This window comes from Haemaphysalis longicornis, unplaced genomic scaffold (assembly GCF_048455015.1).
Source record: "Haemaphysalis longicornis isolate Haplotype H1 unplaced genomic scaffold, Haemaphysalis longicornis Haplotype H1 scaffold_12, whole genome shotgun sequence".
In the NCBI taxonomy this organism is placed as follows: Eukaryota; Metazoa; Arthropoda; class Arachnida; order Ixodida; family Ixodidae; genus Haemaphysalis; species Haemaphysalis longicornis.
Genome location: NW_027526225.1, coordinates 72895879 through 72956826, shown reverse-complemented (window position 1 = coordinate 72956826; position 60948 = coordinate 72895879). Strand labels below are relative to the sequence as shown.

Below are 60948 nucleotides of genomic sequence, written 5' to 3'. Positions count from 1 at the left end.
AAGCTTTCTATCTCCGTTCCACCATTGTTAATCTACAACTTTTTTTTTGGTTCCTTTTCCATGACACGTGAAATTGCCACCTTCTCTATATCCGCTTTAGATGAGTCATTGCTCTCCTAACTTGTCAGCACAGCACTAGACTTCGTCGGTAGCGCCCGTCACGGCTTGTCTCACGTGTCCCACGTCTCTAAAAAAATTCCCCCGCACCTCCCCTAGGGGGATTGTGAGGATGCAGAAATGCGAACGTCGAACGCAACGTCCTCGGGTACCATGCGAGGAAGGCACCGCACAACCTTCGATACGTCGATGGGCACGTTCACCGCCTGTCCCTTGATTCCAAACTGCCCGTTGCCTCGAGTCAGCCGCCTGATGCTCATGAAGGGGAGTCGAGGCGCGATGAGCCGCTCTTCGACCGGGTTCAGATCGGGAAGATGCGCCGGCCGAGGAGGATAACGGTAGCCAAAACTCACGCAGCCCTCCTCTTCGCAGCTTTGTCTTCTTCTCCTTCTTCTGCTTCAGCGGTTCCCCTACGGGAAGATGATGATGGTGGTTGAACGCGAAGCTATCTCGTGATGGATTGTTTGGTTGGCCAATCCCTAGGGGCATCATGCCACAATCATCATCAGACGCGCTGCGCACGCCGGCCAAGGGACGCACGACAACCCCCGACTATAATGCATTTCTGCATAAAATCGTTCGTGGATTTATCTGACCTTCTCGAACGCCGCGTTACTATGGCCGAGCTTGTAGCGGCGTGGTACAACAGTGAACACTAAGCCATAATGCTTACGTGCAAAGTTAAGCAGGAATGATTACTTACAAGTAATAAAAAACACTCCTCAAACAACCACGGCCCTCTATTCCCCCCAAAGTTAACGAACTCCTCCCCTCCTGAAACAGGGGTGGCACGCGAAATAAAGCTAAGCGAAACCCAGCGAAATGAAAAGTTTTCGTTTTAACCGATCGATGGTTGTTCGTTTTGATTTCCGTCATTGCTCTTTCCTTTTCGTTTTCATTGAGGTCAAACTTCACGTGCATCCCTGCTTTCGAAAGGAAGGGGTTCGTCAATTTTTGTTAGCTCAAGAAATATTAGTTTTTTTTTAAATTTCGTGCTAGAGTGACGTATTATGGGTAGGAGTGACGTAATATGGGCCAGTACTAAAAGCACAGTTATCGGCGTGTTAACTGAACGTCAGCATTCAAAGGATACACTCTTAAAAAAAAGGTCGTGGCACTTACTATAACCAGCTGCTTGTCACAGAATTCACTAGGTACTCCGTGCTTCCACAGTGCTTTGGAAGCGCGAGGATAGGGTCATAGCTCCAGGCCTTATTGCTGGTCCTTTTTAATGAACGATAACTCGGTTAATACTGAACGCTTTTAATCCATTTTTACGCCAGAGCGTTCCTTGAATAGTACTCTATAGTGATCGCACACGTAAAATGGCAGCCTTTGGAATCATGTGTAGGGACGCTCCTGCTCAGAGATGACGGCCCGGCCTCGCTCTCGTCCATGGCCAAGCTCGCACTGACTAGGCGAGCGCGGTACGCCTCTTAGCTAGGCGCAAGGTGAGTTACGGGGTCAGGCAGCGCCCCAGCTCGATCGAGAGCGCATGCGCTGAGCCCCCGGCGGCGGATAGCGCACGCGGCGCAGCTCGGCGGGTCACGTGATGCGTTGCCAAGTCTACGGCGCATCTGCGGTCACATGAAGGTCAAATTGAGAAGGGCTGTTGGACATCCGCCTCGCTGTAGCCATACGTCTACTGACCAGGACGAATTTTTCTTTAACTGCGAAGTTTCTGAGAAAGCTGTATAGCTTTCCCTTGTAGCCGTATGGCTGCAGTGAGGTGGATGTCAAACAGTCCTTCGCAGAAACTTACTCCACCTTGGGGGTTTTCCCTAAGCCTGGTCGATGAAGGTCAAATTGCTGGTGACGGCGAAACTCGGCTCGACTAGGTTAGTAAAGCTTGGCTTTAAGACAAATGAATCAGTGGCGACTCCCCAGCCACCTTCTGGCCATTTCTCTATGACGTCACTGCAACTTGTTTGTGTGATTGGCGCCCGCCGACCAACCGCCAAGAAACATGACTGGGTGGTTTTAGTGGGGCTTCTAGTTAGCTGTTTTGTTGTATAACTTGATGTGCTGATGTGCAGTTAAAGGTTTTTAACTATATTTTGTTAGTTCTCGACACTATTGCATCACTCCTTCCCACAATACAGCACGCGGTGCAAAATTTCAGTTTTTTTGTTTGTTGCAATTTTTCTCGATTAAAACGTCGTGCCTAAGTTGCCCGAGCTACCGAAAGCTAGTTTCTTCAAATTGAACAGAGTTGTGTTTCGTCTTCATAACCCCTTTAAAAAAATCGGCTCTAATCCACGCTGTGAAGGTGGTTGGAAGGCAAAGCTTTAAACGACACCCGTAACAATTGCCCATGCGACGTCAGTTGAATTCACACACGTGGCTCTACAGAGAGTGAAACCAGAGATTATGCCAGCCATTACCTGGAGTTCACGGGGGCGGAGGCCCGAACGCACCAGCGTCGGCCACGGCTGGGCTAGAGCGGCGGGCGCTGCCGCTGTAGCGTGGCCGTGAGTCGGGTGAAATAAAACGGAGAGGAGCGTCTGTCGAAGGATGAGACTGCGGAACCTAGCCATCCTGATGTGCTAGCTCAGGGCTACACCACCGCGTGACACAAGCGCAGACACAAAAACAATTTGGCATGTAAGCTTAGTGATTACCATTTATATTTATTCAAACTAGTTGGTTTAATAAGTTTGAGAATGGCGAGAAAGATGGAATTATTTATCAGAACCAGTTGCTACTTTTGCCTTTTGTAATGCTCGTAAAACACAACCGAATTGGTATTCACCAATTTAGAAAACGTAGTCCCATTCGTGGCAAGTAGTGCGCAAAAGGGTGCGTTTCTCTAGCGGCCAGATGCCTGTATGTGGTTTGCACATTTTGTTTTCCCGCCCTGCAAACCAATCCTTAACGTATGTTTGCCGTATGTCCACTTAATTTCGGCGGGTCCGCGTTACCCAGGAGGTGCTGTCGAACAAGTTAATCAAGCCGTGCGAAGGAAGCGCACAATGGACGCGAAGCTGCGCCAGGCCCAAAATATATGTCGCTAAAGCAGACGACGAAGCCGTACCGCCGACGCTGCCGCCAGTGAGGAGGCACTTCCACGCAGGGTGCCCTGGGTCTGCCCTGGGTAAATTCGCCGCGCCATCTACAGTGTGCTGCGCGAGTGAACCCCCCTCCCCCGCCGCTGCCTGCCGCGTTGGGAGTTGTCCCGCACACTGATCGATATCAGTGGTCCCGCACGCTACGGAAGAACCGTTGGCTGGTGCAGCTGGAAAGCTTTGCTTTTAAAATATCTGTAAGCGTTACTGCTCCCTTAAACAATAACAGCTTCGGTCAGCTGTATGCGGAATTAGACTAGAGGAAGACTCCGTATCTGTTCTGCGGTGCAGTTCGTGTTAGAAGCGCAGCCGCTGTGAGGTTAGTGGATTGCAGGAAAGAATGAGCAAGGAAAGGTACACACACCGCACCCTGCGAATGAAAAAGCGATGTCGGACACACTTGAAAATTTCCATTTGTAAAGAATGAGTTCTTTCTTCCCCCTGAAATTTCTGTGGAGAAGCTGTGGTCTGTCCGCGCAAGTGTGCCTTTATTCGGCTCTTTACTGAATCTGTGGGTGCCAAAAAAGTTCAGCGGATATACATATACCAACTCGCTTTCGGTCGCAGCGTGGTAGGAAGTATAGTACTACAACTAGTAGTAAAGCACTTTAAGTAGCAAGGAAGTGGATGTGGTTCCTCAGGCCCGGAGGCCAAGTGGCAGCGGCGTTTGAACTATATTTTAACAGGAGAGCTGTTGTAGCTGGCCGTAATGTGTGGGGTGAACACGTTAAAAACACGAAGAAAATTCCTAGTGCATGAGCAACGTTTAGAGAAGAACCAAGTTGCTTGTGAGCGCGTGGCTCGCGGTGACCACCGAGCGTCCCCGGCACGTGCAGTGGCATTAGCAAAAAAAAAAAAAAAAGCTGGCGAAAATTCTGAGGAGCGCCTCGCATTTCCTAGCAATTAACAACGCCACAACTGGCGCAACACATGCTCAACGGAACCTCGACGCGACTCCAAGAACGTCGCGCACATACGCGCCGCCGCTGCGCTCCAGCTGTCGTCAAGCGCTACCGTGCATGTAATGCTTGGCTTGAGGAACGCGACGATATCGATGCATATGACGATGACTACTGCTAGCACAGTGCAAAGTGACGACGGAACATGTAAATAAACAATTTCGAACTTGTAAAATGCATGGTGAGGTGTCATTCAGTGCTCACATATAAAGCAATCCTCCAGCTTCGCTATGGTTCAAGCCCTGCGCGACTTAGTGCAAGCTTCGTCAGTATTTTTTATTTCTTACTTTTCTTCTTAGAAATGCGCTCCAGATCCTTTTTTCGCCACGAGTGTTCGTCATATGCAGACATCTGCCAAGCAAGGCCACTGCATTGCTCGTCAAACAGGAGGCTAACCCTGTTGGACGCCAAACTAAACAAAGCAAGTAACAGAAGCAAGCACTTACTTTTTGCACATAATTTTCCACCCCCTCCCGTGTCTGTTTAATGGAAGAGAAAAGCTGCGAGTAAGTTTTGCTTTTATGAGCATAAGCCATTGGTATGGAAATCTGGCAATGCCATTGCAGTGACTGTCATTGAAAAATAGCAGCAGTTGGGAAGCTAGGCAGTTTGGCAATAATGTTGGTAGTGGTGTTGGTCAAATTAGCAGGAACAACGAAACTGCATACATCGACTGTGAATACCTGCAATTCTGATCTACAATAACTGCAGTGTACCCACACTGTTCTCACATATGAAGTAGGACTACAAGTGTTCTCATATTTTTTTTAAACATGTCTCGTCATGCTTGTTCCACTTCCTCGACTAGACGACCGTGCAAATATTTCTCGTCATCTCTGGTGACTAACCAGAAGAGCATCTGTCGTACTTTAAAACAGGTAGATGGTAGGTTGACTGTAAATCCCTTGTAAGCTTATGAGCTTAGGTCAGCATTTGTGAAGTATTAGAGATGCTGTAGCTTAACAGAATTTTTTTTACTCCTCTTTCGGGCTAAGTCGTCAAAATCCCGCTTGGATTAGGGCACACTTATCACCTAAGCTACAGCAAAAACAGGAGTGATATAAAAGACCCAACTTCCCAAACCTGCGGTACTCCAATTAAGATTCCATAATTTTCACTATCCTGGTGGTGCGAGCACATGCCCGAGAGGAAAGCCTGACAAATACTTCTAACAGGACGCTCGCTCATTTGAGATGGTACAAACAGCGGATAAGTTTCAACAGAAGTCCACACTTCCTTTCACTGACAGAAGAATGGACCTGCACATCCACTTGTGAACCAACATTTATTACAATTAATACGGCCAGAAATTAGGTAATCAGTATTGGAAGCAATCATCTCATAGCCAAGGACACCTGCTCTAGCGTCTTGAAGTACTGCCGCAGCTTCTTGCTCAGTCTTTGGTCCTGGGCTTCCATGCTGGGCGAGCTCTTCAGGGCCACCAGGAGGCGGTCAAAGGTTGTGTGAGGCAGCCAGACTGGAGGTGAAGTGGCGTGCAGCGTACTGTACAGGCCGAAGTACTCCGCCCCTTTCCCCAACACTGCGTCGATGTACTCCATGGACAAGTCCGTCGCCTCTTCCAGACGCTTGTAGGCAATCAGGAGCCGCAGGAGTTCGGGCGCGTCGCGAAGCTTGTACGACGCCATCAGCCAAGGCAGGAGCGCGTAGCCGTTGCAGAGGAGCTTGCTTGCGACGAGGCGATGGTAGCGAGTTGTCCCCGGCTCGCGCTCGTGCTGCTGCAGGAAGTGTTGCAGCAGGAGCCAGGCCTGGCCCGGAATGTCCAGCACAGCTCTCGGGTTCTCGATGATCCACTGGGGGTCGATGGTCCGCTCGCCTTGTATGCTCTGGGCAGGCGTGCCTTTCATGCACTGCTGGACGAGACCTTCAAAGACCGCATCCAGCTTCATGGAGAACTCGTGGCAGATGTCGGTGGCCACGTTGAAGTGGCCGTGTGTGACGAGGAGGAGGACGGTTTCGTCCGGGGTGAGTGGCGTGCCCATGCCCTCTTGGCCGGACTCTAAGAGTAGGAGCCAGGCACGCACCAGGCTGAGCTTGCGGCGGATGGCTCCGACCTCAATCACCTCAATTTTCTTCTTCGCCTGCGCTGAACTCTCGTCTCGGGAGGAGCTGTCGGTCTTAGAAGCTTCGGCGAAGGCAGGCATGGCGATCCAGGCATCCGCGGGCTTAAGAAGCATCAGGGCATTAATGGCGACCATTAGACAGAGCTCTTGCCGCTTTAGGCTCTGCGGGCCGGCCACCTCGTTGTGAAGACGGAGGCCGTACTCGTACATGGCCGACGCCGCCCGGCGGTACCGCCTTCCCTTGATGTGCATGGCGTACAGGATGTCATAGTAGGGCTGTCCAACAACATCACTCGCCCGGGCGCGAGACTCCAGGATGTGGATGACATCGCTCTCCATGTCCTTGAAGGGGAACGTGATGAACGTCGAGAGCTGGCGCCGTTCGCACAACACCACGACGAGCTGGCGAAGGCAGTCGTTGCGCCGGTCGGGGTCCGGGTTCTGGATCATGGCGTGGTAGGCCTGCTCCATGTGTCCGAGCTCCAACTGGCATTTGAACAGCAGCGACCGCAAGACTGGGACATTGGGGTCGTCCGGAGGCATCGGGGACAGGGCCTCCTCCGCGAGCGTGATAACGCACTCGGGATGCCTGGCTTGCTCAAAGGCCCTGATTACTCGGAGGAAGTAGAGCGACAGCAGGGACTGCTGAGAAGGAAGCTCGTCTCCGACCATCCTCAGCACCTGCTGCTGGATGTAGGGCTCGGTGAGGTACCGCTTGTGCGCGATCTCTCGAAAGAGCTGGCACGCCTTGTGGTGCTCGTTGCATCCAAGCAGGCTTGTGGCCAGGAGGAAGTTCCTGGTCTCCCAGTTCCGGTCGCACCATCCGGCCAGGAGCCGCACATACTCCTGTAGCTGGAGGTGCTGGCCGAGGTCCGACAGGCTCTTTGGAAAGCTGTAGTCGTCCACAAAAGGCCAGACCAACTGCGCCGCTGCGGAGATGTACGATGGGAGGATTGCCGCCCATATCTGGCCATTCTCGAGTTGGTAGTGCTTGGAAAGCTGCCGCCTTACTGCGTCTTCACCTCCATCGCGCAAGAAAAGCCAGACGAGACTTGACGGCTGTGCACTTTGGCTGATGATGCCGAAGCCATCGCTTCTTGAACTCAGCGACATTCTGCTGATGCCTCCCTCCAGGACACTCGACACGGGGTTTCCTTCAGTTTCCGCTGCCCAGAGTGCTACGTAGTAGGCTCGCACGAGCCTCTGAGTCTTAGGCAGGAGTTGCTCCCTGATGAGATGACCAGACACATTCTGCCCCACGGCGATGATAAGGCTCTGAAGAAGGAGCAAATTTTGACACAAGGCAAAACGGAACTGCAACACTTGGCGCAGGCTGGTCGCTACAAAGTCCCGGCCTGTGGGGCTGCCGAACAGCAGGCTCCAAGCGTCGTAGTGAAAGCCTTCCGAGCTCCTCCTGCTCAGCCTTGCCTGTGAAAGGTCCATCGATTCTATCAGCCTCTTCAGCGAGGGCACGGCACCGGGAGCTGTCTTGCTGATCTTTTCCACCATGATGCGATACTCTGGGGTCAGCCACTGGTCGACCACCTTCGTGGCGAGCGCTCCCAGGTCTTCCATGTAGTGCATGCCTTGGGCAAAGTTGAGCAGCATCTCGGTTGTGAGACAAGAGTTCACCATCTTGAGGCAGGACAACAGGCCCAGCATGCTCTCGTCCAATGGCTCACTCGCCAGCGGTGAAGCAAGCCCTTCCGAGAGGATGCAGCTCTCCTGCCATTCGCACGGCCTCAGCAGCGACACATGGTCGCGCCTGATCAGGGCCGCCATGCCCGTGTTCGGGTCCACAAAAAGGCCCAACGGTGTCAGGCTGACCTCGTGGTATTCAATGCAGGTGTTATAAAACTTGCCCCAGCATCTCAGAGCCAGCGTGATGTACTCTTGATCACCCAATTCCACTTCGACTGCACTAGCATGAATTTTCGCCTCCACGGCCGTCACGACCTCGTCCCTCAATGTGCGGCAGCTGAAGTCGACGGCTGAGGACGCAGTGTCTTCGCGCCGACTGTACATCCCCAGTGCTTTGGACAGTGTGTTGTAAGAGAAAGTGTTTTGCCCGAAAATCTTCTCGAGGTACAGTTCACGGGCATCCAGGACAGCCAACATCGTAACCTTCTCGGCCGGAACCTTCGGCTGGAGGTGGACACCGGACCACTTGCTGCTCGATCCATCGGGTGCGTCCAAGCGTCGCACGCAGATGACAGGTTCGTCATTCTGCTTGACCCAGAGGGTCCAGAGGGACGACCCCAGCAGGCAGAAGTCGATGAGTCGATACTCTGGTGCTTCGATCATCGTCAGCAGAGCAATCTTGTAGCTACCGCTCTGAGCCTGTATAGGCTGGAACACGAAGAACTGCTTCCTCTCGGGAAAACAGGCGTACACAATGAGGAAGACGTCGTCGTCAGAGGTGGCCTTGACCATGCAGGACTCGCTCGACGCCGGCAGGTCGCGGTGGTCAAGCACGGAGCACATGGTGAGCAGGTCCTGACGTCTGTACGACCACTGCCGGATGCGGAGGTCCCTGGAGAGCGCGAATATGAAGATGTCGTCGTCGGCCTGGTGGCAGGCGAGGCTTAGCGAGGCCTCGCCTCCTCGCATGGAAGTGGGGAGTATCCCGCTGAGGAAGCGAGCGACGCCGGCGCTCTTCCGGATCTCCATGGTCGACACCTTGCCGCCGGCTTCGAGGGGGTCGATGGAGACAACGAACAGGGTAGCCGTGTCCGTTCCGAGAACGAAGATGGCTTCTCCATTCGCGCCCAGCCAGCTGCAGGAGTTGTGGGAGAGAGTAGTGCCCAGTCCCGCATGATTCAAGACGTGGTAGTCCCGCAGCAGCGATGCCGAGGCGTCGAAGAACACGGATCGGCCGCTGGATGCAGTATGAAAACGCGACCCGGCGTCGGAGCGAAGCAAACGGGGGTGGGGAAAGGATATTCGCCGCGAGCTCGACATGTAGGTGGCGACAGCGTCGCGCTGCTAGTGTGGATGCTCCGCTGAGCGGCCCGTAAGAATGCACACTGTGGGCGCGCTTCGTGCCTTTTTCCCGCCGTATGTGCGCACGAAAGGTGAAAACAAGAGTGGTATGCTGTAGTTCGGTTCCTCAACGTTCAATGTATAGCATGAAAGCGGCAGTCAGTTTTCATTACTACGCAAAAAAAAAAACGACGACTCATCGGGAATCTCAGAATGGCCGCAATTGTGACAATGAACTTGTACGTTGTGGCTCGTAGCAAGCTCGATCTTTCCAGACTATGGCTTTGAGCCTTCAATAAAAGCATGAATCAGGAAGCCTCGATCTCTGAAATTCAGTTTACAACGGCAATCTCAATCGCTTTCACTGGTGGCATGACGCATTCTTGCATTTGTGGGATGCCCTGAAATGGTAACACTACTTAACTTCCCCGAAATTCTTTCTAATAGCCTACGATATTTTTTGTGTGTTCAAAAGGCATAAAATTACTGAATTTTGATCAGCGCAGAGATATAAATGTAACCGCTCTAACGGGTCTTTTAAATGAAATTTTAACGACTCTGAAGGAAGGTTTGATGAATAACGGTTTCGGATCACTTATTTACGGCTTTCGTCCCAAGTGAACTTGCGAATTGAATTGTCAACGCACTCAGTTTAGCTAGGTTTTCGTAAAGTGACAAGCAGGTTTACAGTGTGCAAACCAAGCTTCTGGGACCTTACAGTGAGCACAAATTTTCTGTTACGGCTGCTCTGTTGACCATTTGCGTTCCTTTTAAAATGTAACAGGTGACTGCAACAGCGAGATGTGTTTGCATTCTTGCGTATAAGGCCGCTTACGAACCCTAAAGATGGCAATAAATGAAGTTGCGCTGTTGCAGATGTAGTAAAACATTTCCTTTTTATTTCTCGTTGCGAATCAGCGCAACGGGTTCCGGGTAACTACGTTGTTTTGTAAACTGAATATCGACTTTGTCTTGGTATTCAATTCTTGAGGATTGGTTAAAAAATGAAATTCTGTGCATTTAGTTTTTTTTTTTTTTTCGGGAAGGGGGGGGGGGGGGGGGTCCTGCCAACGTTGCAAGAGCAGCGAGAAGAGAACGCATGTAACGCGAAAAGCCTAACTATGGTTATCAGTATTACTTACAACCGAAGCTACACTAGGCGTCGTGTTCTGTAGCGGTGAAAAAGCAGTACGTATTTTCAAAACTGATTAACCAGGCCGGGCCCCCTTTGGTCCGGGATTGTCCAGGAATTGTGGCTCGCCTTTTTCAAAATTGTATTGAAAGCAAGCATTGTGGGAAAAAATAAAAAAAAAAAACAGCGAGTCATGGCACACACCCCTCACACATGTGGGCAACAACGTGCATTATATTACGCGTTTTCTCCTCTTTCTTTAAACTTAGGTCCACCTTAAGAGGTTAAGACGTGACCATTTAGGCATTTGGTTATGCTGAGTGAGACACGTTCCTGGACAAGGTGATTCATGTAGGATTTGAAAATGATATATATGAAAATGACACACGAAATTTCACATGATAGACGCAAACTCACAACTGCCTAATTTTGCCGAAAAATCCCCCCTAAATACTCTTGCGCATCCATAGAAGCGCATTTTAAACAATACGTAAAATTAGCAACTCAGTGTAAACAACGAGTGTCCAAAAATGGTTTTTTATTTTAGAAAAGGTACGGGAAGAACACGATCAAACAGGAGCTTGCGGGTGTAAAATACGTGTCCGGTAATGTATGGGCGATAGCGCACGGGTCGTGTGCAGTGTAAATGTTTTTGTTTGTTTCTTCTTTCTATAAGGACACAGCGCAATTTTACAAGGGTGTGGAATTTGCACGCGTATATATGCACAGGTCTTGTCGCTTCTTACCCGTTTCGCGTACTAAACTTTTATCCTTTAAATAATCACCACGCCACCTTCAAAAAGCACCCTTCGACGTTCCCGAAACGGCAGACGACTGCACTCAACAATAAGAAAAGTGCAATGTGTGGAAGCAATGTTTATAACGTTTCACACTCAAGCGGTGACCAGGGCGAAGATGTTTCGTGGAATTAAACCAGCGCATTAACCCGCAACGGCCGCTGATTATTGTGTTTCTAGAGGAAACGCGCAAGCAGACGTAACTATGTCATTGCTTACTGCCAAACGAGCACACATATTGGTTGTTTTGTCGTGTGCAGCACGCGTCTTGCGCCGCACGCAACGGGAAAAAGCAGACGACGCGAGAGCGCCATCCACACTAGGAGCGGTTCGTCCCGCCGCCGCCAGGGGCCGACTGTGTTCGCGCTCGGGGCGAATACGATGCACGCTGGCGACCGTGGCGGCGAGTACGACGAGGCAGTTCCTTGTCTCGAAGATGGACACTCCTTCGAGAAGCGGCGTGTGTTGAAAGCGCAGGCGGAGCTTATTCCCGACCAGGTTCACGTCGAGCGACTCCTCGGTGAGCTCCAGGACGTTGTGGTGGGTCTTCCAGTAGATGAAGCGGTTTCTTGTGGCGTTACCAGACGCTGCATCCTCTTGATAAGCATAGCCGCCGGCGCGCTCGGCAAGTTTGATGTCTTCTAACGTGCTCTGCGCAGCACCCGTGTTGATAGTCAGTTCTTTCCATTTTGGCGCGGATGTCTCGCGCAGGGGAACCTCGACGAATTTGATGTCCTCGGCGGATTCGAGTGCTTCTAACATGGTAACCTGTTCGTTTTTGAAGTTCGAAATACGAACATGTGAACAACGCGCGTCCGCAACGCCGCGTTCGTACAAGCTTGCACCAGCGCCAGACAACGCAAAGTCAGTAACACAAAAAATTGGCGCTAGTAAAGAATAATAATAATAAATGAACTAACAATAAATATTGAGGCCGCAATAACCTGATAAAGTTTTTCTTTGCAAAAAGTTGGGTACTTTAAATGAAGTTTTTGTTATTTAGGAATAAAATTTAAAACTGTTTTGGAAGGTTTGTCGGTTTGTCATCGGTTGCTCTTGCCAAGCACAAATTACGAATGGCGGCCGCAGCTTCGAGTGCTGCGTCGGTAAGCTCCTAGACATTTAACGAAATATCTGATTCTTTCTATCCGATTGTCATTTTTCAGGTCTTCAGCTGCTACGGAAGCGTTAGGGAATGTTTACAATGAGTCATAACTGCATTTGTTAACGTTTTTGTAATCTTTGGCAAGTTGCTGTTGGAATGAGGTCGGCGCGTTCAAAAGTTTAGCTCAGCAACGATACCGTTGTTTTCCTTGCAGTTACAAAGAAAAAAAAAAAAAGAAATCATTTAAGCCTTCTTTGATTGACCCGTAATCATCGATCTCTTGTAATTTTACTAAAAAACCTTGACCGCAGGGCGCAAGCAGCCAGGGGCAGGAGTTTATTGTCCGGATACCGAAGTGAGTAAATTTTCTTTCTTTTTATTTAGATCCTGACGTGTTGTGCAGTGTTAATCGCACGATTGCGTGTTTGCTTTGAACTGTGTCCGCTTCACGCACACCGTGCGTCTCGTGAAACGCAGGCAAACGAAGAAGCGTCACCATGTCATGCGTTTCAACGCGGCGCACAAACAAGACATATCCAAGTGGACGCAGGTGAGTGTCTTGCTTCTGCATTTTTTTTAAATCTGAAAGTAGGGGATCAAAGGTGTTTAAAAGAAAACAGCCCCTCAAGGGTTTAGGGGAACGAAGTGCGTTCGAATTCGAGCTGTATTATTCAATTATTCCGAACTTTCGAATGCCGAATCGAGCCGAAAGTTTCGGTGATCCCGAATATTTCCGAAGTTTTTTTTATTTTTTTTTGAAGTTGGGAAAAACTGCAAAAAAATAGCTTGCACTTGTGGCGACGCCGTTTTGTTATTTTATTGCATGATTTAGTTTGTGTGCAGCCAAGTGCAGACCTTAATACATGGAGAAAACGCGTGACGGAAAGTTTCATCCGACAGCGATTCGCGCTGTCGGATGAAACAATCGGCCAGTGCCGGGGTCAGAAAGGGAGCCAATTAGAGGCAAAAGCTTATGGAGTTCCGAAAACTTCAGGTGAGGTTGATTTCTCATGCGGTCTCGCCTGATTGGCTGTGCTCACAAAAGCGTCACGGAACTCTGCGCGCGCAGCCAATCACGTGCGACCGCATGAGAAATTAACCCTCCGGTTGTCTGCATCCATTCCGATCCTAAAATGGTGACTTATTATCCATCCCGATCCCACAGTGGTGACTTGTGCGGAAAAACAATCTTTTTTTCGTTGCTGCAGCATAGTGGGAAATGTTTGGAACGGTCGAGCATCTCCCACGAAGGCCGCTCGTGTGGCGTAGGGGGGCCGGACCTATGGCCAATAGGAACACAGCTAAATGAACGTCACAGCACCACCATTTGCACGCTTTGCTACCAGATGCCGTTGCTTGTATAAGCGTGGCTAAGCACGGGCTTACCAAAACAAATGCATGTGCATTCGCAACACGACGTTGCGCACCGTTTTCAATGAATGCTGAAGTGGCGGAAATCACAGCAGAGAATAAGTACAGAAGAAGTGTCCGAGGTACACCAAAATGTCCTAGGCACACACAGCAAGCGAACCCAGGTTTGCTTGCTGTGTTTGTCTTCTTTGCTGTGTGTGCGTGTATTGATAAATAATTGGGGATTGTTATATGAAATAGCAAATAAACTCACACTTACTGCAAAACAGTCTAAAACAACTTGCCCAGAAAGTACAATAAAATCTATTCTTTAAAAGCTTTGCTTGTGGTAGACTTAATTCGGTCTGCAAACAATGTGCCTCTGAAATGCGATAATCACGACGTTCGCAGGCCATGTAGATGACATTTCCAGGCACTGCGAACTTCGCAAGGGCGAATGTTTGTTACACTGCATCCGCAGACGAAAAACGCACCATGTAGAACAGGCTTAAGACAGTCCCGTGGTTTAGTGTCACCTCAATGCACGGGACTCACCCAACAGTGAAACTTGGGCGAACGATCACGTTGAGTGTGGTTTGTCTCGGAAGTCGGTTAGCGCTGTGGAATCATGCAACACAAGCATAATGTTGACATTGCCGTAGCACCGATCCCATTTTGGAGTCGCATAATGTGCGCGTTTCTGTCATGTGTTGAATTCGCTTTGTTGGTGGCATGGATTGGTCGTATTAGAGCATTTGGTGCAGCTGAACCGTGGGATTAAGGCTTTAAAGTGTCCATAGGTTTTGCAGCCACATTGAGTTAAAATTAGCATGAAGCTAGAAGCTGCGTGCTAGCCACAAGTGCAGCCTGCCTGCCCAAAATGTCTGTTGCGCAGCACAAGACATTGCGCTAGACACAGGACAACAATCCAGTGTTTTCTATTAAGCATGTTTTTCAGTTTTTATCAGACGTCAAGTTTTTACAGCTCCTTTCATACCGTGCATAATCATCCTGACCCCTATACACCAGCCATCTCCATGGATTTTAAGTCGCTTCACTTTAGTTTTACTGAGATAATACAGGGTTTAATGGTACATCTGTGTCATCAGATAACGTTGTCTTTGGCACTCTTTACCCTTGTCGGCCTTGCGCCATTAAACACCAACCATCATCATCATCAAGACATTGCGCTTGAAATTTGTAGTGGCTTCACTGTACAGAGAACTGACCCGAAGTTTTGTCACTTTGTCACCCAAGTCTGTGCGGGAAATTTTGTTTTTGTTCCGTGAAAGCTTGCCTCTGCTGCTTGGAAATCTTAGTGGCCTTAGAACTTTTGACATAGACTGTACCTGGCTCGTTGAGAATCTTTCTACCTTTGTGTCTTTTGAAAAGGCCTAACGTGTGGGCAATGTACGCGTGAATACGTTTTTTGTGCCACTGTCTTGCTGCAAGGCCTTGTTTCAGTTTCAGTTTATTGTTGCAGTTGAAATTTTACAGCAGATAAATGACTCTGGGAGGTCCCATAGTCATAGACTGGGGGAGGGACCTCCTACCAACAAGTACATACGAAAAGTACACTTAATGCGGCTAACAGCAGTAACAGTCCTGAAAAACACGAAGAAAGAACATGTTTACACAATCAAGCCAAATATCGTTATTAACAATCAAAAGTGTTGCACGAAAAAGGTAATTAAAGGGGGATATTCATCCACATACAACATATACAAGCATATAATGACACTCGTTATACCAAAATGATCTGGCGAAGCTGCCTTGTAAAATAATTAATTGAAGGAGGTGATTTAATGGTTTGGGGTGCAGCCGAACCTCGTTATAACATAGTAGTATCGGGGCAGTAAATTAGTTTGTTATATCCGATATTCGTTATAACAGTCGAGGTAAAAATCAGCTATGACAAATCAGCAATACTTGATACAAAATACGACAATACGTGACACAAAAATGCATTTTTTGAGGCTTCGAACCCTGTATACACAAGGTAACTGTTACCTTTCTCCTTGTTGCATTTCAAGCTCAAATGAACCAGAACGTGAGTGCGTGAAATTACAACAGAACAGAGTTCACTTGACAAAACAGGACTGTGTCCTTAATTATTTGATGAAGGATGTGGTCTTTGTCTGGTGGATACTCACAGCACTGAGCAGGATCAAGTTTTGCCACAGTGTCCACGAACAAAGGGGCCTTTGTACTTCTGCAGTTTAGGGCTACGGGGGGGGGTTTCGAATTAGTTTCTCAGCCTCCTGGTTAAATATTTTTTCGTTATATTCGACATCGCGTGGCTTTTATGGTTTCAGTTTCATTATAAAAGCATAAGTGTCATTGAAGTAAAGCGTGGCCAACCAATGTCTGTATTTAGTTCGCCATAGCTGATAATTTGCTGTATCAGTGTTCGTTATTGCTTGTATTCACTGGCGAGGCGCGCAGGCAGACAACCGTGTGAGTGTGCCGGCACTCGTTACATCGGGCTCCGCGGGATGGCGGTACTTGTCCGGGCTAAGCACATGACTGTGTTGCACGTTAACAAACTCTACCTCACCAAACGCAAAGTATTGCCTCGAGTCCAATGTGAGTGCTATTAATAACATCTCTGTTGACACCATCGTTGAGAATCAGGTTGAAACGAAGCAGACAACGCACGCCGGTGATTTTTTTTTTTTCTTCGGCATGCGGGCGCAGTGGCCCAAGCCGCGCCATATCCGTGGCGCATCGGCCATGTCTGTGGCCGTTTCCAGTGTTGCCAAGCGAAGAATTGACAGCTAAACTTTTCAACAAATACCACCTATAACGAGGTTCAACTGTATTGAATTCCAGAATGATGCTGCCAAGAAGTTTGCAGTTAGTTTGCCGTAGTTAGTCTTAGATTTTGGTGAACGTAGTTTGTGCCTTGCGTCGCAGATCCGCATGGAGCGTGAGAATAACATGAAGGAGTTCAAGCTGGACGACGACATGCCCAAGTTTGGGGCGGGCAGCGAGTTTGGCCGGGACCAGAAGGAAGAGGCGCGGCGCAAGAAGTACGGCATCACCATGAAGAAGTACAACCCCGACGACCAGCCGTGGCTCCTCCGGGTCGGCGGCAAGGGGGGCAAAAAGTAAGCTGGCCACGTCCTCCCTCGGAGGTCACCCGATGACGTGAAGCGCGTCGCTAGTTTGAAAGCAAGCAGTGCTTGCTAACATTAGGGGTATGCCGGGGGAACTTGTCCGTCTCTAATTTTAGGTGGCATTGTGCAGTTGAAGCCACGTGATGCTCTATTTGAGTATTTAGCACAAGTGTAAAAGCCCTAGGCTATCATTAATTGAGGCAGAAAGGAAAACTGCCGTGCATCAGTAGAGCTGGCTTTCCGACTATGTCAAGACTGCCTTTTGACGCTGATTTTTTTGGTTTGCAGCTGTGTTGGGATAAAAATGCTTTATACCTCCATGTGCAGGTTGTGGGGGTTAAGCAAGTTTGCAATTAGTTGCATTTCGCCATGCCGAATAGCAACTGTGTCTTCATAGCTGTTGCAGACAAATGGGCAGGGAGAGTGGTCTGAGGGATAAACTACTCCGTGCGTACTTTTATGGTGGAAAAAAATGTGTGCAAAATATCTAAAAAAGCCCAGAACAAGGTTTACGCATTGTGTACTTTATTCTGGTGTACGACTTGCTTTCATGTTCCTTTAAAGTGACATTACAGGTGCTTGTAAAATGTTTGAACCATGTTGAGGATTTTTTTTTTTTTGACTACTTACTTGATTTTTTTCTTTTCGTGATAAAGTTCGATAGGAAATTGCCACTGCCAGCACACGATCCTCCACAACGAATATTGCTGCCGATTCGCTTGTGAGTCGAGTGGGTGGAGTTTAGCGCATTGCGAGAAAGCTTAAAGGTAGAAGTGTAGGTGGCTGGTGTAATAACAGTTAAAGGGGCACACTGGTCTTAAACCATAAATGTTTATTTTTACAGTTATGATGATAAAAATTGGAGGACAGATGTAGTTTTCCACTCTGATTGTAGATTTAGAATTTGTTTTTGTTTAAAACGACTACTTTTCAATTTATTCGAATTTTCATTTTTGATTTTTTTGGACAGCTTTTGCAAAAAACTGCTGGAGGGATGCAGCTTAACAAGGTACTAGTGAACAGTGCACAAATCAAGGAGTGCAATAAGATTAACAGTATCATTCTGTCTGGTCTGTAGCAGAAGTTCGGGCTTGGAAGGTGCTTGAAGTTAGAGCTTGGAAGGTGAGAACCCGAAAAACCGGTTTTGCCTTCCAAACCCGAACTTCAAACAGTCGTAACTTCTGCTACAGACCAGATAGAATGATAATGTTAGTCTTATTGCACTCATTGATTTGTGCACAGTTCACGGGTACCTTGTTCAGGTGCATCACTCCAGCAGTATTTTTACAAAAGCTGTCAAAAAATGAAATATAAAAATCCGAATAGATTTGAATGTCGTCATTTTACACAAAAACAAATTTTATATCTACATCCACAATGAAAAACTACACAAGTCCTCCAATTTTTATCATCATAACTGCACACATAAAGTTTTTGCTCAAAGACCCATGTGCCCCCTTAAAGCAGTGTCCTTCTGTCCTCATCTTGTTGCAAAAGCCTTGCTTGAGTTCACTTCAAGTGAGGCTGGCAGGGTGACGGCACTGCGAGGGACGATCTTTTTGCTGTGCCCTTTGCAGGTTCAAGGCGATTCGAGAGGGAGGTGTCTCGGAGAACACCTCCTTCTACGTCTTCTGCAAGGCCCCCGATGGCGTCTTCGAGGCCTTCCCTATCGAGGAGTGGTACAACTTCAATCCTGTCAACCGCTTCAAGGCCCTGACTGCTGAGGAAGCAGAAGTGGAATTCGAAAGGTGGGCCTTTTTATGTTTTAATACTCCTTTTAAGGGAAGAAAATGCATTTGAAGGCCTTGCACTTGATGTTTAATTAGCTGAATAGAAAGGTTCTGAACATGGGATGACATGACAGAAACACAGCGATAGGACACTGGCGTGATGTCCTATAGTTATGGAAGTGTGCTTGGGACCACTTTGTTGCAATGTACTGATTTACTCGAATCTAGGCCGGCCTCGATTCTAGGCCCACCGCCGAAATCCAGGAGGTCAGGAAAAAAAAAAAAAAAAAAAGCTTACCTTCAATGTAAGCCGAACGAAAAAAGGCACAGGACTGAAACTAGAAAATGCTTTTTCTTACGCTTGCGGTGCTTGTTGTAGCATGTTCAATGCTCCCTCGTCGTCGTTGGGGGCATCACTGTCCTCTTCCCACATTGCACTGTCCTCCCTTCCATCCAGTGCGTTCAAAATTCTGCGCTTACAGAAGGCCCGCACAAGTACCTCGGCCGGAATTTCATGCCGTTCCGCGGCAACCCAGCTCGCCAGTTGGCTTGGTGTGCCCGGTCGGTGTCAGCTGGTGATCTTGTAGTGTCAGCCAGTCGTTGTAATGCTTCTGCAGCCTGTCTTTAAATGAATTGTTGATGGCCACGTCGAGTGGATATAGCTGGCTTGTCATACCGCCGGGTATTACCGCAATGTCCGTACCGCCCTTCAAAAGCACGGACTTAAGGGCATCTGTCAAGTGGAGTCCAGAACCAGGAGTGACTCCTTAAACAGCAGGGCACCGGTACGGCGCTGCCAAACAGATTTGACCCAATCTTCGACGAGAGCACCACTCATCCAATCATTCTCATATGCTCGCACGACGGCATTCCTAGGGAAAACTTCCCCGGCTAGAAGAGTCTTCCTCTTAAAAATAATGTACAGCGACAGCGTTTTCCCATCGGCCGTGCACCACAACATCGCGGTGGGGCGCTGCTTGTCGTGTTCTGCAGTTTTGACTTCTTTAGCGCTCCTGTCATTCACGGTGTAGGCCACAGGCATGCCAAAATACACCGGGGTCTGGTCGGCGTTATTGATCTGGCCCAGTCGGTACTCCTTTTCCACCCACTTCTTGAATGACAGAGCGCTGGAATGCGACCAGCTTCTCCTCGAAGTCAGGGGGCAGCTTCTGCCACACAGACGTCTGCCGTCGCAGGCTGAACCCGAACCGCTTCATAAAGCGAGTGACCCACCCCCTGCTGGATTTGAACCGAGTTCATGCGATGCCTCGTACGATTGCAGTCTCCCTCGCCTTCGCCTGATTTATCTCCGTCGTCGCAGGCATTCCATCCTCTCTTTGCTGCAGAATAAAGTCGGCAACTTCCTTTTTCACCTCGTGGTGTCGACCTTTCTTGGGTCTTGTGCATTCGCTTGGCAGCATAGCTGAAAAGTTCGTTCCAGTGCTTCCGCCATCAGCGCGCGTTCTTCTCATCGACGCCGAATTCGCGCTGTGCTTGGAGGTTTGAAGTTTTCTCAGCCTCCAAGACTACCTTCCGCTTAAAAGCTGCGGTGTGACCTTCCGCGTGACCTCGAGAAGCGCCCGTGCGCTTCTCGAGGTCACGCGGCAAGCACGGAACGCTCAGAGCTCGAGTTCACAACGTTCAAACAAGCAAAAGGGCGCCTGCAAACCTGCAAGCTGCCAGCTTATGTCTACGAGATGGCGTTGAGTGGCTAGCGGGGACAGGAAAGCTGCATCCTCGAATCTAAGCCAACCTCCGAGTTTCGTAAACGACTTTTTTAACAAAAGTATCAGCCTAGATTCGAGTGAATATGGTATGTGGTTATCCCGCTCTGTGCTGCGGTTGCCAGGCTTCAAGGTTGATCAGAGGAAAATATCAACGTTACTTTTGGTGATTTTTGCATGTGTATTTGGTAGATGTAAAAACCGGCTTGACAACGTGAAAATGCTTAAGCAGCGTGGATGGATTCGTGCAAAATATACATAAAAGCTTGGAATTCAGCGAAGCAATATTGCGTGCTACTGAGTCTCAGCAGTTCTTCTCTCCATCTTTAATTTCTCTTGGGCCAGGGGTTCAGGCTGGGCAGGGATGAATCGGCCAGTCAGGCATGCAACTCGTTTTTATGGGTATAAACCTTGGCTCCAGGGATAGTGCACTGCACGGGCCCGGGCCGGCCCGAGCCCGGCCCGGCCCGCGGGCCGGGCTCGGGCCGGGTAGCACACATTTTCTCGGGCCCGGGCCGGGCTCGGGCTTGAACGAAAAATTTTTCGGGCCTTGCCGGCCCGAGCCGGCCCGAGCAGTGCCTGAGGCACGGCAGTGGTGTGACGCTAATTCTAAATTGTTGATAGCAGGTTTTCCCATTGATATTTGAGGTTAAGTGAAAAGAAAAAAAAGCGAAGTGCAATGTCACTATGGCGCCTTTAAAAAACATGATAAATAGACGATTCCGCTCAGAAAAACTTCACATCAATTATAAAACAGACAGTCTGGGCAGCATAGTGGGAGAGAGCAGGCCAGGCGAGGGCACTCCAGACACACAATACAACATGCTTTTTGAAATAAAACAAACAGAACAAAGGCGACATAGACTTCGCACTGTCTACTGTTGCCACGTCCGTTGTAGCAAGAGGCTCCTCGTTCACGACGCGTGGCCCTGCATTCCAAGCGCCTGGCCCTCCACAAGAAGCGGGAGACTGAAGAATGGGAGTACAGCTCTCTATTTTGAGTGCACACGTCGAATACACTGCTGTGTACAGGATGGGGGTTGGTGGAATAGGCACGAGAGATGAGACGCGGGGAGAAGCAGTCATTCACAAGAGAGAGAGAGAAACAACATCTTTATTTCCGGCAAGTTGTGACGCGGCCTAAACGTCACGTTGGCGGGCCGCTCGGCTTCAGCTGCCTACTCGCACCGCCCCTTCGCAGGGCTGCGCTTTCGGCCTCTGTCGCTCGAGGGCCACCAACGTCTGCTGGACGGCCTCGCGCTGGGCGTCGTAGTCAGCCTTTGCCACCGCCTTTTCCAGGCTCGGTGGCAACGCGTCCGTAGTCCCTTCGCTCACTTTGCAGTTCCACAGTATGTGCGCCATGGTCGCCCGGCCCTTGCCGCACACCGCGCACACATCACTCGCGTACACCTCAGGGCACACGTGCTTTGCAACAACCGGTGTCCACACCGCTCGGGTCTGTAGTTGACGTAGCGTCGTCGCCTCCTGCCTCGTGAGTTTTCGGTGGGGCGGCGGGTACACTCGCCTGCCCTCCCGGTACCACTCCAACACCTCCCGGTAGGAGGTGATCGGCAGCACCTCGTCGTGGTCTTCGTCTTCTGCATGTCGGGGGCTCGGGCACGCGTCGCGACTTGTGAGCGCACGCGCCGCCCGGTCCGCTCCCTCATTGCGGTTCTCTTCGGTGCTCACCGGCCCCATGTGGGCCGGGAACCACTTCACGATGCACAAAACAACACAAACACATCCCTGAGGCTGGGAGCCGTAAAGATTCCGTCGCCAGGGTCCGCCTCACAGAAGTTCCACGAAGGGTCGTGCGGCCCGCGTCGTCGCTTTCTCTCGAACGGTTGCCGGAACCCCCCCCCCCCCCCCCCCCCCCTCCCGGTGGTGGCGGGCTGGCTCGAAGTCGTCGTCGAACAAAATAAATGGGTCAGTCACAGCGCACATGCGCGGCCGCAGCGTCTTCGGGATGCTAGGGGTCCGTGGAGGGCGAAACCAAACCCTACTGAAGCGGTTCCTCCACTTCGGAAAGCAAGCTGTCACCCAAAAATGCCCAGGCAAGGCAGACAAGATTTGTTGCCATCAGCTGCTGCCTTCAAGGTCTGCACATCCCCATTCATCTGCCGATCGTAGGAACGCCGGACGCCCACATGTTTTCGTATGGGCGGAAGTCACAACTGTGCATAGTTTCGGGGACCAATTATCGAAGCAGAGCCAATGTTTCGGATAAAAAGTTTTAAAATCATGATTCAAGGCAGAAAAGAAAACAAACGCAGACAAAATAATGCTGCCTTCATCACTGAAGGGAAAGACAGAAATGAAGTCATGAAAGCGGACACGTCATCTGCTCAAATTTCAGGCGCGTTCGTGTATGGACCCGAATTGAACCCGTGGCGCAATCTCCGAGTTCCTTTAGCAACAGATAGTAAAAGCAAAATTCTGTCAAATATTCCAGCAGTAAATGTACATAAATTTAGTCTGTAGAGTCACCACTAACAAAATCGTAATTCTATTATTGTGATCACAGTATTTCCCATTCATTGCTTTATGCAGTCGCTTTATGCTTACCCTTTTAGGTTGAAAACAGCAAACGTTTTCGGGCTCATGTTTATAGCCTTTTGGACTCTGGCTGATACTTAGAAAGTCTGGCGGGCACGGACTTATTTCATTTAAATTCTACCGGACTCGGGTCGGGCTCGGGCTGATATTTTGAATTTTTGTCGGGCTCGGGCCGGGCTCGGGCTCACATTTTAAAAATTTGTCGGGCTCGGGCCGGGCTCGGGCTCCCGTTTTAAAAACTTGTCGGGCCCGGGCCGGGCACGGGCCTTGTCTCTACTGGGCCGGGTCGGGCCGGGCCTAGAAATTTCGGCCCGTGCAGTGCTCTATCCAGGGAAATCCATTCACACACGGTTTGGCATGGGGCTGTGTTTGAGGCAAATCGTGCTTGTCGCTCTAGTGCTGGGTGCATGGTACTAGCAGTCGTGTCCAAGTCACATATTTGTACAAATGCTAAAGCATTAGGGCTAAATGATCAGAATTCTCACTTTCGAACCAATGGGGCAGCTATTTGATCTCTATTTCTGACAAACACGCTGTAAGAGGCATATCGGCCCACCCTCATTTATGCAAGCACCGTTTCGCATTTTAACAATCAGTTTTGAATTTATGCAGAACTAAGAGCTGGAAAAGCTTGCTTCTACGTGCACCTTCTCTCTTTTTAATGTGTGTGGTGTCTTTCACTAGAAGGATGTTAGCTGTCTTCTGTCATCCTTGGCAACCAAATTAACTCATTAGCTTAATTTGGACATGTGGCAAAGCACTTGGGTAGCAGCACTGAACGAGATTGTTCCCGGCGATAAAAAAAACACCACTGTAGTGAGGGCCACTTGGCGTTTGGAAAGCAAGAGGCACTAACTACCGCATTTACTCTGCTAATGAACCCACTTTTGTTTTTTTCCATAAAATTCAGCATGAATTTGGGGGGGGGAGTTCATTATGCAAGAAAAAGTTTCGACACATTTTAAAATTTGAAATTTCATGCAGTAGAGATGGTAAGAAAAGCGGTGTCAAAGCCTTACCTATCCTGTAAGGCAAGTAGGTAATTATGTAGCTAAGAAGTTTCTTTCTTATTGATATTCACAACATGCTAGTGGTCCCCTACTTGCCATCGGAGCTGTGCTCCTCTCTGAAGTCGCTTGCGGCTTCACTTTCATTGTCAGCCCACAGTGCATCATCTTCTGTTCCGTCAAGGCACTCCAAAATTTTTTTCCAACGCCAGGAAACTTCCTTTCTTTGGGCCCACGAAACATGTGATGATCCCTGTTCATCGCCCAGTCCTCTTGTGTTCTCCAGTAGTGTACACGCACTGGGTCTACACTGATGTGCTGTCCAGCTGCTTGGTTTCCATGTGCTTCAACACATTCCCCTCCACCTTCAGTTTAAAACTGGCTGTGTAGCTTATTACTGGCCCATCGTACGCCGCGCACCAGGACCACACACACAAAAAAAAACTCGGTACACAGCTTAACAACAAACCATGCAGCCTAAGTCGCAGAAGAACACAGAGCAGGGAACATGGCAGGGAAGGAGTGCGGGGTACATTTGCTGCTTTTTTCACACGCTGCAGTGCTTTCAGGGCGCTATACGCGAGAAGGTTTGTTTTGTGTTCAGCGGGTGGCACTCCGCAAGCATGCCATTTGAAGTGCAGAGCACTTTAGGGGCTCCCCTTGTCGTCGTAGTTCACTCGCTGGCCCCAGGTGGAGCCACACGGTGTTTCGTCATCGTGGCGTAACCAAAAGGCTTTGAAAGCCAGGCAATTTATGTAGTCATAACTGCTTGAAACTCGTGAACCGCTGGCGCTTGTCCTACATCTCCCCGTTGTTTCGCGCGAAGAAAAGTGCAGGTACATTTGAGGCAAAATATACGTAATTAACCGGCAGCGCTTGCGTTCATTTACGTAGGAGCGTCCGTTGGGTTGGTTTTTACTGTAGTAAGCGAAAAAATGTGGCAGTGCAACGCTGGCACGTGCGGGATGAAAAGTAAGCACAAAAAGAATAGAACTCCCGCTGGTGCAGTTTCTGGCCGGGGGCGCGCGAGCACTGGGCAGGCGGGAAATTTGAATTGCATTGGGTGGTAGTAGTGAGCGGATAACGGCGGTACAGCCCATTATGGCGAATCACTGCTCTGCACTTCCGACAGCTTTCACATTGAGTGGAACGATTTTTGCATTGCTGAGCAGTTTTGTGTGTCTGTTTATATTGTGAGCCACAACATTCGTGCTTGCGTCTCCCGCTACTGTAGAGATTATTTTTTTTGTTAGAAGTTTTTTTTAGCGTTTCCGCCTTTACTGTGGTGTGATGTCAAGTTACTGGATCATCAACGGCATCAGCAACCATGCCGAGATAACGGTGGCTCAGTGGCTAAGGCGTTGTGCTGCTGAGCACGAGGTCGTGGATTCGGTTCTCGGCCGCAGCGGCCGCTTTTCTCATGGAGGCGAAAAGCAAAAACGCCCGTGTGTGCGAGATTTCGGTGCACGTTAAACATCCCCAGGGGGTCAAAATTAATCCGGAGCCCTCCACTACGGCGGGCCTCATCGCCTGCGTTGCGTCGGCACGTTAAACCCTACAAAAAAAATGCAGAGATAAGAACATATTGAACAGCACAGCACCTTTTCTATTCCTGCTGCATTTTTATGTGAGGTAACAAAGTAAATTCTCAAGAAGTATGTGTGTGGGGGGGGAAGCGGGGGGGGTTTATTACACGAGCGGGTTCATGATGCTGGTAAATACGGCCATTGCATGTTGGGGATGGTGGTTTGCTGACAGGATTACGACGAAAGTCATGAGGGAGAGAGAGTAAGGAAGATAGGCGGGGCAAGTGTCGAGCCTTGGGCGTTTTGCGAATGCCCCTCTTGCTGTTTGGCGTTGCAGGAGGGACAAGGTGATGAACCACTTCTCCATCATGCTTCGCAAGAAGATGGCCAATGAGGAGGAGGGCTCCAAGGAGGAGGGCGAGGAGGAAAAGGGAAAGAAGGGCAAGAAGGAGAAGAAGAACCGGGACTTCGTGAGTGCCACCAACACTCTCGGCTTAAAACTGTTAGTGCATAAGTAGTTTCAGGCGGGAGCACGGACAAACCTGTGTGGCAGCAGGTGGGGCATGTAGTGACTGCTTACCCACACCCGCTTGGAACCAAAATGACTGGGAACCAAAATTGGAACAGAAATGTTCACCTAGCTTCAGGTGGATATTCTACGTTATTGTCAGTTTCCTCGGCACAATAATGATTCCTGAATTTTTTAGTATATATACTGTGTATGGCCAGGCGACTCGGTAGTATTCTCTTATGTGATTGTGGCAACTGTAGCCGACATTTATGAGAGCTTGTGTCATCAGCATCCGAAAATGACTGCGATGGCTTAATACTGTAATGCAGTGCCAGTCAAGTCGTTCTGCTGCAACACTGGCGGCATGAGGTATTTGTGGTGACAAGATGGCCACGACCCTTTGTTGACCTCTTGTTTTTAGGGGTAGAGGGTTTGACATGTGTTCGGGTTAACCTGTAAAAGGAGTGGCATGTTGTTCTTCCCTAGTAAGGAGTGAGGGGGAATTGGCTTACATTTGGTGGTGTTGATGATGGCTTGTATAATGTGCCATCAAGACTGGGATGGAAGAGTGAGTAAGCGTTGAACAGAAGAGGTGGAGAGGGGATGCTGATGGCGATATTATAAAAATAATGGTGATTTTGTAAAAATGAGGTATGGCCACGCTTCACTTTGTAAAGGCGGATAAAATGAATGCATTGAAGAACCTAACTTGGCATACCGTATTTACACGATTGTAAGACGACTCGAATGTAAGCCAAAATCGCATCTCAAAAAAAAAAAAAAAAAAAAAACGTGCGCATTTTACACAAGGGAAATTTATTCACGTGGTTGCGGAGGATTACTCATCGTCGCTGGAGTCGTCCTCGCTGGTGCTGCTGCCGTCATTGCTGCTGCAGTCCCACAGCACGTCGTCGTCAAGTGTGAGTCCACACTTCGCGAACGACCGCACCACGGCATCGCGTGGTACGGCCGCCCATGCGGAGAGGACCCACCCGCACACAGTAGCCAGGGAGGCTCTCCTCACACGCCCGCTTGGCATAAGTTCGCGGCTTCCTGACGAAATGGCGCGCCCGCTTAGAAAATTGTATCACAAAGAGAAGCTCTTCCGTCAACTACCAATACCCCCCTACGGCGGCTCTTCCATCGATTATCGGTGCTCCCTCAAGAGCCGTGCGCTCGTCATAAAGGCACTCGTAATGCGCGCAGTAGATGCTAAAAAAAGAAAAGCTTTTGTATAAGCACGCGGAAAATTATGCACTTTGGGTTGAGCGGGAAACTATTCGAGATGGCAATCGAAGCAATCGGCAGCAGCCACGCGCGATCGTGATTAAAACAACATGGCGGCTGACGGAAGCAGCTGCTCGCAATTTCTGTGAGCGCGTTACTCGCTTTCACGAAGCATTCTGTTCGTCTCTAACACGACCAGCTTTATCGTCGGGGTCTCTAATAAACAAAATGAGTATTAGTGAATCCCTTTATTCAATGCACGGTGCAAACGTAGCCACTATCATATCACGTTGCTTAGTACACTTCCGAACGCGATAGTGGGAGTTTAGTCGCTCTAGGTCCAACTTACAAAAGGTGCATCATTTTTATTGACACCAGAATGTATGAAATGAGCGTGCAAAGCCGTTCACACTTCGAAGCACCCCTGATTTGTTGTCTCTCTTGTCGTTGCAAGCGGTACATGGTTCGATTTCGATTCTAAGACGACCCCCCAACATTGGATTGTCAAATTTGAAAAAAAGGGTCGTCTTACAATCGTGTAAATACGGTAACTTGCGACATAACTTGCGACCTTTCACAGGTGATTTTGGAGGAATATTTGTAGAGGAGAGCTGATTCGTCTGCTGAATGAAGGAAGAGGGTGAAACCTGTTGATCTGTTCTGTCAGTTTGGAATCATTTTGTCTGGATTTTTTTACCTTCCAGCAAATTACGGAGATGGACGACTGGGTGATCGACTCGGACGGCGAGGGCGACGACGACTCCGACGGCGACAAGGACGATGACGAGTCTGGGAGTAAGAAGAAAAAGGGCAAGGCAGGCGACCAGGGTAAGAAGAAGAAGAAGGAGAAGAACCAGTCGGACGACGAAGCCATGGAGGAGAGCGACGAGGGAGACTTCGACGACAGGGAGGTCGACTACATGTCCAGCTCCAGGTAGGCAGGGAAAGTGGAACTTGAAATTTTAAATGCGTAAGCGTTTCTATGTGTGCTCAAATGAGGAGACTCGTCTGTGCGTCCGGGATGCTTGCTGCTTCACTTTTGCCACATAAGAAAGCTCTAATAATAAAATGCCCCAGAGCCCTTGTATATTCTAAAGGAACCCCTGAAAAATAGGTTCCAAGCAATGCATTTATGAGTAGTGCTGGAGCCAACTGAAACGGGGCTTCGCGAATAGCACTCCATGGGGACACGTGTAGTACGAAGGCCCTAGTGACTTCGTAATTTGTTAGTAATTATAAGCCTATATATAGCCCTAAATACAGGCATGTCAGGCAAAGAAGTTGTTATACAGTTAAACCTCGTTGTGCTGTGTGTTTACGCCGAGACGCAAGGGAAACCCGAGCCGACGGCGCGCAGCCGGCGGCTCGGCCCGACGCAGGAAATACGAGGGCGCGACCCGGGGAGGGGAAGCGAAAAATAAAGGCACTCTCAGACTGAACGCCAGACGTGTCGGCTGTATGTTTCTCGCGCTCCGCGAACACTACATGGTGGCAGCGTACGTTCGAACCTGCTACGAAGGCACCGATGGAGGGGTCGCAAGCCCAGGAAGGAAAAATGGCCAAGTCCAGTTTTCAATGCAAGCCTCCGGAGGAATTTACTTTCGCAAGCCCAAGTGAGTGGCCGCAATGGAAGCGGCGTTTTGAACGTTTTCGCATCGTGAGTGGCCTCGCCTCGAAATGCGCGGTGGAACAAGTCTACGCATTGGTCTACTTTATGGGCGACAAGGCAGAAGACATCTTTGCCTCATTCAAGTTGACAGAGGAACAGAAGAACAGCTACAACGATGTTTTGCAGGCGTTCGAGAACCACTTCGTAGTTCGAAGAAATGTCGTGTATGAAAGAGCGACATTCTTCAGAAGAGAACAGCGGGAAGGAGAAGGTGTCGAAGAGTTCGTCACTGAGCTACACCGACTGGCCAAGTTGTGCAGTTTCGGAGAACTGCATGACGAGATGATCCGGGACCGGATAGTAGTGGGCATCAGGGACCGCAAGCTGTCTGAACGAATGCAGCTGGATGCGGAGCTTACCCTCGAAAAGGCCACCAACATGGCGCGACAGTCTGAAGTCGTAAAAGAACAAGCTGCTACGCTCCACGGAGATAAGGAAGGAAACGTGGACAGAGTCGGCCAGACTCGTAAAATGACTGTACCTCCAAGAAATCGGAAGGGGTCTGCAACACGAGACAAGAAGCCGCCTGAATCCGAAGCAAAGCAGTGTATGTTCTGTGGCTACTCGCAGCACACTACAGGGAAGTGCCCTGCACAAACTGCGACGTGCAACAAGTGCCGCAAAAAGGGACATTTTGCCCGTGTCTGCAAAGGAGGAGCATCAGTCCGCGAGATCGTTAGTAGCAACGATGCATTTCTCGGAGCCGTCTCATCCAGCTGCGACGACAAGTGGATGGCTACTGTGGACATCAATGGGTCGTCCGTCACCTTCAAAGTTGACACTGGAGCTGATGTGACTGTGATTCCTGTGAAAACGTACCGGAGATATTTCAGGGATCTTCATCTCCAGAAGCCAGACAAGGTTTTGAAGGGACCCAATGAGCGACAACTTCCTGTTTCCGGCATGATAACGGCAGACATGTCATACCGCGACACGTCGATGAAAGGAAGCATCTACGTTGTGGATGGTCTTCAGATGCCTCTCCTGTCAAGGAAAGCTAGCGAAGAACTAGGCATTGTAAAACGTCTTGATCAAGTCATCATTCAGAAAAGCGAAGCTGTCAACCCACAGGGTGAGTTTCCCAAGCTGTTCTCCGGTCTTGGTAAAATTAAGCTCGCATACAAGATCAAGCTTAAAGAAGATGCTGTACCGTTAGCGTTGACCACTCCTCGAAAAGTTGCCATACCATTAATGTCGAAGGCCAAAGCAAAACTTCAAGAGATGGTTCAGCTTGATGTTATCGAGCCAGTTGAGGAGCCAACAGAATGGTGTTCTGGAATGGTCATTGTTCAGAAACCTGACGGAGATGTACGCATATGCGTAAACCTGACTGAGCTAAACAAGTTTGTAGAGCGAGAAGTTCACCCTCTGCCTGTCAGTGAACATGTCCTTGCGCAACTTGCCGGAGCCCAGTACTTCTCCAAAGTCGACGCCAATTCAGGATTTTGGCAGTTTGAGCTTGCGGAAGAGTCTCGAAGCATGACCACGTTCATAATGCCATTTGGCAGGTACCGGTTCAAGAGACTACCGTTCGGAATCAGTTCAGCGCCTGAATTCTTCCAAAGGAAGATGTCACAGTTTTTGGATAACCTGGAAGGCGTCGTGTGTAACATGGATGATATCCTGATCTACGGCAGGACACAAGCAGAGCATAACGTCGGTCTCAGAGCGGTTCTGGAAAGGTTACAGAAACATGGCGTCACGTTGAACCGTGAAAAGTGCGAGTTCAATGTTCAAAGGGTAAAGTTCTTGGGACACATCGTTGATAACCAAGGAATTCATGCCGACCCGTCAAAAGTGCAGGCTATCATTGACATGAGACCACCATCAAACACTCAGGAGCTGAGAAGGTTTCTCGGAATGGCAAACTACCTGATGAAGTTTGTCCCGAACATGTCAGAAATAGCTCACCCCATGAACGCTCTTCTAAACGCGAAAAGCGAGTGGGTATGGACCTCAGCCCAATAGAAAAGCTTCGAACTGCTGAAGAAAAAGCTCTCTGAAAGTCCAGTTCTATCAGTATTCGACCCAGAGAACATGACTGTAGTTTCAGCAGATGCCTCATCGTTCGGGTTAGGTGCAGTTCTGCGACAGAAGCAGAAAGATGGAGTCTATCGACCTGTAGCGTACGCATCCCGTAGCCTGTCAGAGACAGAAAGGAGGTACGCTCAGATTGAGAAAGAAGGCCTTGCTGTGACCTGGGCATGTGAGAAGTTTCAGGAGTATGTCACTGGATTACAGTTTACCATTGAAACTGACCATAAGCCGTTAGTTCCGATTTTCATGTCGAAACATTTGTCGGATATCACTCCCAGGCTACAAAGGCTAAAAATGCGCATGATGCGTTTTTCCTATAAAATGACACATGTGCCGGGCAAGGACCTTGTTGCTGCTGACGCTCTGTCTCGACAGCCGCTACCTCACCGAGATAGCACTGAGCTTGAAGAAGAAGTTGCATGCTACGTTAGAAGCGTAATTGCCAATCTTCCGTCAACTGACAAGAGACTTGCGGAAATTCGACGAGAGCAAGCGGCAGATCCAATTTGCAGCAAGTTGAGCAGCTACAGTGAAACCTCGATATATCGAACAGCGCGGTTCCCGCGAAATAGTTCGATGTAACCAGAATTCGATATATAAAATCACGCAAAAAACGTGCCATAAACTGGTTTAAATGAATAAATGAACGAATTGTGCAGTAAATACTTACTTGGTGCTTCAAAGTATTTATTCTTTTGGCTTAAAGTACTGCAGCAGGCTAGCCTGGCGTGTTATACACGACTTCCTCGACGTAGTCCAAACGTTTCACAAGCGAAAGGCCGGTGCCTTCGCTGCAGTAGCGGTGTGGTAGGGACAAAACCGCTGAAGCCTCGGTCGAAGTCGGGAGCGGGGCACTATCAGCGCTTGCGGGTACAACCTCGGCAGCGTCTTCGCTTGTGCGCTCAGTAGTAACCTCCGCTAGGATCTCCACATCCATCAACTCCGCCGTCGTTCCGGTGCTGTCGTCACCGCCAACAAAGTCATCAATGCACATACTTCGTGGCTCAGCACCAACAAAGCGCTCCAGCTGGCCCCATGTTTCTTCAAGCTCGCCTTCTTTTTTCGCACCATCCAATTCTGCTTCGGTGCAACCGATGAACACCAGTCGGGAACGCCCATCGCGCCACCGCTATCCTCGAGGGTACTGCGGGATAGCTCGCCGCCTGTCAACAGAGTGCGAGCGGTCTGGGTAGTCTGGGGTGGCGGAGTTCGATATACCCATTTCATGTCCGTCCCAGTTCGAAATAAAAAATTAAAAATGCACGTGATTTTCCTCGTGATATAGAAAGTGTTCGATATAGGCAATAATTCGATATACCCGTGTTCGATATATCGAGGTTTGACTGTACTGCAATGATGGATGGCCAGACCGCAAAGAGCTCCCTTTCGAATGTAAAGATTATTGGCAGCACAGGTCAGACATAGCTGTTCAAGATGGCCTTCTCATGAAAGGATCAAGGATTATAATTCCTGGGCCCATGCGCAAAGAAATACTCGCGAAGATACACCAGGGACATCAAGGAATTGTTAAGTGTCGAGCAAGAGCCCGAGAGTCGGTATGGTGGCCGGGTGTATCGACAGAAATCGAAGAGCTTGTTCGCCGATGTACACAGTGCGTTAAAGAACAGGGATACAGACATGAGCCGTTGATGCCATCTGATTTTCCCGATCGACCATGGCAGAAAGTTGCCATGGACATGTTTCACTGTGGAGGGAAGAACTACTTGCTTGTGACCGATTATTATTCAAGGTATCCCGAGATCGCCCTGCTTCCGAGTATGACAGCGCAAGAAGTTATCAAGCACGTGACGTCTATTTTCGCAAGGCATGGCACGCCTGAGACAGTTTTCAGCGACAATGGACCTCAGTTCAAAAAACTTGATGGCTCTGCTTTAGCCGGCGGCTCGGCCCGACGCAGGAAATACGAGGGCGCGACCCGGGGAGGGGAAGCGAAAAATAAAGGCACTCTCAGACTGAACGCCAGACGTGTCGGCTGTATGTTTCTCGCGCTCTGCGAACACTACACTCGTTATTATGTTATTACGGGCAGTTGTGTGACCTTTTTAAGGACATCCTACATGAAGAAAGATGGTGTGCAAGTGGAAAGTGGTATCTGAAGCAAAAAACCAAAAAGGAATCCTTACAGCAGTGATTCTCAAATGGGGGTCCGCGGACCCCTGGAGGTCCGCGAGAGCATTTGAGGGGTCCGCGAAGCCTACCTCAAAGCTTTTACTCAAAGCTTTTCTCGATTTTGCCAGCACTTTCTTGCAATGCAAATAATGTAGCTTTGTCGCATTACATGTACGTTTAGTTTCTCCGCGTAGTACGTATTTTAACAACTGCTTTTTGCACGACAAGCCAGCTATGAGAAGGAAAAAAGCATACACAGAAGAGGCAATATATAGGTGTTTAGAAGAATTTTAGATTCAAGACTAGATTGTTTAACATGGTACGCATCGTCATTAGCGTCAACCATAAAAGGCGGGCATCGAATAAGTGTGTGGGCTACGTAAGCTGCAAGTAGAAATTGTTTGACATTATGACACCAAACAACATATGCTCCATCGTGGGGTCCCCCATCACTTTAGCAATCCCAAAAGGGGTCCCCGGGGCAGTCATGGCTGAGAACCACTGCCTTACAGCATTGATGGAAATTTCGTGTTCGACCAAGTTAAAAAGGCTGATGCTGGAAGTTCTCGCGAGGCCCCACTGTAATGTACCACTGAACATAAGGGCCATCTTTTCGTGAGTATTTTCAGAGTAAATTCAGCTTGATTGCTGTGTTCGCTCATTAAATGTTGCATAAAGCATGCCGGAAGAATAAATTGTTTTCCCAGCTTGGAAATTTCACAAATGGGTTATAGTATGACACTGCTGATACGTAGTGTGAACATTTGCAATTCTTGCCGTGTACATTACAAGCAGTCTGCACTGCATTACAATAGTCTTAATTATGCCTCTGGTGTAAGTTCTGCGGACTGACAGCCTACAAGACCCCTGTGGTAGAGGTTGCGGTTAACTTCACTTGCTGACTAGTCTGAAGCGAGTGGGGTGGGGTGCCCCAAGGTGGTGTTCTGTGCCCTCTGCTGTTCTTGTCCTCAGCTCGGAAGACGAAGAGCCTGAGGACGAGAAGGCCAATCGGGAGATGAAGGGGGTGGAGGATGAGGATGCCCTGAGGGCTATTGACCAGTCGGACGAGGAGGAGGAGCCCGAGAAGGAGGAGGAGAAGCCCGAGAACGAGGAGGAGGCTTCCAAGGACGACAAGGCCGCCGAGCCTAAGCCCAAGTCCAAGGCTGACAAGAAGGATGGTGAGCAGCTTCTGTTTGTTTGGAGGGACAGGGGGAGATCAGTGGCTGTGGCGTAACTTATTCAACTCAGCTGCACCTTGTTGCATTGATTAACAGAATATCCCGGGGCTGTGCAGAATAAAATATGAGGAGCTGCCTGCTGATAGGGAGGTACTTTTACAGACGCTTTAGCTTGAAAAACTGCAGGACTACTTTCGGAGCATTGGGGAAAATTTAGTTCAAAAAACACTTTTTGAGTCCTTAGTATTGTCGTGGCCCTGATCCGTATACTCTAAAAGCTCGTTATTTCGGCCCCCGTTGGTTCAGAAATGAGGATAATTTGACATTCCTACTCTCTCCCTTCGAAGATGTGCATTGCCCTATGGCCATGGACCTTCGTTTTTTTGGCGCAAATTTACGTGAGCATCGCTTAATTTGGACCAACGCCGTCTTGAGCCGCAGTGCACTGTCCTTTGCTCACCCGCTCTCTCCCCTTTGCAGTGGGGAGAATGAAAACGTGCATTGCGCCCAGTAAACATTCGGCGGCAGCCAAAAGAAGCTGTGGATACTCACTGTTCTGCAAGAGTTGTGCTATGATGCTTCATGCAATACTCTTGCTCTGCACAGATTGTCGAACGTCCAAAAACTTGCTCTTTCCGCCCAGCTATTTACGAAAAGACAAACTAGTATCACTGTCTTCGCAAGCTTAAGGCACACATAACGCAATGATAATTGTGCTCTTTTGTCATTCGTTTGATGATTTGACCTTCAGATAATTCGAATTTTCGATAATTCGTGCATTGTTACTCTCTAGCAATCCGAATTAACGAGCTTTTAATGTCTTTACATCCTTTATTTAGATTCGAGTGCAGACATTGCATGCTTGTTATTAGTTGTTTGTGCATTTTTCACTGAGGCAGCGTTGTCCAAATCTCCCGTGCAGGCGGCTCTTCCTCCAAGGGTGCGTCTAAGGGCAACTCGTCCGGCGAGTCCAGCTCCGAGTCGTCGGACTCGGACTTTGACGACTCCAAGTTCCAGTCGGCCATGTTCATGCAGGTAACCGAAGCTAGGTTTCCAGCCCGCGCTCACACTCTCAGCTCCTGGGCATAGACAGCGCAGCACCATTGTTGATGAAGTCCTCTTCCGCGCGACAGAAACCTAAGAAGAAGAACGGTTCGGAGAGCGCCAACAGCAGCCGCGCCAACACGCCCACCAAGCACGGCAGCGACGAGAAGAAGGGCAAGGGTGAGTCCCTGGGGAGCCTCCTTTTCTTTTTAAGGGAAAAATTGCCTGGACTCAAGGGGGACTCTCCTGATCACGTTCCTATGGGGCTTACTAATTTGTGCCCCACGGGCTTATATTACAAACCATCATGCGCCAATACGAAAAGTTTTACAGATCCATGAAAAAATGTTTGGCCTGGCTTGCTCATTTTTGAAATATGTCACTTTTGTACTGAAATGTTTTTTTAATATTAAAGTTATATATTTTTGAAGAAGTTAGATGGGCAGGTGCGATCAGGAAGTTTGTGGGGATAAATTGGTTGCAGTTATCACAGGACCGGGGTAATTCGAGATCTATGGGAGAGGCCTTTGCCCCGCAGTGGGTGTAAATAGGATGGTGATGATGATAATGTACTGAAATAAAACATAACCTGGAATGCATTTTAGTTAAGCTAGTCTGCACTAGATGGCACTCGTTAGCCAGCATGCTAGATATCATTTCTTTTATTTCAGAACGGTAGTGATATGGTTTTCAAATAAGTACTAAACTAGCCCATTAGGAATGCTTTCATGAAATGGTAAAACTTTTGATATTGGAGCGCGATGATTTTTTGGCCGGTGAGCCATAAATTCGTAAGTCCCAGGGAAATGTTATCAGGTGAGTCCCCGCAATGCACAGCTTAATTGTCATGTAGCCAAGGACGGCGCAGGTTTCTTTAAGGGAAAAACGTTTATTGGAGCGAACTTGTGCTCTGCTAAAAACAACTCGAAAGATCACACAAGCGGCGACGGAGCAGTAATAACATGACATGTGCGGACGAGTGCTGGCAAATTGAATGTTACAATGTTCGCTTTGCGAGCATTTATCCTTAGGCATTAACTCCTCGAGCATTATTGAATCAGAACTAGAACGTTGGCAACCGAAGCCAAACATTTCATTCTAGTCACAACAGGCGGTACTCTTCCTATCAAATCAGATAGCCAGCGCGGCATACAAAGCACTACTAACTTAGATAAGACAGCTTAGCGCAGGCGGCAAGAATACATCAAATAAATAAACCAGAGGGTGTAGTTTGCGGCAATATTAACTGATGCAGTTGACGATCGATATTTTAAATCTTTTGAGGGTGGCAATACTGTCAGCATTATCAAAAATCCAAGTTCGAAAAAGTGCTGATAAGTTACCTAGCAATCCCGTAAAAACCTCCGAATCATACTGCTTGGTCTTCACAATCAGTGTCTGGAAAAAGGGACCAGTGTATGTGTGAGAGTGTGTGAATGTAATACCCTGCCGTGGTGTTGGAAACAAATGCAGACAGTGGTTGTTATGAAAGCATGGTTGCGTAGCAAAGATACTTCAGCTTATTCTTCAGCTTCGTTGTCATAATGAGGTTAGCTGGTCAACTCTGCATTTCCGGTCCTCGTGCACAGGAGTTTCGGCACAGTAGACGCTGGGATAATGAAAAATGGGGCATCTCGTGATCACCGGTGATTTTTGTTAGTTCTAGGGCCTTTTTACTGGGTTCTAGGCATTAACTTATGGGAGTCAACAAGATGGAGTGCAAAAAGGTAAACGTTGATCAAGCTCACTGGAATGCAGCCAAGGTCTGTGCAAGGAGTTGCCTCATACCTACCAAATCTTTTCTTTGGCTTCTACCTGTGCGAATGGTAGAACTCTGCTGATGCCAGTGCTTCTACTGTTACATGTAATCATGTATGTTATGCTTTTTGATAGTTACAAAACTTTTTGATGAGAGTATTTATTTTATCATGTTGAAGGCAACTTCGAACTGGAAACATTGATCATTGCAGATTGTTTGCAAGAGCAGCTCGAATGAGTGTCTTGTATTGTAAGTGTTGTGCGAAGGAGCAGTTACAACTGAACTTACAGTCTAGCTTTGAACTGCGTTCATATTGAAACCAAACTTACAGTATAGCTTCAAACTGCAGTAAGATTACAACCAAACTCTTTTCTGGTGTTTTTTTGCAGTGTGACAGTGTTATTGAGTTGCTCCAGCTTCATACCTGTGAGAAGTGTTTTATTAGGGGCTGTGCCAAGATACTGGAAAGTATATGGAAGAAGCATGTTGCTAGTATTGTGTACGCAAAAAACAGATAGCATGTTCCACCTTTTTGGCGTGGCTGTTATGAGTTGATCTTACAAGTGATGTCTTGTCTTTGCTGAGCGCTGCTGTACTTACAAGCCATGAGCGGGAAGCTTTGGCAAAAGAAATTTCAACTGCATCTTTGTTTCATCGATCATTAGCTTCTGTGTAGTTCACTTGCATGTTATGGCTGGCTCTACCAATAATACGTCATTCACTTTCACCACCTCAAGCATCAATTTTCAAAATAAACTATGGTTTTGGGCTTTTGAATAACAATTTTGTTACTCAAGCATCCCTTGCATTTCTAGTCCCAGATGAGACCAGTGGTTCTTTTTTCCTGTGTGATAGTTACAGTCTGCCTTGCCTGGCTTTAGTTTACAAATATAGAAGGGTGGCCTTAACTGCTGTGCAATTGTGGGCAACTTTTTTTTAAAGTGCCAGGCACTTTAGGGGCTTGCCTTGTCATCGTAGCTCACTCGATGGGCCCAAGTAGAGCCTCTTGGCATACCGTCGTAGCGGCGTCCCACAGAGGCTTCAAAAACCAAGCGGTTTATATAGTCATAAGCGTTCACAACTTCTGAACTGCTGTCATTGGTTATACATCTCCCCGTTGTTTAGTGCCAAGAAAACTGCAGGTACATTTGAGTCAAAATGTACGTAAAGAACCGGCAGCGGCTGTGTTCATTTAGTTAGGAACGCTCGTTGGGTTGGTTTTTACGATAGTACGCGAAAAAAAAAAGTGGCAGTGCAACGCTGCCACGTCCGGGAGGAAAAGCAAGCAAACAAAGAACAGAACTTCCGCTTGCGCAGTTTCGGGCAGGGGGTGCGCGAGCTCCACGAAGGCGGGAAATTTGAATTGCTTTGGGTGGTAGCAGTGAGGGGATAACGACGGTGCAGTCCATTATGGCGAATCACTGCTCTGCACTTCCGACAGCTTTCACATTGAGTGGAACGACTTTAATTTTTTTTTCCCTTTTTGCTAGCAGTTGTTTATGAAAGTTGTCAGCGCTGTGTCCACAAAAAAACAAAAAAAACAAAGGACATGCGGTGAATAGCTGGTTGCGAGGGCAGTGGGTGCTGCGATCACATCTGCGAGCTTCTTTTGCTAACCATGCGTAATTCTCAGGATTTGCACACTCACGGAAACTAAAAGCAGTTACTTGTTTCAAGGTAAAAATACATACTTTCTATAATTGTAGTTAATATCTTGACATGTAAGGTTTTACTGTTAAGTGAATGTATGCATCAGTTTATTCGTTGATTGATTCAAGATTAGGAACGTGGTGTGATGAGTGTCTCTTACTATTAAGCGGTAGTGGGGATGCATGCTGATAGTTTGGGGGAAGCTTATTCTTGCATTAGGTTTTAAAAAAAGAACCTTTGTATGCAGCAAAAGGTAAAGTTGGCTGGACAGGATTTCACTAACCATGTCACTTCATTTGCTGCATCGGCATGCCTGCTACTTTGTTTTGCATTTGCTTTCCCATTGTTCAGAATTACGTTGGTGCATGCTGATTTGGGAGTGTTCTTACCGACGGTGCAATGTGTTATCTCTATTCTCTGGCTCATCTTTTTAGGGCTTGGAAGTGGGGTCCAAGAACCATGGGAACTTGATAAGTATCTCGATAGACCTAATTGCATTAGTTTCACGTTTGCCTTTAGTATGTACTCACTTGCCTCGGCCCAATCTTGTAACTTAATCTTTAGCAATAGACAATATGCACTCTTTGTTTTGCGGAAAACTTGGTTGCATTTTGCATAGAAGTCCCTGTTTAACGTAGAGTTTATTAATGTTACCCCAAAAAGCTACTTTAAAATAAGTGATACAATTCTTCCAAAGTACCAATTACCATTGTACCAATGCTGAACTCGTGACGATGTTACATTCAAAACTTTTAGAGCTCAATTGCATATAATCATGATACAAAAATAAAGATGTGACAAATACAGCAGTGTCTATAGTATCATATTTTCCGGTCTATAAGTCGCACTATAGTATAAGTTGCACCCCCCTCAAAACGGCAGTTTTTCAAAAAAAAAAGGTATATAAGTCACACCGGTGTATAAGACGCACTTGTTAATCATGTAAATTGATAAAGGATCAATTTGTTAGAAAGTGCGGCGAAAGTACATGGTTCCAGCGGCCGCTGCCTCTGAACGCATCCCCGTGTAAGCAGTGCTAGACACGTGCATCTACCGTCCAAAGACGAGACGGAACTAACTTCTCAAAAATGGTTTATTGATACACACACATGGCATGTACTTACAGACAACGTTTAGGCAAAACCATCGAAGCGTTATTTCTCCGACTCGCTAACAAATAATTCATTTAGACCGTAGAGCTGTGTCTCTGAATGTGTACTGACATCACGCAGCGCACAGGCAGCCATGCACAAAGTTATCCCATACATAAGTCGCACCGGTGGATAAGACGCACCAACAAAAATTTCAGAAAAAAAACCGCGACTTATACACCGGAACATATGGTATTCATTCTTCAGCAAATGGAATGGATAGTGTATGATACTTGTTGGGCCCAAAAGCACAAGAGATCAAAGCGAGATATTGTTATCTGCCTGACGCATAATAATGTGCCACGAACTATGAATGCAGCAGCACTAATTGCATGCGATTGCTTGTGCATGTCTCAAATGTGTAGTTGTGTTAACATACATTAAGCACAGTATGCTACCCGATATACTTTCTAAACTTGTGTAGGCAGCTTTTTTTTTTTCCTTTTTTTCTTTTGTTTGCATGAATTAAAACAATTATTTTGGTTTGGATTGATTTAGATTAGTCCAAATAACTTTCTTTGTCATATTGTTGCGTAATTGTGCACGGAGTCATCTAACCCATGTACAGTCAAACCCCGCGATAAAGAAATCCCACGAGTACGAAATTCCCGCGGCAACGAAATATTTTCCGATCTCCGGCGAACGTCCATAGAAGCCCAAGTATTTCATATCTTGTGGCAACAGAATGTTTTTAGGAAGCGATCCCGCATTAACGAAATTTGCTGCAAGTCTGGTTGGCCTGTTATCAGCCCGTTTGAGGCTAACAGTGTGCAAAAAGCGCCCAAATGCATCTTTTCAGACTTGGAGGGCATAAAGTTCTACCACAACGTGCTTGCATGGCCACCGCCATATTGGTTTACAAAAAATATCGTGCAGCAAGTGGCCGTGTAGGCAGCTTCGTATAGACACCACCAGGGGGCGACACATGGTGACTTACGGCACGCTTTCGCTTGGGCTATGCTAGCTGGCTACCGCTGAACGGTACACGTGCGTTTGTTGGTTGTGTGGTGATTGGCACTTTTGCTGTTATAATATACCTGCCTCCGCCATCCCAAAAGTGGAAGTTTTTATCGCTACAAGATAAGGCAGCCATCATTGCCCAATCAGTGGCTTAAGTAGAAGGGAGGGTCGTGCCGACAAGTTTGGAACTGCCTGCAATTCACTCTACTATTTTGAAAAGCAAGGACGCCGGTCTTTAATGTCACACATGTGCAAAACAAAACAATATGACGGCTGCGCGCCTTTCCGGACGTCAACAAAGCGGTGCTCACTTGGTTTTGTGAACAGCATTAGAACGAGATGCCACCGTCTGGCAGAGTTCGTCAGCAGAAGAAGCTGGACTTTGCTCTGTATGTTCGGATATGCTCGGTGCCGAGTGTCAAGGAGAAAACGAGAAAAACGTGCAGAGACGTGTGAACCCACGGAATGTTTTGGATGCGTTCGACATGATTCGGTCGTTCTGGGGTGCGCCCGTGGCCTGACAACTAGCAATGAACTGTTTCTTGTAATGTGAGAGCTGAGCAGTGAAGTTGCGGCAATGTAAGGCCTGCAAAGTAATATAACCGACTTTCAGAAATAAATTTTCGGTCTGCGGGCAATTATCGTGTCATTTAGGTTTCATTCTCGCAGTAACGAAATTCTTGCAAAAGCGATTCTTTTGGCTTTCCCCAGTGGTTTCGTTATTGCGGGGTTCAACTGTATAACATTGCTGCATTGAACAATAATAATTACTAAAAAACTCAATTTTAAACGTCTTGCAGTAATCAGTGTTCTATAAAACCGTAGATTTAAACACCACTTATTAGGGACAATTGTTTGGCTTATAAAATGTTGCCTGCAAATTAAAGTAATGTTTTTTAAAGTTTATTGTGTCAAGTGTAGCTTAGGTTGCTCAGAATTGCCGGTACCGAATCAAACAAAATCTTCATTTTCACGTCAAGAGTGGCAGGGGGGATGCAGGAAATAGCCTCTATACGTGGGCTGTGTTGCCTGCCGTAGTTGAAAGCTCCCAAATATTTTAGGCTACAAGGGATTCTTGTAACTTGTAATTAACACGTTGTCAGACCAATCGTTTGTGGGCTTTGCTCGGGGTTCATTCATAATTTTCAAGTCTAGTGTTACGTCACTAATTCCATCAGTAGCGGGCATGATTTGTGTTTTTTTTTGCACTCACCATTCGTTAACCAATTTGAGAAAAGAAACAAGCGGTTTCCTTTTCTCTACGATATGAAATTGATGAGAAGTTGAGCTTAAAAAGGGGACATGAAGACGGAATACAATTTTGTTCAGTTTCAAAGAACGAGGCTTTGGTAACTCACTCAGCTCCAGGCCAGCCATGAAAGACGTTTTCTTAAATGAAAATTCAAGAAATATGAAAAAGCTGCCAAATTTTGTTCTGCGGGGATTTAATGTGGGAAGGAGTTATTTATTATGGGCCAGAACTACACCGTGGTTATGAGTGTGTTAACCCCTTTGGGGGTCAAATCTTTTTGCCAGATGCGACCCCACAGGGTTGATTTTTTTTATTGCTGATTTAAATTGTTTGGACGAATCTATTTTGAGAAAAAATTGTCATAATATTTCTAGGGTGACCATAAAGTGACAAAAAAATAGTTTGTGTTGTTACATACACGTGGTTTATTCATTAGTAACAGGAGAAAACTTCTAAAAAAAGTTTCGCGGGTGTAAGAAGGGCGAGAAGTGCAAAAGGCGAATCAGTTTCGCGGGCCAAGAAGCGGGTAGCGCGCAGAGGACGAAACTGAAACTAGCCGCTCCACGCCCGCACGTCATCGATAGCTGGTGCGATAGCTGGTGCACCACTGAAGTAAAGCATTAAAAATTAAAGGAAGAGCCATCGGCGCAAGAAAGAAATTTCTCGTATTTCCGCAGTCTGTCAGCGCATGCCAAGCGAGAGAAATGATTGAAAAAGGCGTGCTTTTTAACTTTTCCAGACGCCGCTTGCCATTTCCTCCCACAAGAATTTTTTTGCTGTTTATATGCTTTGTATCTCCTCAAATAAGATGAATTCTCAGGTTGCTGACCCTAACACAATCTTAGTTTTTTTTACAGTCTCATACATAATTGTGTAAATAGCGTCACAGAGGTCAGTGGCATCAAGTAGCGCGGAATATTTCCATATACCTATATATGTGTGTGATATGCATTGTTCCTATATTTTTTTTTAAATCGGCAAGTCTTTTGACGTTTTGCTTTTTTTACGCTCTTAGTAATCTTACTAGCCTCCAGATGGCCCTGAAATCTTCATTGTCATACGGCGGATACAGAATTATGCTAAAATAGCGAGAACTTTCAGCTTTGGTATTTCTTTTTTGTAAAAAATCGCAGGATTGAAATGCACACACTTGTGTACATAGCGTCTGAAAGGGTTAAACATACAAGCGATGACATACATGTACATCATTGGCCATTTTGAAGGTGTTTGCAGGGGACGTGCATGTACGTCATTGACCCTGAAAGGTTTAACTGCATGGTAGCATTCCAGTGATGCGACCAAATGGACCCCACCACAATCGACCAGTTGTGCCTTTGGCCGTGGCTTAGGTTGATGGCTGCCAATCACGTAAGCGATAGCCTGTGGAGAAATAGCTGGAAAGGGGCTGGGGTGCCGTCACCGCTTCATCTGTTTTCTTTAAAGGGAACCGACATTTGTTGAGTACATTTTCTTTATCTCAAATGAAAGGGCATCACTTAAAACACCTTAACCCGAAACGGTTTTCCTGATAGCGCCCTAGAACTTCTAAAATTGGAATTAGATCTACCAGGTTTAGGTGTCCCACCAACAAGGAATGCTGGGAACCATGACTGTGAGCTGTGCGGCAACACACTTTTAACTGCACGTGAGATTAAAAGCGGTATTTAAAAACTTGGCTCCGACTAAAAAAACAGTAATGCGCAACCTTTCATGTTCCTTCATGCGGTTTTTGAATCACGCTTTGAAATCGACTGAGTTGATTGGACACGCAACATAGTGTCACGTCTAAATGCCACATGGCGCCACGTTTCAGACTTCGGAAGTTTTAGTGCCAAATTAAAAGTATTTCGACCTGTTTGTTTAGAAATTCCTTGCGGTTACCTCAGTATATAAAACTCTAGCTTTCATATGAACTAGACAGCATGCATTCCACAAAAATCAGCTTAAGATCTCACTGATGTCTTCAAAGTTTTCGATGAAATCAATGCTGTTGTCATCGGGACAAAGCAGCCTTTTTCAGTGAGCCGAACGCGTATTTTGTCTTCATGACCCCTTTAAGAACAGAACGTGCCACAACCAAACGAGTGTTTCAACTTCGCCTTTTTTTCCGACTGCCTCGAATGATGGTTCCCTCTTTGGTGCACGTTCTCCAGGCAAGGCCCTCAAGCGCAAGAACAGGGAAGAATCTCCAGCGACCGCCACGAAGGGAGACGCGGCCTCACCGAAACGCCCGCGCACCGAGCCACCGTCCGCACTTTCCATGCCCAGCAGGTGGGAAGGAGGATCTTTGCTTTCCTTCATGTACCACTGTTTGTTGTTGGCTGTGACGTATGATTGGCTGAAAACTGAAATTCGTGCGTGTTTATGTACATAGCTGGGATGATGGGAAGGCACCCGCATTCCAATCATCGTCTGGATTCGGGCGATGGCCCGCCACTAGACAGCTTTAGCTTACCGTGTTACCGTGTTACTGTACCATTACTGTCATACCCTGATGCCACTGCATGTGCGAGCAGTTACCGTGAGCGGTACGTTACCGGGGCAAGTTTTACCGCCGTCACCGTGCTGCCAGCAATGATGAAGTACACCCTTGAATGTCGATTACAGCGAAAACACTGCTTTCGGCACCTAATGATTGGTAACATTGATGAAAGTAATCTTCGTTGATGTTGATTATCAAGTGATGGTTGTTAAATGATGCCGAGGAGAGCATCACACAAGGAGACTTAGCAGATGGGAGAGGGGAGTGTGGCCACCTAATCTCGTGCTAAGCCCAGCCCGCCTCGAATAGTTCAGATAAGTTGCTGAGCTTGCAAAGCGCTTTTACGCCTCCAAAATTGGGCTGGGCCGTGTAGTGTTGGTTATTGCAAAAGTATTTCAGCATACTTTACTCGTTTTATGCACAAATATGTAGCGGAGGTGTGAATTTTGGTTTACGATATTCGACATTAATTGTGCCCACTAAATGGCAGCATCGGCATCAAAGCTGTTTTCAAAGCTATATGGGAGATGTCTACAATTAATTTAAAAGAAAATTGTTGTATTGTGAGCATCTAATTTAAAATGTCTGAGATTCAGGCTATTTCACCCATGAGTGAAGAGTTCTGGGCACCAAATTTTGTTTCATTTGCATGTCGCTACCTGCATTCCGGCGACCAGTACTTCAGAATACGAAAGCTGGAAATATTGTGCTAACACGTTTCCCATCTCGACTGACAAAAAGACCCCGGTACATGTGCGCGTGCGTGCAGTGGCGTCACAGTACAGTGGTAACTGTACGGCAACACAGTAAGCTAAAGCTGTCTACTGCCATGGGAACATGATCCGCCACTAGTCACTGATAAAAGCTGCGACAGTGCGGGATGAGGGCACAGTCCATTTTGAGGGGCAGGACAAAAACCTGTTTTCCCACATGCCCACACATGTGCATCCTTCGTATCTGGACAAATTAAGTGGCTCAGGGAAAAGCTGAAGGGGGCCCACACACACGCACACGCGAGCGAGCGAGCGAGCTTTGAATATAAGGTGGTGTATGAATTTTGGATTTTGGAAAAAAGCCTCGCCTTATATTCGAATAAATACGGTACTCAAACCATTTACGAGGATCGATTGAAGTGTGGCGTACTGTGGAACTCTTTCATGGACAATGCTCAGTATCCTGCAGAGGCCTCTTAGGGCTTCTGCGTTAGATCCACTCTTAGGTGAACCCCTGCTTATTTTTTGTTTACCGCTTTATTCTGTTAGTTAAATTTACTTTCTGTTTTGGTGCTGCATGAGGCCATTTAGGGGTGCTGTGTTAGTGGGTTTGCTAGAAGCACTCTTGTAACCTGCGAAGTTTCACTTTATGATTAACTGTCACACCAACCAAGTCCTAGAACAACCCCGTGGGACATTTGGAAGCACATGTTTTCGGAAACGAGTCGCCACTCTCGTTCTAATGCAAATGTATAGTGGCAGGTTTTCTTATGTTTTGATGACAAAAAATTTGATTGTGATCTGTTCACTGGGAAGGCCTTCATTTGGATTTGGAAATGGCATTCCTTTTGTGTTTCGTGCGGCTTTGCGGACAGTGCTGCCGCACATCATGGCTCAGAAGCCATATAATCTCTGCCCGCAATTCCACGCGGCTATACATAAAAAAAGGAATAGTGAGATGAATTAAGTTGTAAGCATTAAGCGTAAATGGAGCAGAAACTTGGAGGCTCACTAAGAGGGTTCAACTTAAATCGAGGACGACTCAGCGAGCAATGGAACGGAAAATGATAGATGTAACATTAAGGGACAAGAAGGGAGTGGAGTGGGTCAGGGAACAAATGCGTGTAAAGGACATATTAGTAGAAATTAAGAACAAGAAATGGACGTTGGCAGGGCATGTAATGCGAAGGCGGGATAACCGTTGGTCATTAAGGGTAACAGAGTGGATCCCTAGAGAAGGCAAGCGTGGCAGGGAGCGGCAGAAAGTTAGATGGGCAGATGAGATGAAGTTTGCGGGGATAAATTGTTCGCAGTTAGCACAGGACCGGGATAATTGGAGATTAATGGGATAGGCTGGTGATGATGATGATGACGAGAGCCGCGTGGGTCAGGGAACAAACGCGTTTTAAGGACATATTAGTGGAAATTAAGAAGAACAAATGGGTGTGGGCAGGGCATGTAATGCGAAGGCAAGATAACCGTTGGTCATTAAGGGTAACAGAGTGGATCCCTTGAGAAGGCAAGCGTGGCAGGGGGCGGCAGAAAGTTAGATGGGCAGATGAGATCAAGAAGTTTGCGGGGATAAATTGTTCGCAGTTAGCACAGGACCGGGATAATTGCAGATTAATGGGATAGGCTGGTGGTGATGATGACGATGAAGCATAAAGCAAGAGCTTGTTTTTGAGAGAGTGAGAGGGGCTGAAGTATTCTCACGAGGTGACGTAATTTGTTTCCAGCTGGTCATCGAGCACGGAAGGCATCACCGAGGAGTCCGTGAGGCGGTACCTGCTGCGTAAGCCCATGACGACCACCGAGCTGCTCCAGAAGTTCAAGTCCAAGAAGACGGGCCTGAGCAGCGAGAAGCTAGTCAACACCATAGCCCAGATCCTCAAGAGGCTCAACCCTGAGAAGCAGACCATCAAGGGAAAGCTGTACCTGTCCATCAAGGCTTGAGAGCCGCCCTGTTATCACGTTGCATACTGACTGCCACTGAGCATCGAGTCGCGTGCTCGCGAGTTGTTGACGAGGGGCTGTTGTGTAAATAAACTCTGGTTTTATTCAGTGCTTTGTGGATTTCTTTGCGGAATTGAGTTGTTGGGCTAGCTGCATAAATCAACTCAAACCTACGGCTCACCTTAGTGGATTACTGAAGAGGGTTGTAAATACTGGGTAGTTGTTCCATTAGGTTAAAAATGTGTAGTTTGGGTGTTTAATTTTATTAAGATGATTTACGTACGTACCTTCTCTTTTTTTTATGAAGACATATTCGAGAAGTCCCGTTTTCCTCAGGCTAGTGTCTCGCTGATTCGACGATGTTGGCAGTGACAGCAAACTGGCAAGACAGCAGGTACGTACATAGTTAACCCTTTCACTGTCGGGTGTTTCTGGCTGTGACGCGCCACCAATGTCGGCTTGGTTTCCGGAATATCAGGGAAGGAGCATAGTGATTTATTTGACTATGAAAGCGTCCGGAACGTAGTAATTCGTCGAAAGGAAAGAGCGTGGGTGGCCTTCCAGAAACTCTCTAATAATAGAGTTTTAGCAGTCCGTCTGTTCTGTCATTTACGTAGTTACCATGTTTACCAGGACCCTACTGCGCCTGCGCGTGCAGGAGGGCGAGGGGGCGCACCCCACCGTGACGAATGCGCAGACATGGCGAACACCGGCCCGCGGAACTAATCCCCCTACCGCGACGAATGCACAAGTGCCCAGACGAGTCCCGGTCGTACATGACGGAACAGACGGACTGCTAAAACTCTATTATCGGATTCGGCCACCCAAACCTTCCGTCGTACGGTTTCCCCCCTCATCGACGGGGAGTGACCCGGCTTTGTACACAATGATGCGGCGGCGACTGGCGCTGCTGCTGGACACAAACAGCTTTCGGCGGCTAGACGGTCACCTAAGCACCCGCCGGCGAGGGCAGCCTCAATGACCGAGAACGTCGAACGGAGGTGGTGACAAAGGCTCCGTGCGGCGCCGTCCTGTTGGCGGCAGGCTAAGTGCTTCTGCACTCTTCGGCTGCGAGCCGTGCATCATGGGGACCCTTCGTGGCAGGTCTGAGACACTGCTGTTCAAGGAGCACCTGACGCCGGATCACCAATGGTGGCCCAGGCATCCTCCTGTCGCTTCAACCTCAGGTGGCCCTATGGGCTTCGGCCCTAGGTAGACTTCACCACTGAAGTCAACCTGATGCTGACATGTGCGAGAGGAAAAGTGCCCTCTGTCTGTGAGAGTCTGGGCATCAATTTCAGTGCCAGGGATTGTCGGGATTGGTGCGTTCCTGAAACAGGTGGGAGAAAGGGTGAAAGAGGGTGGACCCAACTTGGTTATTTAATCTCGCGCGCGCAGGAGCGCAGGACCCTGTTCACTCAGTCAAACGCCGTGTAAATTCTGCACATAAAGTTTCTTTCTTCGCCCTACTCGGCCCCAATGTTTGCCCCAACTCCGGACCTTAGTTGTTTTTTTGATGTTATTATGTACACTTTAGTGGTTTGCCTGCGTTGGTGCACCTTTTGACACTATCGCGATTATAAATTTTATTGTTGTTGGGCACGAAGATTGCATGTTAAAAAATGCTTGTACTAGTGCTGTACAACAGCCTGTGTTTTCGAGTGTTAGTTTTTTTTTCTGTAGCAGAAAGCCTGCATCACTGCATACATTTGCTTTTTGGACCCAGGACTAGCCATTGGCTACGGGTCCAAACAGTCTGATGATCCGATGTATTGTATGATTTGACAAATAAAAGAAAAAGAAACCAGGAAACCAAAGAATAACTAGCTGAAACGTAGCTCACGCTATGTATATCCTGGCATAGCCGAGCTGAGCCACTGCTAATTTTTTTACCTCACTTTAATGTCCACCACCGAACTCTCTTCTTTTGATAGAGGGAAGGCAGAGCCGGGGGAAGAGAAGGGGGAGGCACATTCAGTGCAAATCAGCGCCCCCTTTCGCCGGCCTCCTGTGCGACCGCCCTGGTAGCCCACCCCTAAGACTGGCACTGCGTACAACTATATCAAAGCGTTCTTACAAGATCGGAAAGCCAAGCTACTCGAGTCAGGTCTCAATTTACCTGGGATCTCGGGGTACACCTTAGGGTGCAGTCCTTTCTCTATCGCTCTTCAACTTGACAATGAAGGATCTGCCGCCCAGACTGAACCAGGTGCCAGACATTTATCACTCGCTGTACACGGACGACATCACCATTAGGTCAAATCACGGAACAGGGCGGACATAGAGAACAGCTGCCAGCGAGCTATAGAAATCGTGCAAAATTTAGCTCGGTCCCGCGGCTTGGACTGCGCTCCGGACAAGTTGGAACTACTAGTACGGTGGTCCTGCCCAAGAAGCCCAAATACCCGAAAAGTGACCAAATCAAACTGCGCGTGGATCTAATGCCCATCCCCGCCAGGCAGAAAATCTGTGTCCTCGACATACACTTTTCCAACATGGCACACAGCACCACAGTGGCAAGTAACCTTATAGCGGCGGCCAACCATGGCAGCCCGGATTATCAAGCGGATGACCTCCAAAAACCACGGAATGAAGGGGGCTGAAACCAGTAATATGGTACAAGCTTTTGCGGTCTCTAGATACACGTACCTTGTTCCTTAACCTCAAGCCGAGAGAGGAGGACAGAACAGACCAGGCTCTACGTGAATGCATTTTTTTCGAAATATTTCTCTGCGGAATAAGATCCGTAAGCGCATCAAACTAACTTTGGGCCTCCCAGTATCTACTTCCAACAAGCGCCTAATAGCTCCGGGAGTCCATAATACCATGAAAGAGCTCGTACATACACAGAGAATCGCGCGCAACAAGTGTGCCTCACGTGGACAAAAACAGGCCGAGCCATCCTAACACGCCGAGCACAGTGAAAGATCGATTTGACATCCCCCGGAAACAAGAGAACGCGTTCACGCCCATCCCCTCCCCAAACACATGCATCCGGAACACGATCAACTACGCAGAACACTTCGAGCCCAATTCGTATCCAAAACGTGGGACTCCCACCCTGATACAAAACGGGGACGGGGTGCCCAACTAATGGAGTAACCACAACAGCAGCCTTCTCGTCTAGCGGTAACCCCATAGCAACGGAATCCATCAAAACGACTGATCCAACCCGCGCGGAAGGGGTCGCCATCGCCCTGGCCAATCTGTCCATCCTCGCGGCATAATAATTGCTGATTCCAAAGAGGCTCGCCGAAATTTTATCAGAGCAAGGATATGTCACCAGGCCCTTCGCATAATTGCGAATAATCCGCCCGAAGGGGCACAGATCGTATCGTTTCCGGTAGATCAGGGACAGACCGAGGGGAACGTCACCGCGCACTCGTTAGCCCGCAATTTCTTATTACGGGCCCCCAGGCACAAGAGCCAACCAATCACCTTCACCCCCTTCATTGGTACCACCTACAGAGAAATGCGGCTTTAGCATAAGCTCGGCAGGAGGAGATTCCCGGATCCACACCCCTAGCTCACAAGAATGGAGGAGGTGCTGCTCCGACAGCTTAAAGGGGCACTGACACAAAAATTTAGCATCTTGTTTTTTTCGTTGCGATAAGTAGCTAGTGACCTACTTATAACCTGTAGAAACCTCATTTCCTTCAGCGTGCGACGGTTGTTTAATTAGAGGGATTTTAAATGCGGCCAGTCGCAGTTTCGGTTTCAGCGAGTGCCGTGAAACGATGGATTTTCTGGATTTTGTGTGAACAAAGCTGACCACGTGACCGTCGGAGGGATATCACAGAGCAGAGCCGCCGTAGCACTGTCGAATCCGCATCGACGGCAGTTTCTGCGAATGCCCCCACGTACTGATCTCGTGAGGCGCTTAATTAAAAAGCGACCGTGGATGTGACGCAGGCGCTGCGAGTGCAAATGCTACCGCGGCTAAAGAACGACGCGCGACGCTCGAGACGGTGGTTGGCAAGACGCGCGCTGGGAGCAGCCGGCCGGTCTGCCTACAGGTCCGCCTACAGATGTGTTCGGCTCAGCACTGCGGCGGATATTCGAGTGCCGCTCTCGTAAGCGGTGCAGATGACAATTTTTAATGCAACCCGCCATCGCATCATTAGCTCCTTTCTCATGTAAGCCACTATGGTCGGGACTTGGGGACAATTTCGTGCAGCGGTAACAAGCTATCACTCAAGCTACCTGCTCCGGCCTGGGCCACTTCGCGGCCGTGGCCGCCGCCTGCACAGCGACCGTGCGGCTAGCTCAGTGGGCTTTTCGTGCCTCCGGCGCGTTTTCGCATCCAATGGTAATAAACAGTAATAGAAACAGAGTGCCTGGAATCGCTGTAGAAATTTGGTCGCGGCCAGCTGCCCGATTAGCTGGCGAAATCACGGCGCCTCCGCCGCCAACGATCGGGTCGTTCGTTCTCGAGAGCAGAAGCTCCGCCCTCCGGCCCTCCGATTGGAGCGGCGAGCCGGGCGAGCCCGCGTAAAACGCCGCTAGTGCGGAAGCGGCAAACACAAACTCGTGACGTGTTTGGATGTTGTTTATTTACAATTGCGCGTGGTCCTCTGCTGGCTGCTCGGTTGCGTTTCGCACACTTCAAAATTGATTTTAAATATGTTCTAGGCTGTATTCGCCCCTGATATTTTGCAGATGATGTACCGTAAAAACCCGCGTATAATACGAGGTTTTTTTTCCAAATTTTACTATGTGAAATTTTTGCCTCGTATTATATGTGGATCCCAAAGTTTTCAGCCGAAAATTTACAGTTTCGGTTTCAGCGGAGGGTACGCCACCTTGCGGTGGCGTAAGCTGGCTTCTTTCAGCCGGCGCCATTTTGATTGTTTTGACCACGCGAAGGATCTCGGCACGTACACCGCAAGTCTATCACGATGTCGGGTGCACGAAAACAGTATTCGGCTGCAATTAAAAGAAAAGTTATTTTATGTGCCGAGACCATCAGGAATTGCGCCGCAGGACTGCAGTTCGGCGTCACCGAAGGCAGCATTCGTGGGTGGAGAAAGCAACTGGTGCTTGACTGGATAAAGTCTGTGTGGTGTCGGCGGCCTGGAGCACTGTTGGGGATTCCCGTCAGTGCTCGTGTTGGACGCATTTCGCTGCCACCTGACCGATTCCGTGAAGAAGTTGTTGCGCGAACTCCGCACCGAACTCATTGTCATGCCAGGAGGAATGACATCCCAGCTGCAACCGCTAGACGTTTCCATCAACAAGCCTTTCAAAGACTGCATCAGGCCCTGCTACCAAAAGTAGATGAGGTCAGGAGACCCGTAAGTGACAGCCACCGAATGGCTGACGTGGGTTTCTCCAGAGGTGCTCTGTGGCTGGATCGCGGATGCGTGTGCCAGCATCCCAGAGGAGCTCGTCAGTCGCTCTTTTAAGAAATGCGAAATTTGGAACCCCCTTGATGGCACCGAGGACCACTTTCTGTGGGAAGACATTTCCGACAAGGCGACTTCAGGAGACAGCGGCAGCGAACCTGACGATGACTAAACGGAAGTCGGGAGACAGTGCCAGCGAAAACTGACAATGACTGAACGGTAACTGCAGTGCAAACAAATGTTTTCTGTGCTCTTTACCTCGCATTATATGCGGATGCAAACTTTTTTTCTGATTTTGCTGTCCCCGAATTACACCTCGTATTATACGCGGGTCCGTATTATACGCGGGTTTTTACGGTATATGTGTTCCCACCAATCTATCTCCTACGTTATCTCGCCTTCAAAATTTTGTGTCAGTGCCCCTTTAACACGAGCACACTCCCAATGCCCGTAACCCTACATAAGTACTACTCGTACTAACAAAAAGTACATCAGAATGCCCCCACTGCGAATAGACGGGAGATTTACTCCACACGATGTGGTACTGTAGACAAAAAAAACTCCCACCTCCCCTCGCGGGAACCCCTGTGTAGATGCGACGCATAGGCGGAGCGGCGAAGGGAACGCGTTTTATAGCGCGCATAACGTGACTGCGTAAGCTGGTCCCAGTCGATGATGACGTTGGCGTACTTGTAAAGCGGCGTGGACTCTAGGTGTTTGAGCCAAGCGTGGATGTTGCTTCGCCGGAGAACGGCACACCGGTTATATGCGCAGCGCGCCCGAAGGAGAGGAAACCGCGGAAGAGAGAGTACTGCACATGCGCCGGCCCCAGCGCGTCTGCCGCGGCTATGACGCAACGTGCCGCGGCTATGACGCAACGTGCCGCGGCTATGACGCAACACAATCCAACACAATCCACTTTAATCCAATCCAAATCCAAGCCAAGCCAATCAAATAAAATCCAATCCAATGCCCCTCGCGAGAGAGTGTTCGTTATCGGAGAGGAGAGGGGGTGAGCGGCGGAGAGCGCAGCTCGCGCGGCGAGGAGAATGGCAGAGGGGTGGACAACGCCGACAACAACGACGACGACGCCGGAGGGACAAGGCGAGTGAATCAGATGCTCTGCATCTAAAATCTCGACATGAAGAACATAACATCAAACAAGTGATCCCTGACACAATGGGAGGCCAGCCTAGCTGCTTAACCCACATCCAGCTTGCCAGAAACAGCTCACGGAGCGGGCAGAGAGAGCTACACGTCGGCTAACGGAATCGCCGAACTAGAGGGCCTGACCAGCGTGACTCAAGAAGCACACAGCAAATGAAGTTTTCTTTCGCCATCGCAGTCCTCACCAACGAGGGCCGCCTCACCCCCGCGGCCTCCTGCTGCCACATATCCTCATGCTCACCGCCGAGTCCTTCGCCATCGCCCACGCTGCCCTGACGTACCCACTGCCACCAACCCTACCTGACCATAATCATCGACTCGCAGCAAGCCTGCCGCCTCTACCAAGCCGGCCTAGTCTCGCCAGCAGCCATTCACCTCCTTCAACCTCTCCCTGAAGGCATTGACTTCTCCATTGTGTGGACCCCCGGCCAGTCCGGCCTGGCAGGGAATGAGGCTGCCCACGCCGCAGCCCACGCACTCATTACCCGGGCACTTACCTCGCCTCGCTTCGACCAAATAACTCCCCCCCACCCAGCAGCCCTGACAGCTCTCGACCTCACGTACAACTCCATCCTCTCCCACCACACAAACTCCCGACGGCAATACCCGCCCCTTCCCTCACCGCCCAACAGGCCTACATCCTCCGCCGACTACAGACTGTTGCGACGTTGTCATCCCACCCCTGACAACCCGTTGCTGCATCCGATAAGGCCGACCCGAGCCGAGCTCCGTCGCCTCCGACATGCGTGTGGTAGCGTGGTTTAAAGCGAGCGGCCAGCCAATTTTGCTGCCTCGAAGAAGACCAGAAGCCGAAGGCTAACGTAACTTGTTTACTTCATAGCGAGAGGTGAGCCGAAGCCAAAGAAAAATGCCCCGACGGGCGAGGTTGCAGTACAAAACTCGAGCAGAGTGACGGCATTGATTCAGTGCTCCGACAGGAATGAACTACAGCGCTGGGGGGGGGGGGGGGGGGGGGGCTTATTTTTACACAAAGCGCCAACGGTCAAAACAAGCGTTCCCTCTAGATAATGCGCCCAACACTAGCGGCACAGACATACACAACGCTCTTTCCAGAGTTCGTGAGCAGTTGGTAGTAGCGGCGCACGCTCAGTCCGAGAGAGGGGAGAGAGGAGGTCTCCGCAACAGCTTCTGCGTCCTTGGAACAAGTCTCGGGTATTGCGTCGGCCGCCATCGAAGTTTGATCGCACCGGTAGCGAGGCGCCTGATCCAGACAAGTCGCAGCTTGTTTGAATTAATTGTCGGCTGCAAGTGTGAGTCACCGACAGGGAGGGCCTGCTTGAAAGGCGCACGTAGTGGAGGCTTCGCCGCACAGCCGAGGAGTATTGAAGGAAGCACAGCGGCGGGCTCATTCGTAACAAGACCGAAACCTACTTTAACCACATCATTCTATCCCACATTTCCCCTTCTCTCTTTTCACCCGACTGCCCACATTGTCACATTCCTCTCAACACCTACCACCTTGTCTTCTCCTGCCCCCAACACCCACATCCCCACCCCTGCCCTTCCCCGGAGTAGTGGGAGTCCGAGCTGACCAGCTCGCACTGGAGCGCCAGGTCGCCCTGGTGCGGCGCGCACTGGAGGCAGCCCGGACAAGGGGCTTCCTGGACTTAGGAGGCTAACCACGCCCTGCTACCCCTTCCCTTTGGCTCAATAAACGTTTTACCACCACCACCATCTCTCTGTCTTCTGTCTTGGACTCTCCGCGGATGTCTCGGGGCCCGGGAGCCGGTGTACGAGTGTATACTTGGCGTACGCGCGTAAATCGTTTTTGGATGCAGAAAACATCATCACCATCATCATCACCAGCCTATCTATGCCCGATGCAGGGCGAAGGCCTCTCCCGTTATTCTCCAATTACCCCGGTCCTGTGCCACCCTTAAAGGGAACCAGAAAAGCTTTGTGAAGGTGGCAATCAAATGCATTCAGGTGGTAGAACACATAACGGGGAATTTTTGAGCCAAGTGTAAGCCCCATACGTTGTACGGATAATTTGTAAACAGTTTTTGAAGATCGCCTTTCTCAGCCGATGAGCGCGCCGCCGCAGCGAGCCGACCGCGGCTGACGCAATGCCGACCACGGCTGACGCAACGGCGAGGCGCCCCCCTGATTCGGCCGATCGTCGGTCGCCGGCAACGTCACTGCCATTGGCTTCCAGCTGCTCTTCCTCCTTCCTCCGCGATCCCGAGGCAAAGGCGGGCCTGCAGCGATTGACGCGTGCCTAGGCGCAGGCATGCAGCTATTGGAGAACGGAAGTCGAGCGTCGCGATGTCACATCACTCGCATGGCTATTGAATTCGCAGTGTTTCCAGCTGCTTTGAAAGAAGCAGAGAGGGAGGAGGAATCGATCGGCATGGGGGGAGATGTGCAAATTGTTTCTGGCGCAGCTAATACTGAATGTAGACGAATAATTCCAACGGCATTGCATCGCTATATTGGTTCTAGGCGACGATAAAGGCCTTTTGTAACTTTTACAAAAGGCTTTTCTGGGTCCCTTTAATGGTGCAGCGATGGCGTCAGAGTCCACGGTCGCCATCGCTGCACCATTCAGGGTGGCACAGGACCGGGGTAATTGGAGAATAATGGGAGAGGCCTTTGCCCTGCATTGGGCGTAGATAGGCTGGTGATGATGACGATGATGATGCTTTGTGCATCCAAAAACGATTTACGCGCGTACGCCAAGTATACACTCGTACACCAGCCCCCGGGCCATGCTTCTTGTTAGTGTTGTTATTTGTGGGATTTCTTCCCTCACGACGGAGATGATCGATAGCGGTGAACACATGATTCTCACATGAAAACTAGTGCACTTTTCACGAAAGAAATAAAATTTCGCTAAAAAGAAAAAGAATAGGAAAACGTGCAGCGATGGCGTAGAGGTAGAGCATCTGCCTCGCGTGCAGAAGGATCGTGGTTCGAATCCCGGTTCCAGACAATTCCCACCGGAATAAAAAGAAAAATCCGCGTATTGATGGAATTGCAGATTGAGGTTTGGGGTGCGGCCTGACCCCGGCGACTATTGCCAGTAACGCACTGCCAGCACTGCCTCACCAGAGCAGGATTGGCCACCCTGGTGTAGTAACGGCCCCAACCTCCCATGAATACACCTAATATGCAGAAAACACTTCATTCTTTTTGCTTCAATTTATCGATTTGTTTGAACGACGGGCGAAATCTGCTAACTCAAGCAATCTTAGTAGTCCCCGATGTTGGCCGCGAAAAGGTGCCCTTTTATCGATGTTTGGTTTTTGGAAACGCGCCAAGGCGCCGAGAAATGTAGGAAGGAAAAAGCGGTACTGAAGTTAGCTTTGGGAATATGCACGTTAGTGTACGACTGGATATTGTGTGCCGACCTTCAGAGACTACTCAGTTACGAAAAACTGCACATAAAGCTAGTTTAAACGCTTTTTCGATTGACGTCCACCGCCTAGTTTCTCCTTCACATGGACACGTTTCACTTACAGAAAACAAGACAAGAACGAAAAAGAACGCACACAGATCACTCGCTAGGCTTAAACAGAAGAAATTACTCGGGACACGCGAAGCATAAAACGATAACATTTACTGGGTTGTGCGTAGCTGTATTCGTACAAAAGTCTCTATTTTTTGTAGAGAGAGAGAGAGAGAATAGATGTTTTTTATTTATGAGCCTCTGCTCCATAAATTGTTGTTGTTGTTGTTGTAGTCCTTTATTAGGCGAGGGAAGGCCATGCGGCCAAAATAGGGGTAGGGGAAGGAGGGGAAGGGAGGAGTAGCACAGTTAAAAAGATGATGCGTCCATGAAGACGACACAGGGGTTCCCTTCAGACCGCGGAGGTCAGGCTAAGGTGTAGATCTACCATTAGGAGATTTTCACGACCGGAGTAGGCCCGATTCTACACTAATCTTGAGAGACCACTCTCTACGCCGAACAGCCCAAGGGCTCTGATAAAATTCGGATCTTCAAATGGAGGATCATCTTCTGAGGCATCGGGAGGCATAGCATTGGTGAGGATAGGCCGGTACAGCAAAAACGCGGAGCAGCGCCAGATTAGGTGGTCAAGGGTGGCGAATACGGTCATTCGGCAGTGGGGACAGTAAGGAGGTGGAGACCCCGTTGGGTAAATCCATTTTCTTGTGATGTGGGGTGTGAGAGCTGCGTTGGCTCTAGCTTTGTTGACGAATACTTCCGCAGAGCGAGGCATCGGGGGAGCCAGAGCCAGGTAGCCAGGAGGGGTGACGGAAGAAAGACGGCACTTCCGTGCCTGGCGTGCGTGATCAAGTTGAAGGCGAGGGCAGAGGAAGGAGGGCGACGCGTTGTCAACCAGGGGAGGTGTACTATCAAGGCGCTCCCGTGCTGCATCATGTGCAGCCTGGTTGCCCCCATATGTCTATTATGTCGCTCTCTATACAAAAAAATTGACCCCTTCTTTCCGCGGGGGGAAACCATGGGGTGATGTGACGCATCCGGGCGTTGCTTGTTACGGTTGCGCCGACCATCGCGGTAGCAGACCTGTTAGTCTCCTTTCAAATCATCGGTGGTCATCGGATGTCATCGGAGCGGCGGCGGTGGAGCGACTGAGCGGAGCGGCGCAGTTATCGCGTTTATATGTACCGCGCGTTAACGGTGAGGGGAATGAGAGAGAGCAGCGCATGCGCAAGTGTTAACCGAGCGCTAACGCGCGCTGACGCACAGCTGGCATGGCGAGGGGAGCGAGCACTAACGCAAGATGGCGCTGTGGTGAGAGTGGCGTTACCGCGCAGCTGGCGTGGCGAGGAGAATGGGGGAGAGGCGTGCGGACTACGGATGGATGGAGGGACAAGGCGAGTCAAAGAGATGCGTCGCATCTAAAAATGAACACTATTGTACAAAGACAGCTACGCACAACCCAGCACATGTCAAGCTGTCTCGCGCATGCGCCCAGTTTTGAGAAGCGTAACTATTTTTCTGTGAGGGTGATCAGAACGTGCCTCCTTTTCTGTTTCCGTGTGAATGTAATAAGTCCCGCGATGCTCTCGATTGGCTTAGGCTCGTCCCAACACATGAATGGCGTCAAGTGCTGGAGCGCACCCACACCGCTTGGTCGGCCAGGCAAGCGACGACGTTGGTGCTCGGGGCTCCCTCAACCGGTCTTCTTTTTACTGTAAATTGAATTTCGCCAAACCGTGACATGCCCTTTGTACCCTCTGTAAATAAAAAGGCGTATTACAACCACCACGCCCTCCGGTCATTTAAGCAACGTCACCAGTCTGCACTATACATAGCATTTGCCCCATTGCAACAGAATCTTCAGTCTTCCTGTCCACAGCCGTAGATCGCGGCTAGACGCGCTAATGGAGGGTTAGGGATAAACGTAGATTACCTTGGACCTAAATCTCGATACGCTGGTGTATCATTTTGATTACCGATAGTGGTTTTTTTGCCAATCCCCCATTGGCTGGGCATGTTCTGCGTCCTCATCTTCATCAGATCAGCTGGGCGCGCACGTGAGATCGGTGGCGGGGCGCACTTGGCCGGCGGCAGCCGGTTTCGACCACCACCAGGCCATGGAGGGCAGGGACAAGCCGCCGGAGGCGGAGCAGCATGGCAGCAGCAGCCAAGAGCGCCCAAGCGTCACCTACGAGCCGATCGTGGCCCCAACGGACACCCAGCCGGCCTCTGCCACCTCGTTGGCCGCACAGCCCGCGCCGGTGAGTTACTTCTGTGCATTCCGTATGCTTCACGCGGCTGGAGAAACGACCTGCGCGACCTTGTCAAAGCAGTGACCAAATCTCGGCCAAAGTTGACTGGAAACAATGACCTGCTACGGTCCAATCTGTAGAACACTCTAATTATTATTATATTGTTGCGTCTGCGCAGCCGTGGATGGCTGCCGACGATTTAATGGGTCGGGCGTCGGAGAGAGCAGTGGCCAATGTTCGACGCGTGCGGCGCGCTCGTGCCACACAACCCGTGCCTTTCTCGCGCTCACGTCCTCGTTGTCCTCTTCTGGCGACATGTCAGATATGGTTTTATTCGACCAGATTTAGAGGAAATCTCCAAGGTGAAGTAAGTTTCTACGACGGAAAGTTTGGCATCCACCTCAATGCAGCCGTACGACTGCAAAGGAAAGCTGTACAGCTTTTTCAGAAACTTCGCAGTCGAAGAAAAATTCGCCCTGGTCCAGGATTCGAACCAGGGACCACCGCTTACCCGGAGCAAGCGCTCTATCAACTGAGCTAGCCAGGAGGCTAGCAGTTTGTAGCGCCAGAGCGAACTGATCAGAACTCGAAGTGATGGACAGGTGTTAATCGACAGAGTACTCCAGCTTGGGGAGTTCTCCTAAATCTGGTCGATTACCACCTGTCCATCATTTCGAGTTGATCAATTCACTCTCGCGCTACAAACTACTAGCCTCCTGCTTAGCTCAGTTGGTAGAGCGACTGCTTCGGTTAAGCGGTGGTCCCGGGTTCGAATCCTGGACCAGGACAAATTTATCTTCAACTGCGAAGTTTATGATTAAGCTGTACAGCTTTCCTTTATAGCCATGCGGCAGCATTGAGGTGAATACCAAAGTTTCCTTCGTATGATATGGTTTGCAGAGAATTACGATATTTGATGCTACAATATTTCTAAGTAAACGGTATAAGAGAGAAATGAAAGGCAGCGAGTGGCTTCCGTGCGTACAGAGATATAAAATGGCGCAAACTGTCCCTTGCAAGTAGAATCCTGTAACCAAATGGTCTTCGGAAGACGTGAGCGTGCCACACTTTTTAGCGGGTGAATTTAGCGTCAACCTAACACAAAAAACAGTTGGGAAGGAGTTAGATGTCGCCCGAGGTCGGGAGGCCACATTTTTGGAATTAGAAGTCACTCTTACGAGGAACCCGCCGTGGTAGCTCAGTGGCTAAGGCGTTGTGCTGCTAATCCCAAGGACGCGGGTTCCACCCCGGCCACGATGGCAGCTTTCCTGATGGAGGCGAAAAGCGAAACTGCCCGTGTGTCGAGATTTCGGCGCACGTTAGAGAACACCAGAAAGTTAATACGGAGCCCCCTACTCCGGCGCACCTCCCAGGCCAGCCTGGTGTATCTTCGACGCGTGAAATCGAGTATTTAATCCCTGTTACGAGGAGGGCGACGTTTATAATTTTCCTACGGAGCAGGTGACCCCAGCCGATCTCAGGCATGTGGAGCAACGGGGGGCCATTGTGGAATACCAGCCGGCCCCGGCCTCCGGAACCGCTTTGCCGCAGCAGCCGCCAGAGGAAGCCCTGTTCTTGAAGGGGGAGGCGGAGTCTTCCAGGTCTCCGACCGCGGACTTGGAGCTGAGTACGCCGCCGAGGCCGCAGCACGCCGCCCCGTTTCTGCCGCCACCGCCGCGACCCCAGGCATTCCCGCAAACGGCGCCGTATTCGCCGGCCTCCGAGTCACAGACACCTCGGCTTTCGACGCCATCACGGAGCCCTCTGGCGCCAGGTACACCGACGGCGTTG

At 49.0% G+C, this 60948-nt stretch overlaps 2 protein-coding genes across 5 annotated transcripts; one reads left to right on the top strand and one right to left on the bottom strand.

Annotated features, from left to right (window-relative positions):
* Positions 1 to 5407: 5407 nt before the first annotated feature.
* Nup160 (nuclear pore complex protein Nup160) lies at positions 5408 to 11992 on the bottom strand. The gene is made up of 2 exons (XM_077693467.1): positions 11515 to 11992; positions 5408 to 9168 (listed from the first exon to the last, which is right to left on the bottom strand). Exons 1-2 carry the CDS (start codon positions 11893 to 11895, stop codon positions 5476 to 5478), a joined length of 4074 nt encoding a protein of 1357 aa, XP_077549593.1. The 5' UTR covers positions 11896 to 11992; the 3' UTR covers positions 5408 to 5475.
* Positions 11993 to 12157: 165 nt separating this feature from the next.
* On the top strand, positions 12158 to 47074 carry Tfiifalpha (transcription factor IIFalpha). Of its 4 annotated transcripts, none has more exons than XM_077693464.1 (13): positions 12158 to 12239; positions 12550 to 12593; positions 12716 to 12788; positions 16505 to 16698; positions 18285 to 18455; positions 25588 to 25720; positions 27693 to 27922; positions 33797 to 34002; positions 34925 to 35037; positions 35136 to 35226; positions 38890 to 38925; positions 43963 to 44089; positions 46750 to 47074. In XM_077693464.1, exons 1-13 carry the CDS (start codon positions 12210 to 12212, stop codon positions 46964 to 46966), a joined length of 1665 nt encoding a protein of 554 aa, XP_077549590.1. In that variant the 5' UTR covers positions 12158 to 12209; the 3' UTR covers positions 46967 to 47074. The 4 variants fall into 4 exon arrangements, with proteins under 4 accessions (XP_077549590.1, XP_077549589.1, XP_077549592.1 ...); XM_077693463.1 differs by having other exon boundaries at positions 35118 to 35226; XM_077693466.1 differs by lacking the exon at positions 38890 to 38925 and having other exon boundaries at positions 43972 to 44089.
* Positions 47075 to 60948: the final 13874 nt, after the last annotated feature.

Bases quoted from the DNA above. Each gene is read 5' to 3' on its own strand.
- Nup160 (XM_077693467.1), bottom strand. From the start codon at position 11,895: ATGTTAGAAGCACTCGAATCCGCCGAGGACATCAAATTCGTCGAGGTT. The intron at 9,169-11,514 runs CGTATTCGCCCC...TCGAGCTCGCGG, and splicing joins CCACGGTCGCCAGCGTGCAT to CGAATATCCTTTCCCCACCC.
- Tfiifalpha (XM_077693463.1), top strand. From the start codon at position 12,210: ATGGCGGCCGCAGCTTCGAGTGCTGCGTCG. The intron at 34,003-34,924 runs GTGAGCAGCTTC...TCTCCCGTGCAG, and splicing joins CAAGGCTGACAAGAAGGATG to GCGGCTCTTCCTCCAAGGGT. The intron at 35,227-38,889 runs GTGAGTCCCTGG...TCATCTTTTTAG, and splicing joins CGACGAGAAGAAGGGCAAGG to GGCTTGGAAGTGGGGTCCAA.